Source organism: Dromiciops gliroides, chromosome 4 (genome assembly GCF_019393635.1).
Source record: "Dromiciops gliroides isolate mDroGli1 chromosome 4, mDroGli1.pri, whole genome shotgun sequence".
Classification (NCBI taxonomy): domain Eukaryota; kingdom Metazoa; phylum Chordata; class Mammalia; order Microbiotheria; family Microbiotheriidae; genus Dromiciops; species Dromiciops gliroides.
The window spans coordinates 154,578,369-154,649,337 of NC_057864.1; the positions used below are offsets into that span (position 1 = coordinate 154,578,369).

A 70,969-nucleotide genomic window follows, 5' to 3' on the forward strand; every position below is an offset into this window, starting at 1 on the left:
GAGCACACAGCTCAGAGAAATCAAAAGGCCTACTTAGGAGAGAGAGAGAGAAAGAAATGGCTGCTCCTTCCGTCAAGGAGAGTGGCTGTGCAAGTGTAAGCTTGCTGAGGTAAGGAGGAAAGCCAGCCCTTCCACATGGCTCAAAGCTAATTGGCTAGCATCCTTCAAATCTATTGGTTTACTGGATTTGAGGATGGTCTGGCGCAGTATGTGCTGATGTCAGAGTATGGAGGGCAGACCCTCTGGAGGGAAAGGCTTTCAGGTAGGTGTGGTTTTAATTTCTATTGTCTGTATTCACAGTCCAAATTTCAACTACATTTCCTTTGAAATTCTCCTGACTATGGGATGGCCTTAAGAAAGGTCAGGGGCTCTCTGGGTTAGGCCCTTGGGCAGGGTGCTCTGGGGGTCACAAAACCCCATTATTTTCTCACACTAACAATTATAAAAAATAATTTTAATTATATACATAGAATATAAAATGTACAGCATATTTATGCAAATTATATGATAAACATATTATATAATTGACATAGCCATGATTTATCTATAGTAATAATTTATTTATTATAGTGACATATATAATGCACTTTAATATATTACATGCTATACTTAGTATGTTATGTTACATCATTTATGTAACATATAATATGCAACATATATCAAATATAATATGATTTAATTAATATACCTTATTTATATAAGTATTGAGTTATAGGTAGCATCATCTGAATTATTATATATAATATGGCAATAAAATATAATTTATATTATATCTGGCATATAGTATAGTGTGCAATGTGACGTATAATAATAAAATATATTGTAACATAATATAATAACAATATCATAGGTGATATGTGATAGCACAATAATATCATGTAATTATAGAATCCTATAATATATACCATAATTATATTATATATTATATTTAAAACATGATATATTATAATTATGTGAAATATATTAAATAAATTATGCTCACTTATATGCAAATATATTTGTTGTTGTTTGTCTTTCATTATAGATTATATACTGTATGTTAAATAAAATGTTATATAATAGATAAATTGAATATTTATAATAGATCAATATAATATATAAATGCTATAACATTATACATTCATATAGAATAAAATTATAGATAGAAAACTGAAATATATAATTAATATGATACACAACTATAGGGCATACAACATCATATGATAAATTATGCATGAATATAGTATAAATATAATCAGCATGTATTATATTATAAACGATATCATATTATAGATCTTATAATTAGCTATATAATATATTATACATTACATAGTAATTATATATAAATTTGTTTTATAATTTAAGTCCTCATCTATAAAGTTTGTGCATTGCCTATAAATATATCATATATAATATACGATGTTTATATTATACATTACTCTCTATAAATTATATCATTTATACCCCCAATATATATGATATGCTATATATAATACATGATGATTTTATATATGATCTAATATATAAATGGCATATTTTATATGGGATGTAGAATATAATAAATAATAATGTCATATAATATATAAATAAATTATATTTATATTGATCTCCTTGACTAGCATGTTTATCTAGGGACTGAAGTATCTTGGGAGGGGCTGCAGGAGTAACAATTGAGGAGTGGGGAGGTCTTCATATCCTTTTCTAAGCCTTTGTAACCAGAGGTGGAAGCTAGGATTGAGTTGGAGAGCAGGTTGGTAGATATTGGTTTTGGGAGGCCTGGGTTTGCACAGTATAAGGAAGTGGCAGCAGTGGTCAAATGGAACGGGAAGGCCTCAAACTCATCAGTAAAGGGAAGACCTTCTTTCTCTCCTGCCTCAGGGCAGTACCAGCTGAGTTCTGAGGGATTGGGGAATGGTGTGGAAAGGCAGCAGTCACTCTAATTGCACTATCCCCCATGAAGAGATGAGCCCTCTGGATAGACTCCCAAACAGTGGAGAACAAAGGCACTGTTTTATAATTTATTAATTATAATGCATAATTTATAATCTTAACAATTTAAAAATATTCTTTATATAGGATCCATATGGCATAGCTATATTATAAGTATTCTTATAACTACTATGTTATTGTGCTTAGCCTATGGCAGAGTGATAACTGATGTATGCATGGGTGATCCATTATATATGTTTATATGTAATATTAAAATATAGAAAATATTACACATTATATAGTATATACAAATTAATGTGATTTAAATAATTGTATATACCATATAAACATTTCACTGTATTGTAATATGTGATAAAATTTCATTTTAATGTAATGATAGAATTGTATATCATATATTATGTGATATAAATTAGATAACTATAAAATATAAAATATATACAACATATACTATACACAACCTGTACTATATAATATACAACATACAAAATGTATTACATAGTATATAATATATAAAATGTCATATATTATAAAATGTAAATATATTTGTCTATATCTCACATCATTATCTTATGTAAGATTATATTATATAATAATAAAATGTATCACATTGAATATAATATATAATGTTTAAATGACATGATCAATATTTTCTTATAATCAATATATTCTTATACTATATAATTAGATATGGAATAAATAATTAATAGGATATATTATATATTACATAGTATATTGTAATCATAGCTCTCATGTGATATATGATTAAAATTAATTTTAAAATAAATCATACATAATTTATCATTTGTTTGTGTATGTATGCTGGCCTTGCTGTCTAGCTTCAGGACTGAGATGGTCAGGGAGGCAGGAGCAGTTGCAGAGTTGGGGAGTGGTCATGCTTACCTCTAAATCCTGGAGATGGTGTTGGCTGTACCCAGCCTTACCTATGTATGAGAAGCAAAATACAAGTATTAGTACCTCCGTTTTATGGATGAGGAAACTGAGACTAATTAAATGACTTGCCTATGATCATATGTCTAAGTGATGGGAAAAAAAAAAAGCTCAGGTTTTCTGACTAATATATACATTTATTCTAATTCCAGTGCTCTTTTTTGCAATTTTATGTTGCTTCTATCCATAGAATACTGCACACTCTCCCTTTCTGGTGATCAAATGCATGTGACCAATAGATAATGTTTCTGGTATTTGGACTGTACTAGAGAAATGCTGAGAAATTCTTATACTCCAATTCTCCTTTTCTTGTGTAATGAGAACTATCACTAGTCTTTTGCTTCCCTTTTCCCACTCAATAAAGGCTGGGAGGTAAACTCCTTTACCTATCATTCAAGGACTTCTACCTTGCCTATCCTTATCATTTGCTACTTTTCTTGACACATCTTGTCTTCCAAACAAAAAGGACTGCTTTATCTTCTCCTTTCCCATCCTACCCTCTATCTCTATACCCTTGTTCCCACTGTCCCTCCAACATCGAATATAGGCTTCTCCCCAAATCCTTCAATGTTCCATTCAAAAGTTATCTTCTCTGTGAAGTTCTATCCATGTCATCAGGTGAAAGTAAGCTCTCCTTCCTCAAATTTCTCATGACACTTTTCAAAGCACTTCTTTGGCACTATCACATTCTATTCTGTATCATTCTTGTCTACTTACTCATTTTAAAATCACTTATTAGACTCTAAGCTAATAAATGGATACTTAAAGTTTGTTGAAATTAATGTTCAATTAAAGTGTTATAATTAATGCATTTAATTTCAAAAGTCATTACATGTATAATTCCCAGTTTCAGATATTATACTTTAGATTAGCTGTTTCCTGATGATGGGCAGAGTCATTTGGCTCTTACTAGTAAGCCATCAACATAAGATCATCCATATATAGCATGTGCATTCTTGGGAACTTATTGATTTAGATGATAGCCCTCCTTCACTTGACTCCTACATTCTGGAGTTCATTTTTCTATAAAACCCATAGCTCTCTGTCCATTGACTGGAATGTTAGGGTAGCTAGGTGTGCAGTCGATCAACTGCTGGACCCAGAACTGAGTTCAAATACAGCTCTAGACACAAACTAACTATGTGACACTGGACAGGTCACTTAGCTTCTATCTGCTTCAGTTTCTTCACCTATCTTTGTCAACTCAATTAAGGGAGGTAATGGAGAAGGGAGCAGTGTGAATGTCTGCCCTTTTTTCCACCCACCCCTTCTTCCATATATACTTGGTACATTGGAATATAACATTCAATGTTTGTTAAGTTGACAGGGCTCATGATGGTGTTGGGATCTTTTCAATCATAAGAATCAAGATCACTTAAAATGTTTTTCCTCTGAGTCTTCTGTGAACCTAAGTAGGCTGAAATTGATATTCTCTAAATCATCTCAAATGTTGCTAAAGCCTACATGATGTTAATGCTGAATCTGGAGAAGTCATGGGGGACCTCCACTTTGTGCCTCCACAGACTCTGACAAAATATTCAGGTATGCTACATATATTCAAATGAAAGAATCAACTGTATTAAAAAATCCTTAAAGATTGTGTTTTGTTATAGATAGAGAAATAATGCCATTCAAAGTTGTCTCTAGTTCAGTTTTTTGAGTGTACATCTGTACTCTTTGTGAGTTAGCCTCAGTCATAAGAATCTTCCTCTTTGCATCTCACATAGACCCTTATTTTGCATCTCTCATTTGCAAACACCTTGGAATATTACTCATTAGTTTCATTTGAGTTGGTGCTCTCACATTTCCATGCTAGAATTGAAACTCCACGAGGGGCCATGTCATTTCTCAACTTTGTATCCTGTGTAATTTAAGATTCTAAATGTGGATTCTAATGTGTTCCCCCAGTTTGGGGGAAACTGACTAAAAATCACTGATAAAACGAGTTTAGGTTTTTAAGGGTTTATTGGAAAATAGAAAGAAAAAGATTGAGAACAGAATTCTAACAGCCTGGCATTCCTATCTTGCCTCAAATTTCCTGTGAAGTTCTCTGCCGCCACCACCATCAAATCCGGAAGCCAAAAAGGCCCCCGCTCTCTGTGCAGGCTCCCTTTCCTCCTTCCTGTCTCCTCCCAGATCATAGGAGGCTCCTCCAGTTGATTGGCTGGTAGACTTGATAGACAGCACCCATGAGCAAACGTCATTTCCTGACGCCAAGGAAAAGCCACAATGCCTCTGAGGCATTTTCCTCATGGTGGAGCTCTCCATAGCAAGTCTCCAGTAGGTGGCATCATTCCAATCATTACAATCCCCTAACATTTCTCCCTTAGTGTGTCTAATTCAGTACTCTGCACACAGCAGGCACTTGGTAAATGAGCTCAGGAAGGCTAAAGGAAAGGATAGTTTGTGAGTGTGGAGGTCATGATCATCTTAAAATTATGACTGGATAGGGAGGGTTTGGTAAGGCCCTATCCTGTGTGCAGAAGGTTGGAGATCTCTGCATGTGTGCCTCAGTAGAAATGAACACCATAAGCAGGTTATGTGTGAACATATCTTGGAGGGACAGAATTGAATGGAGACATAAAACTGTACTCTGAGTGTAAGACTGAATCTCTCTTCTATTCAGACAGCCATGGCATGAAATTTGGGTAACAAATGTTATGGTAATAATGATTAATTAGTTTGAGCAATTCTGCCTAGGAGATGGAATAAACCTCAGATTATTTGGACTATTACCTTCACTGGGAACTTGGTTGTTCCTCATGCTGGTCTTTCAATTGAGAGAAACGGTACCTCTTGGGAGAGGTGTAACTGTCAAGGGAGTGGGGCATGTAATGACTGTGGGTCAAAGATTGGAGGCCAAACTATAAGCAAAGAAATTTATTAACATGTTATGGAATACTGTTCTTGCTGAATAGCAGCTTCAGTTTCCTCGGGTAAAGATTTGGTTTTTATGACATTTCAGGTGCACTTAGAATACACAACTAATCAGAAGAATTTTGTAGTAACTTAGGATAGATAAGTAAAGCATTGAGAGAGACATGGGGAGTCAGCCAAGGGAGAAAAAGACAGTATTTGAAATGTTACTCGTCAGACTTATTATAAGAAAATATTTTCTGTTTAAGGGTAAGAGACAAGGGAAAATGTCCCCATACTTTTGTAATTGTGAAAGAAGCCCTTTAAGATAAAACCATAGGGGATTTTATCTAAGGACAACAAACAGTTTTTATAGAAGTAGATATAACCACCCCTCTACCATGTCCTTGCATAATTGATTATATTTTATTTTATTTCTCCTTCAATTGGAGTTGACGATCTTCTAACATCATGCCACCAGATAGATGGTTGGAGGATTCGTCCATCAAGATGTTGGAAAATAATTGTTTCCTATTTTTCCTCCTATGACCATTATAATTTCTTTCAAAGCTTTACAATATTTCCTTCCTTAGCTCTTTCTCATTTACTCTTTGATTCAACTTCTTTTGCAAAAAAGCCCCAAACAACTCTTCTCTTTGTTCATGAATTTCCTCCATATATATCATGCTATTTCTGTATCTCATCCTCCCTCTAATATGTTAGGATCTTAGAGTTGCCACTGTACTAGTTCACTTGTCTGACCACTTGGCCATTGTGAGCTGGCATCACTAAAGATATAGTTTAGATCAAGATTAAAGGAGGGTCAATATGACTAAGAAATACATTACTCTGGGGGCAGCTAGGTGTTGCAGTGGATAAAGCACTGGCTCTGGATTCAGGAGGACCTGAGTTCAAATCTGGCCTCAAACACTTGACACTTACTAGCTGTGTGACCCTGGACAAGTCATTTAACCTTCATTGCCCCCCCCCCCAAAAAAAAAGAAAAGAAAAAGAAATACATTACTCTTATATTTCATGCCAAAAAATATTTGTTAGAGAAGACTTCATTGTACCTCTCTCAGAGGACACTTGAAGCTAACAAGCTCTATGGTCCCCTTTACATACATCCTTCCCCAGTTGAAAGGAAATGGTCAAAAAGGTGAACAGTGTGTAAGGACCCTCTCCTGTAAGATTTGAAAAGTCATTAGGGAGCCTCACAAAGAAACCTGAGGGGGGTTTGCAAAGACCATATTCTTGCCTCATACCTTAACCTTATCTCCATTTTCATTGTACTCTTGTCTGCTTGTATTTTTGTCTCTGCATGCCCACAATCACAGGCTCATCACTCCTTTTGTCTGGTCCTCTTCCAGAGAAAACTCTTCCATTAACAAAGTTCCCTTACTGCTCCCCCACCCCATTGTCTGAGATTGAATCCCTCTGCTTTTTCTTCCAATAAATATCCTCTTGCTGTTAGAGCTTGGCTCTAAGAACATGAATCTTAACAGTGACAATTAAGTACTGCTCTTGCTTTTAATCCATCTAGTGTGATGGTTAAGTACATCATGATAACAACAGGCAAATTTAGGGATGTTTTTTACCAACAGCTCGAAGCAAAGCATCCTTGACCTCTTTGTTCCTTAGGCTGTACACTACTGGGTTCAGCAGTGGGGTGATGACAGTATAAGTCACTGAAATCAATTGGTCCTGATCTCTGGTATTCTCTGACTTGGGCTTCAGATAGGCAATGGCGGCACAGCCATAGTGGACAATGACCACGGTGAGGTGAGAGGCACATGTGGCGAAGGCCTTCTGCCGACCCTCAGCAGAGGCAATTTTAAGAATGGTGGAAATAATGAGGACATACGAGATGAAAACCAAGCCCATAGGCACTAAAAGCACTAAGACACTGATTATTAGAGTTAAGATCTCATTGATGGTGGTATCAATGCAGGAAAGTTTCATCACAGGCCGGATATCACAGAAGAAGTGGGCCACTTCTATGCCACAAAATGGCAACCTGAACACAGAGGTCACCTGTGTCATTGCTACAATCAAACCAATGCTAAGTGCCCCCCACACCAGCAGGGCACACACCTTCCTATTCATGATGACTGTATACCTCAGTGGGTTGCAGATGGCCACATAGCGATCATACCCCATTGCTGTGAGCAGGAAACAGTTATTGATGCCAAAGGTGACAAAAAAGAACATTTGGGTAGCACAGCCTGGCAGGGAGATGGACTTATCCCTGCACACAAGGCTGAACAGCATCCGTGGGATAATGACTAATGAGTACAAAGTCTCAGAAGTAGACAACATGCTCAGGAAGAAGTACATAGGTGTGTGGAGGTGATGGTCAATTCGGATGATTATCACAATAATGATATTGCCAGCCAGGGTAAAAATGTACAGGACCAGGAAAACTACAAAGAGTGTGATCTGATTTTCCTGGAAACTGGAGAATCCTTGAAAAAAAAACTCACTCACCTCTGTGTGGTTATGTCTCTTCATTGAGTCACCTTCAGTTCTGAAGGGGAAGGGAACAGAGTTGAAGATTTCCTATCAAAAGAATTCTCATAACGATAAAAAATTCTCATAACTAAATGAGCTTCGGTCTTCTCTGTAATTGAGGGAGCATTTATTTCCTTGATACAGGAGAGATGGGTGTCTTTCTCAGGGAAATAACATGGGTTTTAATTAAAAGACGTGGGGCAAAAGTATAGCTTTGCTAATTACCTTAGTAACCTTGGGTAAGCCACTTCTTAAGCCCCTTCAATGTCATAAGACCGTGGACCTAGACCTAGAAGGGTTTCTACTAGTCAAACCTCCCTTCTTTTCTAGATAAGGAAGCTGAGCTACCTAGAGATTTTATAACTTGCCCAAAGTCAGAGAGGTAGTAAGCATCAGAGATGGGATTTGAACACAGAGTCACGGTTCTTTACCCTAAACCATGTTGCCTCTTATTATGTTAAAAAAAAAAAAAGTCCTGGAAGAGGTGATTTCTATGGCCCTTTTATATCTCTTCATCTCATAATTCTTTTGCTTTTCCTTCCTAAATTACAGCTTAGTTGAGCCCTGCTTGCAGAAATCCTCTTTGTAGCAATAGTCATCCCAATCAGTCACATACAACAATTTCTTGAGTTTCTCAGGGTTAGCATATTTTCTTCACTTACTTTTCACTATGTGTGCTTTGTTCATTCCCCACTCTGTGGATTTACTCATACAATTCCTCCCACCTGAAATAACCTTCTTTTCTTCCCCTACTTTTCCTAATTCTCCAAACACTAGTTCAAGTCCCATGTCATTTATGAAGTCTTCTCTGATTGATATCTCTATTCTTTGAACTCCTACTGTACTTTAAAAATTTCATTCTGAAGTTAAGAAAACAAGCATTTCCATAATAGAATAGAAAAAAGAGATTGCACATGAAATTGCAAAACTATTATGTACAACTTGCTATTTCATATATATATATATATATATATATATATATAAGTTATCCTGTAATTTCCCCACTTTTTTCCCTATCCTCTCCTACCCTAGAGATGGCTACCATTAGATACGTATATATATATATATATATAAAATCATTCTATACATACTTTTATTTATCAGCTATTTCTTGATGCAGATAATGCCTTCCTTCATATGTCCTTTGTAATTAATTTGTTTATTTATCATAGCCAAAATGACTTAGTCACTCAAAGTTGTTCTTAAAACAACATTTCTGGGGCAGCTTGGTGGTGCAGTGGATAAAGCACCGGCCCTGGATTCAGGAGGACCTGAGTTAAAATCCAGTGTCAGACACTTGACGCTTACTAGCTGCATGACTCTGGGCAAGTCACTTAGCCCTTATTGTCCCACAAAACAAACAAACAAACAACAAAAAGCCCCAAACAAACAATATTGCTGTTACTGTGATTTCAAATATTGAGGCAGAAAATGACAAATGTTGGGGGGATATTGAAAAATTGGAATACTAATTCACTGTTGGTGAAACTGTGAACTAATCTAACCTTTTTGGAGAGCAAGCTGGAATTATGCCCAAAGAGTTATTAAACTGCCTACACCCTTTGATCCTACTCTACTTACACAGCTTTGTACTTAACTATCTTTTAATTACTTCATATAGGTTAGTATTGTGGCTCTCCCTAGAGTATAGGCTTCTTGAAGGCCTTAGGCCATGTTGTGTATTTCTGTGTGTCCTCTATAGTGATTAGTACTGGGCTAGGTAGATTAGGATTTCAATAAAAGCTTCCACTCCTACTACCCTTGGCTTGTGATTGGTGGGTATTCATCTTATCTTGCTCTGGACAATATCTATCATGTTATCTCCATGTCATGTCTTTCCTATGCCTTTCAAACACACGTACACATACATGCATGCACACACATATACACTCTGCTGTATGACAGTGGATAGACCACTGGATTTGAAGTACAAGAAATCTGAATTCAAATCCTGCCTCAGACATTTCCTTAGCTATGTGACCCTGGGTAAGTCACTAAACCTCTGTCTGCCTTAGTTTCTGCATCCATAAAATTGTAATAATTATAGCATCTACCTCCCATAGTTATCGTAAGAATTGAATGAGATAATATATGTAAAATGCTTTGTAAACCTTAAAGTTCTATATCAGTGTTAACTATAGTTATTGAAACTTTCTCTCTCAGAATAGAGACCAAATCAGAACTACCATTCCTAGATATCTGGAAAGGACATGTCAATAATCTGTCCCATGACTTAGATCACCATTCCTTTTCACTTCTTCTTGGCCTCTCCCCCCAATTTTTGTTGTCTTCCTCTACCAGAATGTAAGATCCTTGAGGTCAGGGACTGTAATGTTTTCTTCCACTTGTATCCCCATTGCCTGGAACACAGGAAACACTTAAAGAATGTTTTTTTAAAAAATTAATTTATTAAATAATCAATTAATACCAACCTAGAGTTATCTAGTTTATACATAAATCCTCACCATATTATGCTTGTAAAAAGTCATCTAGTCTTTGTGTAATCATATTCATAGGTGGCCCTTACTCCCTATGGTAGCTTATTACATTTGGAGATAGGTATAAGTGCTAGGAACTCCTTCCCTATATTCATCTGAAGTTTGCCTTTCTATTGCTGCTACCTCCTAGTCTTAGTTCTCTCTTCTGAGTGGAGAACTAAGCAAAATATGGCTAATCCCTTTTCCATGAAGCAACTCATCATATATTTGAAGATTGTAGCTAAATCCTTCCATTAGTGTTTCCTCCTTCAGTCTAAACATTCTCTGTTTCTTAACCATTTTTCATGTGACATAAGTATACTTCACCAGGAAGATAACCCTTCTTTATACAAGTTCCAGCTTGCCAATGTCTCCTTAAATGTTCCTCTGAAAACCATACTGTAGATGAGGTAACTAGGTGGTGATGTGAATAGAGTGCTGGGCTTGTAGTTGGGAAAACCTGAGTTTAAAGCTGAGCCCAGATGCTTAATCACTGTGTGACTCTGGACAGGTCACTTTATGTCTCTCAGCCTCAGTTTCTTTGTCTATTAGATGGGGGTAGTAATAGCACCCATTTTACAAGGTTGTTATGAAGATCAGATGAGATACTATGTGAAAAACATTTTGCAAACCTTAATGCATTATATAATGCGATGATGGTGGTGGTGGTGGTGGTGGTGGTGGTGGTGGTGGTGGTGATGATATCTGGCCAGGGCAGAAGACTGTGGGATGATTATCTCTCTCATATTTACTGATTTTATTGATAACATCATGTTCCTGTAGTCTTCTTTTTCATATGACCAACAATGAAAGTTAAGATACTTTCTTCAGTTCTCATGACTTCTAAAACCTTTCCATAGTTGTAATATGCACAAGAGATAATGCAGTTTCAGCTATTATCATGATCCAAGACATCAATGACCCCAATGAAGTAAGAATTCAATGACTAATATCAGAGAAGGCTAATCCTTAATCCCCTACTTTTACCTCTGCTTTATGACTCAACAACCTTAGGCAAAGCTACACCAGCTAATTCACAGGGTTATAACAGAGTTCAAATCTTTTTTCTTCAACTCCCTCCTCCTACTGCTACAGAAAACTAGAAAACAGAATCTTGCTCTGACTGGCACTATAGTAGTGTCAAAAGTACTCTGTGCTACAACAGTGTTCAGCCAGAGAACTGGGGAGTAAAGAGAACTAGGGTAGAAAAACAGAGAATGTGTGGAACCACCAGGATTGTAAAAACCCCCAAATCCATCTAAGGCAAATGATAAGGTTACTTAGGACAGATATTACAGCCTGTAAATTATGAATTGCCCAGTGTTAGAGGAAGCTGAGCCAACTCTAAGGTCTAGCTCCCAGAGAAACCATCATCAAAAGGGAAGAAACCAGAAAGTGAGCAATAAGTTAATACAAACAAAAAAGAATGAAGTTACTCAAGATCTTAGGAGAGAGAACTCTTAGTTAAAGATTCTGAACATAAGCAAGTAAGTCAAAAGAGAAGATACTAATAAAAGAAGAGTATATGGCCTCCAGAAAAGTTGAATGAGTCCAGATATATCTGAATAAATATTGCAAGACAAAGAAGAATAAATCAGCACCTGAGATTCTGAAGAGAGCACATGGAACACGGTAGGGTATTCCAAAATGGTTTAAAAGAGGAACGATAATTGTGAAAGCAGAATTTATGGTCTGCATAGTGGAAATATGAATCCACTATGGCAAGTCTTACCAAAGAAATAGAAGAAAAAATAATTGATTAGGAATAGAACTACTACAAATAAATAAGGGACAATCTGGAAGAAGAAAAGCAAAAAGCAATAACTTTCAAAGAAAACATGATCGGGGGGCAGCTAGGTTGCGCAGTGGATAAAGCACCGGCCCTGGATTCAGGAGTACCTGAGTTCAAATCCGGCCTCAGACACTTGACACTTACTAGCTGTGTGACCCCGGGCAAGTCACTTAACCCCCATTGCCCCGCAAAAAAAAAGAAAAAGAAAAAAAAGAAAAAAAAAAGAAAAAAGAAAACATGATCTCCAAATAAAGCAAAAGGTATTACTCTCAAAGACAGGATGCACAGAGAAAACTTAAGGATTTAATTTGTTGTCTCACATAGGAACACAAGTCAAAAAACATGAACATTAAAAAAAAACATGAACATCAAAATGCAAGAAATAATACATATAAGAAAATTGCCCAGAAACCATGAAAACAAAGTGCCTCTGAAAAGAATCCACATTAGCTCCAGGAAAACAAAAACAAAAACAAAAATCTATCCTGAAAATTCTAAGACATATGGTTGAATTTAACAATTACAATGACAAACAAAAAAATCTTCAAGTGATCAGGGGAAAGACCTTCAAAAATAAAGAAAATTAGAATATTAGAAAAGTAAACTATTCTGCAGCCACCAGTAACCACAAGAATGGATAGGACAATGTAAAGGCGCTCAAAATGAAAACTAAGATCACATACTTTGACAATCTGAGCCTAACTATTAATGAAAAAGATGGATATTTAATGAAAGAAGGTGTTCAAAGCATTCCTAGAAATAAAACCAGTCCTGAAGATATTATTTGCTTTTCAAACTCTCCATGCAATATAAATATAAGAAAGGTAAACAAATATTGCAACTAAGAACAAAAGCAAAAGCATACCAATGGAGAGATGATTAAGAGATTACTTTTGAGGCAGCTAGGTGGTGTAGTGGATAAAGCACTGGCCCTAGATTCAGGAGGACCTGAGTTCAAATCTGGCCTCAGACACTTGACACTAGCTGTGTGACCCTGGGCAAGTCACTTAACCCTCATTGCCCTGCCCCCCAAAATTACATTCTAAAATTATACTAAGAGACAAGAGTGAAAGCAGAAGTCACATAGAATTAGTATGGATAAATAGGCCCGAAGTATCAGGAATAAACCTCACAACACCTTGCCTACAGGTGCTTATAGGTGAATCAATGTTTTTGTGTAACTAAATTATAGAATGTGAGGACACATAAAAGGGGATAGAGAGGAAGAAGATAAAAAGAAATGTGTGATGTGCCTTAATCAAATCAGATATTAGCTCTAAGGAGAAGAGGGACTATAAAAGAATTGGCAGGGTTTGAAATATGGGAAAAAAAGGGGGAAGATTTGTTTAAATGATGGGATGGGGTACTATTGAAGAATATTCCAATGGAGGAAGAAAGTTATTCTATAAAGGGAGTCGGGGATCTTATAATGGGTATAACCTGCAGGAATTTGGTGCCTATAGAGACTACTCATCTTGGCTCAGGAGAAGAGGAATCAGTATTCCTAGTAGCAACTGAAACAAAAGAGATTATGGAAGAAATTTCATGGCAAAGGGGAAAAAATGACAGTTGTAAGGGCAAAAGTCAATAATGAACTGGACACACATAACATAAAAAATAGATAAATGAGGGAATTACATTATACTGAAAAGAACCATAGACAATGAACCTTAATCAATATTAAACTTATATACTTCAATTATTGTAGTATGTAAATTCATAAGGAAAAAAATTAATTGGATTATAAGAAGATATAAGAGGTATTACAATAGTGGCAGGAGATTTCAATATCCCTATCTCACTTTTTGACTATACAAACAGAAAAGATAACCAAAAGTGAAAAAATAAAATTGATCAAATTGCTAGAGAAACAAGAACTAAACACTTATGGCACCTTTTAAAACAGGGCTGCTAAAGAATATACATTTTTTTCATCACCACATAGAATTTTCACAAAAGTTGACCATATATTAGGGCATAGAGACATTGCAAAGAAAAATAAAAGGGAAAGAATAGTAAATAGATCCTTTACAAACCATAATGCAAAAGAGAAAAAAAAAAGCACTTCAGGGAGCATAAACCAGAGACAGAAACTTAACAATGAAAAAATGAGTGGATTGAAAAACAAATCATAGAAACAATAAATAATTTTATAAGAGAAAATGTTAATGAAACAACATACCAATATTTCTGGGATGCTGCACAAACAGCCTTTAGGGGAAATATCATATCCCTGCAAATAAACAACAACATAGAAAAAGAGAGTATTAATGAACTGAGTATACATTTAAAAATTGGAAAGCCAATAATCAAACCTAAAATAAGCAGAAAAGAAGAAATATTAAAATTAAAAGAGAAATAGATAAACTAGAAAAACTATAGAAATAATAAATAAAATTAAAAGCTTTATAACTTGCAAGTTTGGTACCCAGGGCAAGCAGCATGAATGTGTTTTTAATTAACTTCATAAATCATGATATTGAAATACTCAAATGGATCTGTAATGCCATAAATTTGGCAGTTCTCTTCAATGATACAGTTTTCAACTCATGTATTCCTGACCATCCTATGCACCTCTTATTCATGTACTTCCATAAGTCCACTTAATACTGAGTAATTAATAATGTAAATGCACATTCAAATATTTATACAGATACATGTTGTAGATATGTATGTGCATTCACACATATATAACATACGTGTACATACAGATATATGTTATATTTTGTCCAAACTTTTATCATTGTGGAGGAATTCTAGGGTGGTAACTCTCTCCCATTTGTAGATGAACAACTAGTCTACAAATTAAGGTCTTAGTCACCTAGGACACCAAAGAATTAAATAACTTTCTCATGGTCATACAGTTAGCACATGTCAAAAATACAGTTGAACACCAGTCTTCCTGACTCTATGGGCAGCCCTCATTGAAAACTATCCAGTATACCAAGTTGCCTCATCATTTTCACATGGGGGAGAATTAATTACTATAATAGTTCACAGATGTTATTAACAATAGGAGATTCCAATTTTAACCACTTATTCTAGTTAACTGGCTCATAAACTCAGTTGTTTCTACTGTCCAAACTCCTGCTCTCTCTTGATTTCTAAATTCTAGGACAAAGCTCTGTCTGCCCACATACCTTTCATTATCATTCTGACAAACCATGTCCAAACATAACTTATTCAGAATTGAGAAGTGTTTATTGTTCAGGTAACCTTGTGATAGCATTTAAATATTTTGCTAAATGTGATCGTTTATGTAAGATGATATGGAGAGAATATGGATGTTACTTGCTTGAATCAAGCAGAAATGCAGCATGAATTTCGGAAAAGCACACTGGATTTGGAGTCAGAGGCCTGGTGGGAGTAGTGACTGCCATTTACTAGCTACATGATCTTGATTTCTCCCATTCTGTAGTTCCTTATCTGTAAAATGGTAGTAATGGTAGTATAATGGTAGTAAAATGCTACCTGCTTCATAGTGTTATTGTGAGCAAAATCCTTTTAAAACTTTGAGTATTATGTAAGAGTATGCTTTAATTAGTAGGAAAGTCATGCTATGCAGAAATAAATTGTGCACGTATGTGAGATTATTTGTTTTACTGAAGGATTTATTATGTTGCTGTTGTTCAGTCATTTCAGTCGTGTCCAACTCTTTGTGACCCCATTTAGTGTTTTCTTGGCCAAGACACTAGAGTGGTTTGCCATTTCCTTCTCCAGCTCATTTTACAGATGAGAAAACTGAAACAAACAGGGTTAAGTGACTTGCCCAGGGTCACATATCTAGTTAGTATCTGAGGACATATTTGAATTCAGTTCTTCCTGACTATAGACCTGGTCCTCTATCCACTGTACCATCTGACTGTCATCAATGGATTTATTATAGGGTTCTTTTCAATTATGAAATCCCCAGTGAAATTTTAGAACAGGGATTTTATTTGTGCATTTGCAAATTTTCAGAAATACGTTTAGTGTTTATCTCTATTGAAGTTTTACCCTGATGTCTTCATGGCATGGAAATGGTTCCTGGTTCTTGAAATGTATGATAGCAGAAGGTAAACCCTGTATGATCCTATGAATCTGGAAAGACTTTGAAAATGTGCTCCTTGTGTGGTAAGCAATCTGAGTATCAGATCACAGAGGTTTGTAACCAGAGGTCAAAATCACCTTAGCAGGTGATTGATTTTTTTTTTCAGGCATGACGAATCATGAAGCCTCCATTGATTTTTGAGAGGGCTTGTGCTCTGCAGATGCAGGGGAGGGGGGAATAACCAAACCAAGGAAATCACAGATCCTTGAAGCATGGAAGCATCCACTCTATGAAGTGAGGTCAGAGGGAGGTGTCCAGACTAGGGAGGGTGTGGAGGATAGCAGAGGGCATATACGCTTAAGATGTCATCAAATATGAAGAGACTGCTGGAATTTAGACAACTATATCCCATTCTAATTCATCAGTCACTTTCACTCTGGAAGAGTGAAAAATGAAACAAGCAATAAAAAATTGTTTTTTCCCTTTAAAAAAAAGATGTAATCAAATAGGTTTAGGTTAGACATCAAGAAGAATTGTCTGATGAAACTTGCTTGAAACTAGAATCGATGATAAGGGGTCATGGTTTTTCCATCTTGATAACTTTGAATCCCAAATACTTAAAAAATCTCACTTATCTTTGCTTTCAGTTAATTGCCATCCTCATTCTTTTGTTTGTACCTTTCTCAGTGAGATTCAACTTCATATTATAACTATTTGTAGGAGACAGCACAGTAGATAGAAGCTCTGGACCTCAAATTCGAATGACTTGTGCTCAAATCTAGCCTCAAATAATTATTCATGTGACCATGGGGAAGTCACTTAATTTCTGGTTGCCTCAGTTTCCTCAACTGTAAAAAGGGAATAATAATAATAGAACTTACCTTACAGGGTTGTTGTGAGGATTGAATGAGGTAATATTTTTAAAAAGCAATTAACATGGTACCTGGCACATAGTGGGTACTATATAAAAACTTATTTCTTTTCCCCTTACTTGTCTTATCTTCCTTACTAAAAACTCTAAGCTACTTAGGGTAGAATCTGTTTTATCTAGGCTAGATATTTTCCCTAGTACTTAGTCCAGGGTTTTGCACACAGTAGGCATTTAAGGTAATTAGGCACTAGGGGCAGGTCATTGGTGCAGTGGATAGAGCACCTTGGCCTGGAGTCAGGAAGATCTGAGTTCAAATATGTTCTCAAATACTTTCTTAGTTGTGTGACCCTGGGCAAGTCACTTAAGGGCCTTTTGCCTCAGGTCTTCATTTGTAAAATGGGGATGTACTGGAGAAGAAAATGGCAAATTTCTCCAGTATCTTTAACAAGAAAACCCCATGGATCAAGTCCATGGGATCATGTAGAGTAGGATGCTACTGAAGGACTGAACAAGAGCAACAAGGCACTTAATAAATGTTCATTGTAGGATCATATATTTAGATTTGGAAGGGACCCAGAAAACTCATTTAGTCCAACTCCTTTTACAGATGAGGAAACTGGGACCCAGAGGATTTAAGTGACTTACCCATGATCACATGGCTAGTGAAGGCAGAATTTAAAACCATGTCTTCCTGACTCCAAATCCAGGATTCTATCCATGATAGCTGGATGCCTCTCTTGTCTCTCATTGAATTGTATTATATTGTGTTGTGTTGTACTGTGTTTTGTTGTACTGCATTGTATTCTATTTACAAGTTGTTATCCCTGGAAGATTTTTAACCCAAGCTAGAGTTACATTTGTCTGTGCTTTATAAGATAGAATCATATCTGGAAATGGAGGACAGATAAAACAACCTGTGTAGTATCCCTCCCAACCTCCTAAATTTACTATTTTTCAGAAGGAAGTATAGTTTGGGAGAATTACAGAAGAAAATAAGACAAGAGACCTATAGGTGGAATTTAGAGTACTTACCTCAAATTGATAAATCATTTCCCAGTATATTTATAACAAATCCCCATTTTATTTCTCATCTTAAAGTATCACAATTTGCCAGGCAGTTCAGTTAGAGCCTGGGTTTAGGAGAGGGACAAAGGGATGGCAACATTACTGGGGCCCTGGCCAGAGAGCTCCAAATACAGTGAATTGGCTGGAAGGCAATACAGGCTTCTTTAGGAATCTGATCAGCCCATCTCTCTCCAGTGATTGGCCAGGACTTGGAATGAAAGTCATAGAGAATGAGTCACTAACTATAGTCTCTTTGTAGAAAAGAGGCCTTTAAACTCTGAGAATAGTAAGTGGAGTTCCCTGAGGAGGAGCTAGTGGGGGTCCTGGGCACATTCTCTGAAGAGGTATTGAGAGTCACCCAGGGGCCAAGAGGAGTCTGAATCCAAACACCTAGTTCCTCAGGGAGCTCATTATAATTCCCCATATTCTATGATTAATGTGAAGGAAGCCTTTGAGCACTTTCATCCCAGGCAGGAGCTCCCTTAGAAGGAATTTGTGTTAAAAAGTGAAATTCTAGTTTTAATGAACAGATTCTATTTTTCCAGAGAATTGTGGCTTGGAATTTGACGTTTGTAAATTTCAGATAATCTCTAGGAGAGGAAGGCTTTCTGGAATCCCAGGAAGCTCCTTTGTAGCTTGGTATCAAAGGGAATTATGCTACCTGGGAGTAACCTTACAAAAGGCAAAGTTCATCTGAATTAAATTTAAAACACAGAGGCAGCTAGGTAGTGCAGTAGATAAAGCATGGCCCTGAATTCAGGAGGACCTGAGTTCAAATGTGGCCTCAGACACTTGACACTTACTAGCTGTATGACCATGGGCAAGTCACTTAACCCTCATTGCCCCACAAAAAAAAATTAGAATTAAAAATCCATTTTAATCAACCACCTAGTGTGTACAAAGCCATGTGCTAGGTGCTGGAAGATACAGGGTTTAGCTAAGGCATTGCCCCTGGTCTTACAGAATTTATAGTCTGACACTATGATATGGACATGAAAAGCTATAAAGCAAAATATCTCACAACCACTGAAAATATGAAATAAATGTCATGCAGTTCTTCTACTACATACACTTTTCCATTCTTCTTAATTCTACTGCCTTCCCTCTGTTGTTTCCTATTGTGTATATGCATACACACAGACACACACACACAGACACACACACAGACACACAGACACACAGACACACACAGACACACACACAGACACACACACACACACATATATATATATATATATATAGTTTGTAGATAGGAGCTTTCACATTGTCTATATATATTGTCTATATATATATATATATATATATATATATATATATATATATATATATATATATATATATAGTTTGTAGATAGGAGCTTTCACATTGTCTCCCCCTTTAGATTTTGAACTCTTTGAGGGCAAAGATTGTCTTTTGCTTTTCTTCAAAAAATTTAGCATAGTGCCTGACATATAGTAGGCACTTAATAAATGTGAATTAAATGATTTACTATTTCTTCTGACATTCCCTTCAATAGGGATTATCACTGGTTACAATGGAGGATTATAGACTTTGGTCATTCACTCATTTGTTAAATAAACATTTATTAAGTGAATATAATGTGCAAGGCTCTGTGTAAGATACTGAGAGAGATTCAAAAAGAAATAAGCCATAGTAACTGACCTAAAAATAATTGTAACTGAATGACTTGACTATTCTCAATGATACAATGATCCAAGACAATCCCAAAGGAATATCAATGAAATGTACTATCCACCTCCAAAGAAAGAACTGATATTGATGGAACAGACTGAAGCATACTATTTTTCACTTTCTTTCATTTTTTTCTTTTAATCAAGTTTTCTTGTACAAAATGACAAATATGGTAGTGTTTTACATAATCATACATGTATAACCCATATCTGATTGTCACCTTGGGGATGGAGGTGGGGAGGGAGGGAAAGAAGGATAAAAATTAGAGCCCCAAACTACAAATAAAAATGTTTATTACAAAAAAAAGAATAATTGTAATCTTACAAAGGTTACAATTTAGTAAGGGAGATATGACACACATACATATATGAATTGAAGAAGGATAAGTGATCTTGTCAGCTTGAGGAATTTCTATCCTACAGATCACAACCCATCTATAACTTAGTTGATAAGTTATATGAGGCACATGAAAGTTAAGTGACAACTAGGATCACATATCAATTAGACATCAGATTCTGAATTTGAACTCAGGTCTTTCTGACTCCAAACCTGGCATATTATTTTCTACACCATACTGCCTCTCTGAGACATGAACACAAATGATTATGTGATACCTAGTTAAGCTTGCAGGGCAGGTTTCTGAGAAAAGACTACCCTACTTTCAAGCTATTTTTGATCCAAAAGCACTGAAACTATAGCTTACAAGCCTCCACTGAAGCATTTACTTCAGTGTTTACTTATTATTCAGCCAGAATACACAACTGGTTAAAAGCAAAAGCATATTTATGAAGTGGCATAGGAAAGAATGAAAGCAAGTGAAAAAGCACATTTTCCATATAAACCTGGGACACACTCTCACTGTAAATACACACAGTATCAATAGGAAGTGTGAACTTATATGGAACAAGAGTTGAGAAGAACATTTGGGGCCTGGACACACTCATGTAGGGGCAAACACATATCCTGAAGATAAAGCCCGGTGTATTAAATAGGGCACTGGACTTGGAGGCAAGAGGATCTAGGTTCTAATACTGCCTTAGACATTTACTAAATCACTGATAGTTGTGTGATTGTGGACAAGTCACCTATTTTCTCTGTGCTTCAGTTTCCTCACCTAAAATTGAAGAGCAGGGCCCTTGATGGCCTCTAAAGTTCCTTCCAAGTCTAAATCTTTATTCTATGATCCTTTGTAGGAAATATGTGTAGTCAGGTATACTCATGGAGGGACAATTCACATTGTAGATGCTGCAGGGTTGCAGCATCTCCTAATAGAGACTAAATCCCATGGGGATGTTGTTAACCTACCTGAAATTGTTCCTCAATGAATAATAAGCTCCCATCTCCCTTAAAACCTTCCCATCCCAGTGATTCTGAACAGTCAGCTATCATCATTCAAACTTCATTCTCCAATTGCCAATTCTAGGCTTTCCCTCTACTACGATTGCTCTGTAACCTCTGAGTAAATTCTGGCATTCTTTGAGGTTCACTCAACCCATATCTACCACCAAATTAAAATTCTAGTAGCCGTTATCTATTAAGCTCCAGAACATTCCCTTTCTTTCCTCTATGAATTCAGTACTTGGGCACAGTCATTCTGTCCCATCTCCTGGCTTCATAACAGGGGATGTCAACATACGTAATGATACTTACTCAAACACTCTAATCTCAAAAATCCTCATTTTACTAATTTCATTTGATCTTGTCTCCCACCCTACTTCATTCCCACATAATGATGCTCACATCATTGATCTTGACATCACCACTCACAAATGTACCACTTTCATGTTCATGACTCTCCTCATCTCATCAGCATCAGTTGTCCTTCTGTCTTTCCTCAAAGCCCTCACGATCTCTGTGCTCACTGTGGCCTCCAATTCCTTGATCCCTCAGTTCTTTCATAGGCCATCACCCCTGCACTGGTTACAGCCTCCTCTTTTCCCTATCTTATCCCCCTAGTGAACTAGTTCAACTCTCTGTTGTCCTCTTCTTTCCAGTCCCTTCTTCCCTTTTCCTGTCATTGATCTTTCCCAGCCAAAGCACCCTTGGATTAATTCCACAATCTGCTGTCCTCACTCCTCATGTGCTGCTGAAAAAAGGTGGAGAAAAATCATGAAACCATTCTGCCTGGATCCATTACAAATTTGTTATATAACCTCAACTAGGTCCTCACTGTGCCAAGACAATCCTTTTATACTTCCCTAATTAACTCGCTATTCCACTCAGCACAGTGATTTTTACAAACCTTAGCCATCCCTTCTCTAACCTTCCATGGCTCCCCTCTCCTCTCAGTTGAGATTCTTGCCTTATATTCCACTAAAACAAATTGAAGCCATTCACCAAGATTGCCTTCTTCCTTTCTCCTCATCTTTTATCACCCAGATGCCTTTTTTTTTTAAATTTAAAAAAAAAATTTTGCAGGGCAATGAGGGTTAAGTGACTTGCCTAGGGTCACACAGCTAGTTAAGTGTCAAGTGTCTGAGGCTGGATTTGAACTCAGGTACTCCTGAATCCAAGGCCAGTGCTTTATCCACTGCGCCACCTAGCTGCCCCCTACCCAGATGCCTTTTGCCATTATCTCCTCCTTTACTGCTTTTTTCATGAAAAGGTAGCATTCTTTTTGGTCAAGGCTAAGCCCTTTACATGCAGAAGTGATCCCATTCTGTCCCATCTTCTTTAACAGTTTGCTCCCTTTATTATACTCACTCTCACTGTTTTGTCAATTTCTCTTTGCTTACTGGCTGCTTCCCTGTCGCCTACAAAAACACGCATGTCTCTCTTATTCTCAAAAAATTTCTCATTTACTCCATCCACCTGTACTAATTTCATCCCATTTCTTTCCTTCCTTCTGTGGCAAAACTCCTTGAGAAGGCCATATACAATTCATGTCTCCATTTTCTTTTTTCTTACACTCTTATTAACTCTCTACAACTTGGCTTCCAACCTAATCATTCAACCCAAACCTCTCTGAATTTAGGAATGATCTCTTACTTGCCAAATCTAATGGTCTTCTTCCCAGTTCTTCTTTACCTCTCTATAGCCCTTGACACTGTTGAGCACCTTCTTCTCTTTGATATTTTCTTCTCCCTAAATTTCTGTGACACTCTTCTATCCTGGTTCTCCTACTTGTCTGTCAACTCATCAATCTCCTTTCAGCTCTCATGGATTCAATGATCATTTATATACTGATGATTCTTGGATCTACTTATCTAGCCCTAACCTTTTGGCTAATTTTCAGACTCACATCTCCAAATACCTTTTAGGCATAGCAAACTTGATGTCCCATAGACAGTTTAAATTCAATATGTCCAAAATGAAACTCATTATTCTTCTCCTCCCGAATCCTCTTCTGAACTTCCTTTTTACAGCTGAAGGCATCACTATTTCCCCAGTTACCCAGTTACCCAAGGGCTCATATCCTTGAGTCCTCAATATCTCTCAATTCCCATATTCAATCTATTATCAAGTCCTGCCAATTTTGCCTTGTAACACCTCTCATGTATACTCCCTTCTCTCCTTTGACACTGTCACCACCCTGATGAATGCCCTCATCACTTCATACCTGGACTATTGCAATGGCCCGCTGGTTGGTTCCCCTGCCACAAGTCTCTCCCAATTCCAGTCCATCCTATTCTTGACTATGAAAGCAATCTTCCTAAAGTACAGATATGACCATATCACCTTTCTCACCATTTAATAAACTCCAGAGGTTCCCTTTAGGATCAACTATATGGCATTCAAAGACATTAACCATCTGACTAGTCTTCATATGCCTATCTCAAATGAGATTATGTTTATGACATGCTTAGCTTAGTGCTTGGCACATAATAGGTACTATATAAATGCTATTGTTGATTATTATTATTTTGTTGTTGTTGTGCCTTACTCCTTGCCACATACTCTGCCAACCAGTGACACTGGCCTTCTTCCTTTTCCTCAAGCAAAATACCCCATCTCCTAGATCTGGGTATTTTCCCAGGCTATTCTCTATTCATGGAATTCTCTGCCTCCCCACCTACACCTCTTATCTTCTCTAGCTTCCTCTAAGTCTTACTATCTACAGGAAGCCTGTTCTAATCTCTATTCACTCTCGTGCCTTCCCTCTGTTGAATGTTTTCTCTTTATCATGTCCATACATAGTTATTTGCCTGTCATGTACTCAGATCGTGAGCTCCTTGTGACTAGGGACTGTCTTTTTCTTTGCTTTGTACCCCCAGTTCTTAGGACAGTGCCTGGCCCATAGCAGGTGCTTCATAAATGCTTAGTGACTGACAAATAACATTGTATTTCCTCTACTGGATGCTGCTCCACTGGCACTGCTTCACTGTATATTTTCCATCAGATGATACTCTGTTGGACCTTGTTACACTGACTGATCCCCTGAAAGGCACATACTTTCTACTGTAAGATTCCAGGCTTGGCCTCACTGATCATGTGGCTCAAGTTTCTTTTCCAGTTATTGGCTTTAATTATAATCGTTGACTGTAGTGCTATCTCTTCCCTATTACAGACTCATAGAATATGAGAGATGGAAGGGAACTCAAAAAAGTAGATTGTCATTCTTTTTGTAAAACTTCAAATTCATAAGATTTTTTGTAACTTTAATAAAATTCGTTACCTTTACTTCAGTAGTAGGACCAGTGACAACCCTCCTTGGGTAGAGGGTTAGGGTTCTCTCCCCACACACACACACACACACATTTTACTCAAAGTCTATTTGTTCCTTTCTAGATTCTGGCTAGAAGAATTTTCTGTCCCCATAAGGGGATTTTTTTATACAAGAATCCAAGATCATGAGGATACAGAGTATGCTCCTTTCCACTAGCTAATCCACTGGACTTTTCTGAATCAAACGTTTTTGTCCAAGTGCTTGGGTCTCTGTGTCAGAGATTTCATGATACCTTATGGTTCATATTATCTATGCTTCCCAATTTTAATCCATGATGGTTAGACCATGCCATGCAATTACATGTAGGAGTTAGTTACCTAATAACTACAAAAACAGTTCTGGGGTTTGAAGTTTCTTAATTCCTAAATTCTATAGCTCCTTTACTCTCCCATTTAGCCAAAGAGGCAAAGAAAAATCACAGAAACAAAGCCAACCTTAGGGAATAAAGCCAGTATCTCTCTTACTTTCTCAGACACATTCCTGGCTTTTAATATGGATATGGGAAGAGCCAAAGCCAAATGGGGCTTTGAGCTCACTCTTTCAACATGTGTGTGTAAAAGAGGCACAGAATACTATGAAGATTCCAAGAGTAGAAGCATCACTCTTGGCTAGGGTGTCATAGGAGGTGGCATTTGAGCTTGCCCCTGAATGATGGACAGAATTTCAAAAGAAAGGGATGGACTTAGAGAAGAATATATTTCTGGCACAGAAGACGCTTTAAGTCTAGTCAAAGGCACGGAGGTGAAAAATATAGGATACACTGGGGAGACAAATGGTCTGGTTTGACTACATGCAGAAGAATAGTGTGAGATAAGGCTAGAAAGATAGGTTAAAGTCACATTGTGAGGGGTCTGGGATGTATGCCAATGGACTTTTGAATTTTAATGATAATTCCATTCTTCAATAGCTAGATAAAGTCAAGAAGGGAACTACTATTCCAGGAATGATTAAGACCAATAAATAGGATCTTGTTGCTGAAGTAGAAATGACAGAAACCCTGGGAGGAAGTGACCATTTCAGAAATCATGATAGATGGGAAAGGGAGAAAACTTGGACATAATTCCTTTCAGATTCTCATGAGAGTTTGGGAAAGCAGATTTTAAAGGCTCAGAAAAAGGTTAGGATACTTTATTTCAAATTCTCTAGAGACATCCTAGAAAGGATGAGATGTTCTCAAAAAGAAAATTCTGATCATACAAATGATTCTAATTTGGGCAGAAAATATGACAAGCTTGTATAACCCAACTTTTACCCAAGATAGGAGGATTTGGGATGTTGCTACTTAAGTAGAGGGATATCTGACTCCTGAATGGTGGAGAGAATGATGAGCTATGTGCTGCATACCCATATAACAGCACAGGGCCTGAAGTCAGGAACACCTGAGTTCAAATTCATCATAAGACACTTATTAGCTGTGTGACCTTGGGAAAGACACTCAACAACTGCCTAACTCAATTATCTCAATTTTAAATTGGGGATGATAATAACACCTACCTACTACAGTTGTGAAGATCAAATGAGATGATATTCATAAAATCTTAGCACAATGTCTGCCACATAGTAAGGATCTAATAAAGGCTTGAATTAAAAAAAATGTCAGAGACTTACTGAGTTGGTTTGAGACTTCTTAGGAGAGGCAATCCTCAGCTCCTCCCCCACCCCAACCTCCATGTCCATGTGTGACCTTAGCTTTCCTCATATGTGAGGACCAGATCACATTTGTCAATACCACTTCAACCTTAGGCTATATATTTAGATAACCTATGTATGTTCATATATTTTATATGAGATATATGAATTATATACTCATTGGGAAATACAGCACTAATTTCTGGCTAGTTCTCTTGCAAGTATTTTCTTTTATAAGTCAACAAACATTTACTGAGTGTTTACTATGTGCTAAGCACTTTGCTAAGAAGTGGGGATACAATGAAAGGCAAAACCCACCCTTGTGCTTAATGAATTCACATTCTTATGTATACAAAACTATGCATAGTTAAGATATATAGAGAATAAATTGGAGGTGTTCTTAGAGGGGAGGGTGACTAGAAAAGGCTTTTTGCAGAAGGGAGGATTTGAGTTAAGCCTCGAAGGAAGCTAGAGAAACCAGGAATTTTACTTAGACATTTGTGAAGTTATGGATATTTTTCCCCTCTAGGGTGACCCAGTCTTTTCCTGAAAGATAGTCCTTAAGTAGCACTTTCAAATGAAATAACTCTGGGTTCATATATCTACCCTTAAATGGCCATATAGACTTACACTTTCATCTTTAAGTAGCGCTGTTTCCATTCCAGAAATTGCTTTTTTTTAAAAAAATCTTTTTCTGGTAGTTAGTAAGTTTTCTTTAAAGATGAAGATAATTTTATTTTTTTTACCTGATTGTTTCCTGGAACTGTTTATTAGAGAATGCTTCTTCTGAAATATTCTGGTTATTTTAATTTTTGAAGGAAAAAACTGGAATTATAATCAGCTTAACCAAACTAGCCTAGCTTCATTCCCTACCTGAGGTTAGCATGAAAATAAGGTTATGTAATTTGTCTATTGATGGATTTATTAATACGTTTTGTCTCTAAGCAAGTTTTCAGTGCTGCTGTATGCATTATTAAGGTCTATATATTGATGCATGAAAAAGTCATTGGTACTGTTTCATGATTTGAATTCATGTCTATTGCTGTGATATCTCATTGTTCAAGTACAGTATATTAATCTCACAGAACAATGTTGCTATGATATCGCACATATATTATTTGCATTAATATTTGAATATTAATGCAGTCACATTTGGAGTCATCTCCAAAAAAAAGATGAGAATTGAAATGATTGCATTGTATTGCTGCACATTTGCATTTGAAAAGCAGAGGTCTCCTAATAGCTAGAATAGACTTAGATCTTAAGAATGAAGACATTTTAGGCATAATGGGCAGAAAAATGAAAGAAAAAAAAGGCAGATGCTATCCTTGTAACTGTCCTCTCAAAACAATGATCACAGTGAGTCAACTTGCATTTATACAAGTGCCTATTTTATGCCAGGTACTTTATAAATATTATCTCATTTGAGTTTTGGATTGTCTTATTGTTCCTCTACAATTAAGGCCACTAACATTAAGGTAGTTGAGACAACTCAAGAAGTCTTTCTAGTCCCAACCTGATAATGTTGACCAGGGAGATAAACCTGAAGGATTGGCAGTAAGGAGTTATTCCTGGTAATTTAGTTTTTGTCCACCCAGTGAAGATAAATAATTGCTTGAAAGAGGAGGGGTACCTCTAATCACTGAACCTGTTTCTACAGGGAAAAATGTCTCAATTAAGTCTGGAATTGCAATTTTAACTCTAGGTTGGTCTGGGGCATTGTTCCCTGCAGTGGACAAATACTATGGACCCACAGTTGGAATCTGTTCTGGACAAAAATGATATCCCCAGGAGAACAGCAGAGGGAGTCTTGGATTGCACAAGCATCAGGGGCACTAAAACCATGGCATGAAATTAGGCCAGAAAAGAAGATCGACAGATTCAGAGAGATAGCTTCTGTTTTAGTGCAGAGCCACATTGTAACTATAGGCTGGCATTTGAAATTTCAATTCCTGTCAAAGTTCTTGAAGTTACTATTGACGGGATGATTCACAAGGGAAAATAATGATCACTGGTAGTCGATTTGCATTTCTATAGTGCCTACTTTGTGCCAGGTGCTTTATAAATATTGTCTCATTTGATCCTCATGACAATCCTGAGAAGCAGGGACTATTACGATATTCATTTTACAGCAGAGGAACTTGAGGCAGACAGAGATGAAGGGACATTCCCAGCTAGGAAGGATTAGAATTCTGGTCTTCCTCACTTCAGGCCCACCACTCTATCCAGTGCATCAGCAGCTGCTTCTATAAGGGGTCAAAAGAGAGAGAGGGATTGAAGATGATCATAATGTTTTGGCTTAGGTGCCTATTCTTTTTTTTTTTTCAAAATTTCTGGGTCACTTTGGAGGTTCACAGAAAATAACTGAAATGGATAATTAATCTGATTTCTTCATTCATATATTACTCTTTACATTTTTTTAGTGAGGCAATTGGGGTTAAATGACTTGCCCAGGGTCACACAGCTAGTAAGTGTTAAGTGTCTGAGGCTAGATTTGAACTCAGGTACTCCTGACTCCAGGGCCGGTGCTCTATCCACTGTGCCACCTAGCTGCCCCTACTCTTTACATTTCACACAGATAGTCTTCTAAATGGGTAGCTAACATGCACATTCAGAGAATAAACAGGTGACAACATATAGAATTTATACCTTTTAATGAAATTTATTGTTAGACATTTGTAGAGAGTAAAGATCTTACGAAGACTGGAGATGAGATGAGCTGCTTTTCTGGTCTGGAACGTGAGCTGGATCATTCATAGGTAGCAAATAGGCCAGTGTTTCTATTTGGTTAGTGAGGAAAAGGAAGGAAGGAAAGTGGTAGTACCTGAAATGGTTCGTGGTAGGTTTGGTGGCAACTCCCTGGGATTTCAGTAGGGTTGTAGCAACAAAGATAGTTTTTCCCCAGTTGGGCAGGGAATTAGAGATGCTCTACTACCCAGTGATTCTAGGATAAAGATGGGCTGAATGTAAATATAAAATAGGATCAGGAGATAAAGAAGAAGGAGGAGAATACAGACAAGGAGAGAGGGAAGAAGGGTTTTAAGGGAGTCCCAGAAAGAACACCAGGAGATGAAAAAGAGATTGAGAAAATATTTAAAGAGAAATGAGTGACTTGAATGGATTATAGGAGCAGCAATGTGTCCCTTTGTGAGGTACCAAGGGACAAAGCACTAATCACTTAAGTCAAGTACTGACAAATGCAGAACAGCCACTGGCAGAACTTACCTCCTATAGGGAAAGACTTGGAAAAGTTTAATTGAAGGGTGTTGCAAAGCAGGCATCCCTATGACAGATTGCTATTCTTTGTTAGAACTTTAGAGACTGAAGTTAGGGAAGGACTGCTTTTGCCCCTGCCACAACTCCAGTCCTTTAGTCCCCCCCCCATTTTTATGAATGAGGGAATGCCCCCAAATTCTCTCTTTTTACCATTTCTCAAGTATGGTGTTTATCTTGTTTCTATTTTTTTCATAAAAGTATTTTATTATTTTCCAGTTACATGTAGAAATAGTTTTCAACATTTGTTTTTATAAGATTTCTAGTTTCAAATTGTTCTCTCTTCTTCCCTTCCCTCCCCACTCCTGAAGACAGCAAGCAATCTTATATAGATTATATATGTACAATCTCATAAAACATATTTCTGCATTAGTCATGCTATGAAAGAAGAATCAGAGCAAAATGCAAAAACCTCCAAAAAGAAAAACAAAACAAAAAATAGAAACCGTATGGTTCAATCTGCATCTAGATTCCATAGTTCTTTTTTTCTGGATTTGGAGAACATTTTCCATCATGAGTCCTTTGAAACTATGCATCTTGTGTTTGTTTCTATTACAAAACTTTTCAATTAATGAAGACTTAGGATCTGACCCCCTTTGTGGTTGAATTTGCTTTAGAAAAGGAACATCTGCAATGGAAAAAATGCTGGTTTCGATGTCAGAGAATATGGATTTGAATCCTGGCACCTGTGTGATCATGGGCAGCCACTTCCCCTCTCTTTGCCTGCTTCCTCAATTGTTAAATGCTAAAACTGGACTAGATGATCTCTAGGGTCTCTCTTCAGGCACTCTACCTAGGATACTATGACTATCTTTACTTTGCTTTAGGCTTCCTTATATGAAGAAAGTCTTCCTTATGAAGCCTTTGCTTTAGGCTTCATGCCTTCCTTGGAGTTTTTTTCTGAGAAATTTTTTCTGGGTTGATAAAACAGACAAACAAAGAAAGACATGTTTCCTCCCAACCCTTCTGAAACCCAAATCTGACTTAGAGAAAAAAATTGAGTTCAGCCTATTATCTCACTCTTTTATTAGGAAAAAAATTACATATTATGGGAAGATTCTGAGGAAGAAAATAATTTTTATTCTTATTGCTCTTTTTGTCTTTATTACCCTCGTTATCATTTTTCTTCCTCTCAGACTGTATTGGAATGGAAAGAAATGTAAAAAGAAGAAAAAATTCCAAACATTCATGACAAATCAATTTTATTCAATAATTTTATTAAATGATTTGTTGCCATATATCCTACATATTTTTTTCCCTTTTAAAGAAATCTCAATTTAAAGGTATGACCAATATTTGCAGGTATCTCGTATTCAGGCCAATATGGTATTTTGAAAAGAAACTAAAGAAGAGTTTAAATTAATTTCAATACATGTTTCTTAGCAAATAACAGCTAGTTTATTATTTAGGTAACTTATGAAAAAAAATTTAAGCAGGGAATAGGTCTCAACTTAGAGGTAAGGAATAAAGATAGTCCTTAAGGGGGGGGGGTGGAGTCAAGATGGCAGAGAGGAAACAGCAAGCTGCCTGAGCTCTCCTTCTGTTCCCTCAAAAAAAACCAACATACTTTATTAATTAAAAAAAATAAAGGACTGAATGTTTTCAAGTATCAGGTTAATGAATGATCCAATCCACCCAGACATGAAAGGCCAGAGATGTTAAAGCCTGGCATGGGTGTTCTTCCCTCCAATATGTACTCAGCATTAATATTTTTTCTGCATGGCTCAATTAATTTTTTTCTATTCTTTTTACTATATTTATTTAATTTATTTTACTTCAATTACATGTAAAAACAACTTTTAACATTCTTTTAAAATTTTTTTTTTTGGTGAGGCAATTGGGGTTAAGTGACTTGCCCAGGGTCACACAGCTAGTAAGTGTCAAGTGTCAGAGACTGGATTTGAACTCAGGTCCTCTTTAATCCAGGGCCAGTGCTTTATCCACTGTGCCACGTAGCTGCCCCTAATATTCACTTTTTTAAATAAATATTTTTATTTAAAGTTTGAGCTCTGAATTTTATCCCTCGCTCCCTTCCCTCTCCCCTTCCTAAGGCAGTAAGAAATCAGATATAGGTTATACATGTGCAATTATGTAAAATATTACCATATTAATCAGGGCAGGTAGGTGGCACAGTGGATAGAACACTGGTTCTAGAGTCAGGAGGACATGAATTCAAATTTGGCCTCAGGCACTTGACACTTACTGGCTGTGTGACCCTGGGCAAATCACTTAACCCTGATTGCCTCAGTCATCCAGGGCCATCTCCAGTTGTATATCTTGCCACTGGACCCAGTTGGCTCTGGAGAAGGATGTGAGACTCATGATTTTGCACAGTCCTTCCTCCTTTAAATCCAAATCATTGAAGTCATGACGTCTGTCACTGTCCTCTTTGAGAATGAAGGATAAACAACAACCATATTGGTTATTTTGTATAAGAAGATGAATAAAATTTTAAAAAATGAGAGAAAGAAAGAATGTGAAAAATAGCCTGCTTCGGTCTGTGTTCCATCAATATCAGTTCTTTCTCTGGAGGTGAACAGTATGCTTCATCATTAGTCCTATGGATCATTGTATTGCTGAGAAAAGTTGTCATTCACAGTTCTTCATCAAACAAGCAGATGGGTTTACAAGTAAATTTGATGGGGCAGCTAGGTGGTACAGTGGATAGAGCACTGGCCTTGGATTCAGGAGGAATTGAGTTCAAATCCAGCCTCAGACACTTGACACTGGACAAGTCACTTAACCCCAATTGCCTCACAAAAAAAACACAAAACCAAAACAAACCACACTGATGTAATAGTGACCTACACATACACACAGAAACAATTGCTATAACAATTTTTTCACAGTTTTGATTACTGTGTATTTCCCTCTATCCTATTTTTTTCCATTTATTATGCCTCTCTTTTCCTTTTGTTTTGTTTTTTAGTGAGGCAATTGGGGTTAAGTGACTTGCCCAGGGTCACACAGCTAGTAAGTGTTAAGTGTCTGAGGCCAGATTTGAACTCAGGTACTCCTGACTCCAGGGCCGGTACTCTATCCACTGCACCACCTAGCTGACCCTCTGCCTCTCTTTTCACCCTATCTCTCCTCAAATGTGTTTTGCTTCTGACCACTGCCTCCCCCAACATACCCTCACTTCTATCAGCACCTTCCCTCCTTCTTTTATCCCTTTCCCCTCCTACTATCCTATAGAGTAAGATATTTCTATACCTAACTGAGTGTTTTTGTTAATTTCTCTCTGAATCCATTCTGATGAGAGTAAGGTTCTACCATCCCCATCTTCCACTCCACTGTAAAAGCTCTTCCTTTCATGCCTCTTTTATGTGAGATAATTTACCCCATTCTACCTCTTCTTTTGCCCATCTCCCAGTGTATCCCTCTTTCTCACCCCTTAATTTTATTTTTTAGATATCATCCCATTATTGTTAACTCACAACCATGCCCTCTGTCTATGTATATGCCTTCTAACTGTCTTAATAATTATGAAGTATTAGGCATTACAAATATCATCTTCCTATGTAAGAATGTAAACAGTTTAACTTTATTGAATCCCTTATGATTTCTCTTTCCTATTTACCTTTTTATGCTTCTCTTGAGTCTGGTGTTTTAAAGTAAAATTTTCTATGCAGCTCTGAACTTTTCATCAGAATACTTGAAAGTCCTCTATTTCATTAAATATCTATTTTTCACCGTGAAGGATTATAATCAGTTTTTCTGGATAGGTGATTCTTGTTTTAAATCTAGCTCCTTAGCTCTCTGGAATATTGTATTCCAAATCCTCTGATTCTTTAATATAGAAGCTGCTAAATTTTGTGTGATTCTGACTATGGCTCCATAATATTTGAATTGTTTCTTTCTGGCTTCTTGTAGTATATTCTCTTTGACCTGGGATTGGTGACATTTGGCTATACTATTGCTGGGAGTTTTCATTTTGGGATCTCTTTCAGATGATCAGTGCATTCTTTTAATTTTCATTTCACCCTATGGTTCTAGTATATCATGGCAGTTAATAGCTTTTCAAGCTATTGACTTTTTTCTCATTTCTTTCATGCATCACCCTCAGTTTTCTTTGATAATTTCTTTTTTGTACAATTTTTTTCCCTTTTCTCTTTTTCACAATCACTATTGTTAACTGTTTCCCTCCATCCTATTCCCTTCCCCATGATATTTACTCTATTATCTATCTTATTTTAACCTATCCCTCCTCAAAAGGGATTTGCTTCTGAATGCCTCCTCCCCCAATCTGTCCTCTCTTCTTTTGCCCCTCTCCTCCTATTTCCCTGCAGGGTTAGATGGATTATTCCACCCAATTGCATGTGTATGTTAATCCCTCCTTGAGCCAACTCTGATTACATTAAGATCTTTGAGCCTATTCTGATGAGTGTAAAGTTCACTTATTGCCCAACTCCTCCCCCATCTTCCCTCCCCCCACTCCATAAACCCTTTCCTGTTTTTTTCATGTGGGATTTCACCCTATGCTACCTCTTCCCTTTCCCCTCCCCCAGTACCTTCCTCTCACCTCTCAATTTTACCCTAAAGATGTTGTCATGGGGCAGCTAGGTGACACTGTGAACAAAGCACCCACCCTGTACCAAGGAGGACCCCAGCCCCAAAGTGGCCTCAGACACAAGACACTCACCCACTGCACAACCCTAGGCATGTCACCCAACTCCAACCACCCCACAAAAAAGTAAAACAAAAAATACTTTACAGATATCATCCCTTCATAATTAATTCCTACCTGTGCCCTCTGTCTAAAATTATTTCTATCATCTGCCTTAATACTGAGAAAGTTCTTATGAGTTAGACGTATCATATTCCCAAGTAGGAATGTAAACAGTTTAACCTTAATTTATTTTTCCTGTTTACCTTTTTATGATTCTCTAGGGTCTTGCATTTGAAAGTCAGATTTTCCATTCAGTTCAGGTCTTTTCATCACAAATACCTGAAAGTCCTCTTTTTCATTGAAGTACCATTTTTTTCCTCTGAAAGAGTATAATGAATTTTGCTGGATAGGTGATACTTGGTTGTAATCCCAATTCCTTTGCCCTCTGAAATATCATATTCCATGCCCTCCAGTCCTTTAATGTAGAAGCTGATAGATCTTGTCCTTTCTTGACTGTGGCTCCACAGTACCTGAATTCTTTCTTTTTAGCAGCTTGCAATATTTTCTCCTTGATCAGGGCACTCTGGAATTTGGCTATAATATTCCTGGGAGTCTTCCTTTTGGGATCTCTTTCAGGAGGTGATTGGTGGATTCTTTCAATTTTTATTTTACCTTCTGCTTCTAGAATATCAGGGCAATTTTTCCCTGACAATTTCCTGGAAGATGATGTCTAAGCTCTTTCCTTGATCATGGTTTTCAGGTAGTCCAATAATTTTAAAATTATCTCTCCTGTATCTATTTTGCAGGTTAGCAATTTTTCCAAGAAGATATTTCACTTTGCCCTTTATTTTATTTATTTATTTGGATTTACTTTATTGTGTCTTGGTTTCTCATAAAGTCACTAGCTTCCATTTGTTTAATCCTATTTCTTAGGCAATTATTTTCATCAGAGAGAATTTTTTCCATTTGGCTTTTCAAGCTATTGACTTTTTTCTCATTTCTTTCATGCATCACCCTCATTTTTCTTTCAATTTTTTCCTCTACCTCTCTGACTTTATCTTCAAAGTCCTTTTTGAGTGCCTCTATGGCCTGAGACCAATTCATATTTTTCTTGGAAGCTTTAGATGTAGGGGACCTGATGTTGTTATCCTTTTCTGGGGGTGTACCTCCATCTTTCTTGTCATTGGTTTGCAATTTTCTCTGCCTGCTCATCTTGACCATCTTTCACTTGATTTTTCACTCCTTCTTAGTGTGGGGTCCTGCTTCCAGGATATACTTTCCCAAGCTTCAGGGGGTTCCAGTTGATATGATTTAATGAAGGGCAGTTGCTTTACTCACCTGGCCTTTTCTCTGGTCTGTAGATAACCCCAGGCCAGTTGCTAGCTCCAATGAGCCTGTACCCCTTCCCCTCCTTGGCCACCACTGCTCAAGGTTTCTTCCTGGTTCCCCACTGGGTTAGGACATCCAAATCCCACCTTACCTCCTGCATACATCCCCATAGACTGCCCCTGTGACCCTGGCCAGCCATTCAGCCCTCTCACCAGACCGTGAGCTTATTTCCAGAAGATGCCAACACTGCAGCTAATTCAAAACTTAGGGGATAAGTTTTTATGGTGCAGCCTGTCTGAAGCTGTATCTGTGTTCGTGTGATCACTGTGCTGGACCTCACTCCCAGCCTGGTTCCCCCTTCTGCCAAACGTCCAAAGTGTCTTTAGCTGGAAAATAATCTCAGCCATCTTTATGTGGGTTTTGTTGCTTCAGGACTTGTTTTTCTGGCTGTGTTTGGAGGTTTTTTGGAGGGTAATTGTGTTAGGAAGTTTGAGAGCTTACTGACATCTGTCATCTTGGCTCTGCTGCTATAATTTCTTAAAACATGATCAGTGGGTTCTTTTTTTTTTTATCATTGCTTTCAGATAATCCAATAATTCTTAAATTTTCTCTCCTAGAGCTATCTTCTAGGTCAGCTACTTTTCTAATGATATATTTAACATTTTTCTTCTAATTTTTCATTTTGTTTTATTATTTCTTGATAGTTCTCTTTGCCCAATTCTAACTTTTTTTTCTGGGCAGAGCAATGACAGTTAAGTGACTTGCCCAGGATCACACAGCTAGTAAGTGCCAAGTGTCTGAGGCCAGATTTGAACTCAGGTACTCCTGAATCCAGGGCCAGTGCTCTATCCACTGTACCACCTAGGTGCCCCCTCCCCCTCCAATTCTAACTTTTAAGCAACTATTTTCTTCAGTTAACATTTGTACTTTCATTTCTATTTGGCCAATTTAACTTTTTAAGGAGTTCTTCAGTGAATTTTTGTACAACTTTTTCCATTTGGCCAATTCTCTTTATAAGGTATTATTTTCTTCAGCATTTTTGTTCCTCCTATATCAAACTATTAAGTCTTTTATTCATGATTTTCTTGCATTGCTCTCATTTTTTATCCCAAGTTTTATTCTACCTCTCTTTTTAAATTTTTTTAAAAAATTTGTTGTTGTTTTTGTTGTGCAGGGCAATGAGGATTAAGTGACTTGCCCAGGGTCACATGGCTAGTAAGAGTCAAGTATCTGAGGCCATATTTGAACTCAGGTCCTCCTGAATCCAGGGTCAGTGCTTTATCCACTCTGCCACCTAGCTACCCCTTCTTATTTGATTTTTAAAATACTTTTTGAGCTCTTTTAGATTTTTTTGGGGGGGCCTAGGACAAATTCACATTTTCTTTGATGCTTTGGTTGTAGCTTTTTTGACTTTGTTGAATTGTGTTTGTTTTTTGATATTCTCTGTCACATAATAACTTTCTATAGACAGGTCATTTTTTTGTTCTCGTTTACTCATTTTCCCACCCTATTTTTAAAATTTTAACTACATTAAAGTTGGGCTCATTTCCTGGGTTGTTGGGGTGGGATGGGGGACTGTTACAATTTTCATGTTTTTCTAGGTCACTATTTTCAGGGCTAGTTCTGGGGGTCTGTAAGTTTTCAGTTCTTCCAAGGTGGTAGGATCTAAGGAGAGGTATGGACATTGTGCTCCTGGACTGTGCTCTGGTCTGGAACTGTGACCAGAGTTCCTGATCCCTGTATCTGGGATCTCTAGTGCTAGTGCTCCTCTTTGTTCTGGAACTGTGAACCAGAATTGCATATGGGCAATACAACAGAGTCTTGCACGCAGGACCAGTAAAAAGTCCCCTGTAATCTCTTTCTGACCATTTGTATGACCCCCTTAAAATCCATGGGATGAGAGTTGTCTCTGTTGTAGTCATCCCCAAGTCCTGTTCCTTGCTTGTCAAGACAGGGCCTATGCTGGACTGTGCTCCACTCTCACACAAATGAGGCAAACTTTTCCTTCCAGCCTTCTAAGTTGTCTTGGGCTAGAAAAATTGTTTACCTTGTCCTTTTATTGCATCTTCCACTACGGAATTCATTTTGAGGTTTTATTTTAAAATTATTTGGAGGTGAATTTGGGAACAAAAAGGCAAGTCCCTTCCCTTTCTCCTCCATCTTGGCTCTTTCGCCCATGCATGGTTCAAGTAATATATAACTGAATTAAGGAACCAGAAAGTGTATTTATATTTTGCTTACTGATATAATTTGTACCCCCAAATCTTATCACACCATGGTAAATATATATTGTACCCTAAGTGCTAATTAATACAATTCATCAAAGCTTCTTATATTTGGCTTTTCATATTCGGGGTATGAAAAAATATACAGACCTAAACTATGGTTAATTCCTTGGGTGATGGTGGCAGAATAATGGATCAATATTAATAAATATAAATGAATATTTTGTTGAATATGGTAAAGTCATTTTTGGTGGCCTGGTAGTTTGTCACAAAAGAGATCTACTAATTGATATGTATCATTAGCATCTTATTTTGATAAATCCTTACTGTGTGGAGCAGATACTATGTTTGTGAAAAGTATGCCAGTGGTTATGTAAGTTCCGGCTAGTTTGACCCATTTGGAAAGTCAATCAATCAATCACCAAGCATTTATTAAGCACTTACTATGCAATACCTTATGCCAGGCACTGGATATACACATGCAAACAACAAAAACAATTTTTACTTTCAAGGAGCCAACAAATTCAACAGGGGAGATGACAAGTATATGCTAAATAAATATAAGAGAATACATACATAATAAAGACAAAGTATTTTGGGAGGGAGCACACTATCAGTTGGAAGCATTAGAAAGGCTTCTTGAAGAAGGTGTTGCTTTAGCTAAGTGGAAGAAAGAGGGATTCTATGATGTAAGGAGTGAGTACTGCTCAATCCTGGGTGGGTGGCGGGGAGCAGCCAGTGCAAAGGTATGGAAGCAAGAGATGGTTATGAAAGGAACAGAGAGAATACCAGTTTGGCCAGATTGAATAATATGACATAAATTTACTATAGCCCCAAATTCCATTACTGCAAAGTCAATCTAGAGATGAACCTCTCTTTGCTTAGCTTTGAAGTTGGTTTTGCTGGACTATAGATCTGCAGACTGCTCTTTTCCATTTTTGAAAATTAGGACCACCTTTGCCCTTCTCCAATTTTATGCTACCTCTTTCATTTTCTACATTCTTTCAAGTGTCATTGATATTGACTCAGCAATTACATGTGCCAGTTCTTTCAGGAAACAAAGATCAAGGTCATCTGGGCTAAATAACTTGAATTCTTCAAGGGAAATTAGATGTTCTTTTTACTATCTCCTTACTTATCTTGGTTATCAATTACCTGTTAGTCATTTTTTGTTCTGTCACTTCCAGTAGAAGGTGATTTCCCTTTGCAGAGGAAAAAAGAAACAAAATAAAAATTGAGCAACTCTGCCTTTTTTGGGCTATTTATCATTGTCTCATCTACCCCAACTGAAAGTCCCCTCTCTTCCTTGTTCCTCCTTTATCTTTCACAATAGCTAAAAACAAAACAAAACAAAAAAACCATTTTGTTATCCTTAGTTTCCCTTGCTAGTTTCAGATCATTCTGAACTTTAACATTTATTGAAACTATTTTTAGAGGACCATACCACTCTTCTTTTATCCTCTGCTACTTGGCCTTGCTTTTATCTTCTATCCATTCATTTTTTAAAATCTAAGTTTGTGTTTCCCCTGAGCATTGAGATTGAATGCAACTTTAAATGAATCCCATTGTCCTTCCTTATTGCAATTGTTTCCCTTGTGTCTTTTGAATTTTATTTGTGAGTATTTCCCATTTTTCCTGGGCCTTTCTCTATAAAATTTTACTCAATGGAATCATATCTATATGGACCCTTTAAAGACTACTTTACCCAAATGTATCATGCCCACCAAATCACAACTGGATTTATCCTCTTCTATCATAAACTCTAAGAAGGAGCCACTGACCTATAAATTTTTATACTTTTTATCCCAGTAAACATATTATCTCTGTTTGTGAGAAGAAATCCAGAAAATAACATTTCCTTATTAATTCCTCTGCCTTTTGAAGGGTAAAATTATTATTGAGATTAAAAAAAGCTGTTAACTACTCTATTTTTGACAGAGAGAGAACTTCATTAGATGTCTGGATAATTAAAGTCCCCATCACTATTATATCATGCCATGTGTCAGGATTCTGAGATACTCCCATGACACCTCGTCTATTTCCTCTTTCTGTCTAGGTGGTCTGTAGTATGCTACAATGAAAAAAAAATAGCTTTTATTTCTTCCTCTTTGACCTCCCTCCAAATACTCTCTGGTTCTTGAATTCCTTAATGTTTCTTAATATCCAATTTCTTTTGAATAACTTATATCCATTCAGGTCCTCTCTTATGTATTGTGGTGGTTTCTTGGTACCATGAAGCAATGAATAAAAAACCTTTCTTTGACTAAATTTTGACACAGAACATCCTTGACCTTCTGGTTCCTCAGGCTATGTACAAGAGGATTGAGCAGTGGAGTGATAACAGTGTAGGTCACTGAAATTAACTGGTCTTGGTCTCTGGTGTTCTCTGATTTGGGCTCTATGTAAACAGTAGATATACAACCATAATGAGCAATGACCAGCCACAGTGATGTGGGAGGCACATGTACAAAAGACCTTCTGTTGACTCTCCAAAAAGGCATTTTAAGAATGGTAAAGATGGTGAGCACATAGGACACGAAGACAAGGCCGTGGGTACTAGAATCACCATCACACCTATTATGAATGTCAAAATCTCTTTGACAGTGGTGTTAATGCAGATAAGTTTCATTGTAGGACAAATGTCACAGAAGAAGAGGAGCAGTTATCACAGAAAGGAAGACTAAACACGGATATCACCTGTATCATTGCTATAAGATCAATGCAGCATGCTCTACACACCAGCTGAGTTCATAATGATTCTATAGCTGAGGGGGTTGCAGATGGCTATATATCAATCAAAGCCCATTGCTGCGAGCAAGCAGCAGTTGTTGATAGTTAAGGTTATAAAGAAAAAGGTGGCACAGTCTTCCAAGGTGATGGATTGGCTCAGGTTCATGAGGTTGGACAGCATTAAACAATAATGACCAAAGTATACAAGGTCTCAGAAGTGGACAGCATACTCTAGAAGTCCATAGGAATGGAGGTGATGACCCATGCCAATGATAATCATGATGATGGCATTGCCAGCCAGGGTTAAGATGTACAGGGCAAGAAACAGCGCTGAGATTGAGCTGGTGATTATGGAAGCTGGAGAATCCCTGGAAAAGAAACTCATTCACTTCTGTCTGATTCTGTATCTTCACTGAGTATTCTCTAGGGCTGAAAGACACAAAGAAAACAGACTTGGAAAACTTCCACCAAACAGCCTAAGTAAATTACTTTGAATGAATTGACTTAAAATATGACCTCAGCGGGGCAGCTAGGTGGTGCAGAGGATAGAGAACTGGCCCTGGAGTCAGGAGTACCTGAGTTCAAATCCGGCCTCAGACACTTAACACTTACTAGCTGTGTGACCCTGGGCAAGTCACTTAACCCTAATTGCCTCACTAAAAAAAAACAAACAAAAAACAAACAAACAAACAAAAAAAATGACCTCGGCAATATGCATATTCCCTATTTGCATGGTCCTACTTCTCAACTCTGTCTTAGTTCTGGTAAGGATTTTCTCTCTGTAGGTGCCCTGATTAAAATGTGTGTGTTTGCTTGGAGGAGATGTTGGAGGGAGTCATTCTTACCTTGGGGAATTTTATGCAATTCTGGTCAGTTTTTTCATCATGTAGGAGTTAGGCAGCCCAGAAGAAAAACATTCTGTTTTCAAGAAGGGGGAAGATGGATCTCAGTCATCTACCACCCCCTTTGTCCTACCATAAGTACTGATGAGGGTTGCCTTCCAGACATAGAATTAGGTCAAATACATTATGAAACTTGCTAAAATGCCAGTTGTCTTGAGCTAAGAATTAATTGCACTGCTTCTGCTTACCATATGCTAAACACAATTATTTGAACCAGGAATAGTAGTGAGGTGGGTGGAATAATGGGGTGAGCACTAATTTGTAATCAAGACTTGAGTTCAAATACTGTCTGAGACACTAACTTAATAGCTGTGCAATCATGGGCAAGTTTCTTAACCTTGCTGAGTCTGTTTTCTCTTGTGAAAAATGGGTATAGCAATATTTACAGTTTATACTGTGTAGAGTTGTGCATTGCCAATATTAAAGTGCTTTAAAAACATGAATTATTTTTAGTATTTGAAGTCTTAGAAAACACAAATGTACCTAGCTATTAGCAAGAATAGATCTTGTATATGAGAAGCATAAGTTATTAAGCAAATGGATTAAGGGAGAGAATAGGGAATTCACCATAGAAAGTAAAGCAGTGGTTCTTAACCTGGGGTTCTGTTACCTTGTTTTTAAAAGTATTTCAATATAATTAGTTTTAAAAGTATTTCAGTATAATTAGTTCATCTTTTAATCCATTGTGTAGTATGTCTGCCACATAGCAGGTATTTATAAATATTTATTGGTTGCTTGATTAATCCTACGTATTTTGTTTTATGCATTTAAAAACATTATTCTGAGAGGGGGTACTTAGCCTTCACCACATTCCCAAAGAGGACCATGACACCAAAAAGGTTAAGAATTTCTGCTTTAAGGGATGTCACTATAATGCATTTGAAAATAGTATTTGACTTTCTTCTTTGAATTTTTTTAGAAACAGATGTATTAACATGATTAATATGGAAATATGTTTTACATTACTGCATAGGTATTATATATATTAAATTGATTGCCTTCTTAATGAAGGTAGAGGGGAGGGAGGGAAAAATTTGAAAGTCGAAATTTTTTAAATCACATGTTAAAATTGTTTTTATGTGAAATTAAGGAAAAATTAAGATTAAATAATTATAAAAAAGAAATACGTATTGTACAAAATTAAGTGACAAATAGTAAAAGTCAAGAAAAGTGTTTAAATTCACAAAAAGTAATTGAACTCTTTGTGCAATGGTAGACTACACTGAGAAAACGACCAGAAGAAATGGGGGACAGTTCTAATAAAATGGTCAATAAAGTGGGTAAAGAATATTAGAAATGGAGCCTGGGCTCAAATCCTAAAATTTCTACTTGCTAATTATGTGGCCATAGGTTACTTAGCCTTCTGGGGCATTAGTTTCCTAATCTATAAATTGGAATTCTGAACTAAAGGATCTCTAAAATCCTTTTTATGTTTTGCTTTGTTTTTGCGGGGCAATGAGGGTTAAGTGATTTGCCCAGGGTCACACAGCTAGTAAGTGTCAAGTGTCTGAGGCCAAATTTGAACTCAGGTCCTCCTGAATCCAGGGACAGTGCTTTATTCAGTGCACCACCTAGCTTCCCCCTAAGGTCCTTTTAAATTTGAAATCTTGTGATCCTATGAGCCATGGGAAGTAAAAAGTTGGCCAATAAGATGGTTTCTAAGAATGGGATTTGGATTTGGGGACCAAGGCTTAAAATATAAGTGTGATAGGCTCCTTGCAAATATAATCAAAAGGGCTTTGAACTGGAAAAAATAGGGAAGATATAAAATGCATAATGCATATTAATATACACATGCATGTGTATATACATGTACACATATACATGTATATTTGTATGCATTTTCGACGTTCCAAATTTTTATTTTAGCTTACAGTTGTTTTGATTACATTTATATAAAACTAGGCAAATATGTTCTTATTAGGCAATCTGTTCTTGGCCAGGAGTAATTCTTTCTTATATTTTAAGCCATGGTCCCAAAATGATCTTAACTCCTATTCTTCTTCTTTCATTATATAGCTATTCTTTCTGGTTAAGACTAACTGACAGTCCTCAAACCTGTTAGTAAGTAAGGGGGGTGTCTAATCCAAGCATTGTGAAGGCTTTCACTGGCAGAATGGGAGAACAATTTATCCCAATGGCCATGAAAGTGGCTGAAGCAGGTGCTAGGGAGTGCTTAGAGCTTGATTCGACATCAAAGATGCCAAGGTCATCCAGTGCATCCCAGGCCATTGCCAGTCATCCTGAATTTTGTCTTGTCACTGTATTTTGATGACTCTGGAATAGAGAGAGTGAGGCTGATGATTTTGTTCAACTCTGCCTCATTTAAATCCAATCCATAAGCAAGTCAAGAAATTACCCTTTGATGGCATTGATCCTCTTTGAAAATGAAGGACAAGGGGCAGCTAGGTGATGCAGTGGATAGAGCACCGGCCCCGGAGTCAGGAAGACCTGAGTTCAAATCCGGCTTCAGACACTTACCAGCTGTGTGACCTTGGGCAAGTCATTTAACCCCAATTGATTCACCCCCCCCTCCAAAAAAAAAAAAGAAAAAAAGAAAGAAAATGAAGGACAAACAACAGTAACAGCAACAGCAACAATAACATTCTTGTATTTATTTTGATGGAGACATATATGTATGTAGGCATCCACACATATAGACATATATAAATGTGCAAATACACACACACACACACACACACACACACACACACACACACACACACACACACACACACACATATATATATATGCACATATGGGCCTGTACCAAGATAGATACCGTAAAGAAGTTCATGAGGGATATAAAATGAAAGAAAAGAGCCAATATTAAATGCATGATCTTAAATGTTTATATGCAAATAAAGTTTAGGCAAAAAGCAAGATGAACTAGCAATCCTAACACAAGGGTCAAATTGACCTCAGAAGTATCACTGAACCTTACTGAGATGAAATTCATTACTACAATATGGCTTTGGTTGTTCAGTTATTTCAGTCATTTCTGCTTCTTTGTGACCCCTTTTGGGGTTTTCTTGGCAAAGATAATGGAGTGATTTATCATTTCCCTCTCTAGCTCATTTTACAGTTGAGTAAGTGAGGCAAACAGGGTTAAATCACTTGCCCAAGGTCACATAGCTATTAAGAATCTGAGGGGAGGGATGGAGAAAAATTTGAAACTAGAAATCTTATAAAAACAAATGTTGAAAATTATCTCTAAATGTAACTGGAGAATAATAAAATATTTATATGGGAAAAAAAAGAATATGAGGCAGAGTTTGAACTCAGGTCTTCTGACTCCAGGCCTGGTGCTCTATCCACTGTGCCACCTAGCTGCTCCACAACTTTGGTTGGGTAAGTGTTATTCAAAAGTAACATGATAGTAAAAAGAAAGAAAGAGTAACATTGTGTAGTAAGCATTTATCTCATATGCAGAAATTCAGGAACTAGAGTTGCTGGGGGTAGGACATATGTTGGATATGATCTGGTTGAAGATCAAAGGAGTGACAATCAGAAGCAATGTTGCAATTGACTACAGACCACCAGAACAGAAAAAGGACATAGATAAAGAGTTTTTTTTTTTAAACACAGCACAAGCCTGGCATACAGTGATGGGGTTTTCAATTAGCAAGAAATCTACTGAAGTTCTCTCTCTGCCGAAAGCATAGTAGCTAATAAATTTTAAAAAATAACTTACCTTAGTAATAATTTTGTCCTTCCAAAGATGGGGAAGTTAACAAAGAAAAATTCTATTCTAGGTATATTCTCAGTAACTGGTTTTTGGGGTGGAAGTAACCAATATATTTTAGAGTTTCTAAAAGAGAAAACAATTACAGCTGATCATGGGTGCACTCTAGATTTTGGAGAACAGATTTCAAAGGGCTCAGAGGATGGATGGGTAGGACCAAAGTTGAGGAGATATGTGAAAATCTCAAGAATGAATTTCTGAACATAAAGGAACATAATTCTAATGAGGAAGAAAAATGAGAGTTTTCAGAAGTGACTGGTATGGATAGACAGATAACTCACCACTCAAGATTTTTAAAAATCTGTGTAGATCATAAAAACAAGGAATGTCAACAGAGAAGTAACATATAAAGAATGATAGGGGAGAGAGCTGCTGTGTTGAGACAGGAATGGAGCCCAACCCCACAGTCACCCTTACACAAATCCAGGCCCAGAAAGGCCTCACCAGAGAAAGAGACCACCAGAGCCTCTGAATCAGCTGCAGCACCAGTGTAGTCTGGAACTAAACTCATGGTCTGGTGAGTGGGCTGAGCCCTTGGCAGGGGGGAGATTACAGGGGTCTCTGCTGGTGCTGAGGCAGAACTTGAGTTTTTCACCCCTGCTGGGAACCAGGAGGTAGGCTTGAGCAGCAGTGGCCCAGGCAGGGGAAGGGCACAGGCTCATTGGAGCTAACAACAACATCACACAAAGTTTTACTCTCTGGTAAATTAGCAAATTGGCCTGGGGTTATCTACAGACCAGGGAACAGGCCAGGTGAGTGAAAAACCTGTCCCTCCTTAAATCATACCACCTGGGACCCCCTGAATCCTGATACAGTGCAGACTGGAAACAGTGCCTCACTTTAAGAAGCTAAAAATCAAGTAAAAGAAAGGGAAGATGAGCAGACAGAGAAAGGTGAGGACCATAGAAAGTTTCCTTAGTGATAAGGAAGATCAAGATGCACTCTCAGAAGAGGATAGCAACAGCAGGGTCCTTATTTCTAAAGCTTCCAAGAAAAATATGAATTGGTCTCAGTCCATAGAGGTGCTCAAAAAGGGCTTTGAAGATAAAGTCAGAGAGGTAGAAGAAAAAATTGAAAGAAAAATGAGGGTAATGCAGGAAAGACATGAGGAAAAAACTCAACAGCTTGAAAAGCTAAATGAAAATAATTGCTAGTGACTTTATGAGAAACCGAGACACAATAAAGCAAATCCAAATGAATAAAAAAAAGAGGGAAATGTGAAATATCTTCTTGGAAAAACTGCTGACCTTGAAAATAGATACAAGAAAGATAATTTGAAAATTACTGGACTACTTGAAAACCATGATCAAGGAAAGAGTTTAGACATCATCTTCCAAGAAATTGTCAGGGGAAATTGCCCTGATATTCTAGAAGCAGAAGAAATAGAAATTGAAAGAATCCACCAATCACCTCCTGAAAAAGATCCCAAAAGGAAAACTCCTAGGAATATTATAATCAAATTCCAGAGCTCCAAAGTCAAGGAGAAAATACTGCAAGCAGCTAGAAAAAAGGAATTCAAGTACTGTGGAGCCACAGTCAGGATAGCACAAGATTTATCAGCTTCTACATTAAAGGGCATGTAATATGATATTTCAGAGGGCAAAGGAATTGGGATTATAATCAAGAATCACTTAGTCTGCAAAACTGAGTATAATCTTTCAGAGGGAAAAAAGGACTTCAATGAAAAAGAGGGCTTTCAGGTATTTGTGATGAAAAGACCTGAACTGAATGGAAAATTTGACCTTCAAATACAAGACCCTAGAGAACCATAAAAAGTTGGAGTTGGGTGACTTGCCTGGGATCACACAGTGGGTGAGTGTCTTGTGTCTGAAACCAGTTTGTGGCTGGGGTCCTCTTGGGTCCAGGGTGGATGCTTTGTCCACTGTGTCACATAGCTGCTCTATGATGACATCTTTAGGGAAAAATTGAGGGGTTAGAGGAATGCACTGGGGGAGGGGGAAGGGGAGAGGTAGCATGGAGTGAAACACCATAAGAAATAAACAAGAAAGGGCTTACTGAGTGGGAGGGGGATGGGGGAGGAACAGGGCAGTAAATGAACTTTACACTCCTCAGAATAGGCTAAAAGACCTTAATCCCATCAGAGTTGGCTCAAGAAGGGATTAACACAGGCACTCAATTGGGTGGAGTAATCAATTTAAGATGGACAATTAGAAGCAAATCCCTTTTGAAGAGGAATAGAGTGAAAGAAGATAGATAATAGAATAAATATCATGGGGAAGGGAATAGAATGGAGGTAAATAGTTAACAATAGTAATTGTGAAAAAGAGAAAAGGGGAAAAATTGTACAAAAAATTTTTTATAGCAACTCTTTGTGGTGGCTAAGAATTGGAAACCAAAGGAATGTCCATCAATTGGGGAATGACTGAAGAAGCTATGGTATATGATTGTAATGTAATTTTTTTGCTATAAGAAATGACAAGCAGGATGATTTCAGAAAAACCTGGAAAGACTCATATAAACTGATGTATAGTGAAGTGAGCAGAATTGGGAGGACATTGTGCACAGTGACAGCAGTTTTGTTCTATGAGCAATTGTGAATGACTTAACTACTTTCAGTGATACAATGATCCAAGACAATCCCAAGGGACTAATAATGAAGCATACTATCCACTCCCAGAGAAAGAACTGATATTGATTGAACACAGACTAAAAAAAAAAGAGCATTTGTGGATTGTTATATATATATATATATATATATATATATCCTATATCAAATTGGTTGCTGTCTTGTGAAGGGGGAAGGAAAGGGAGGGAGGGAGAAAAATTTGGAACTCTAAATCTTATGAAAATGAATGTTGAAAACTACCTTTACATGTAACTAGAAAAAATAAAATAAATGTTTGTTAAGAAAAAAAAAGAATGATAGATCTTGTCATACTAGTGTCAGGACCCATATCCAAAAGAAATAATAAAGGAAAACAACTAGATGTACAAAAACATTTTAGCAGCATTTTTGTTGGTGGTGGCAAAGAAGTGGAAAATAAGAAGGTGACCAATAATTGGTTTAACAAATTTTAGTAATTGAATGTAATAGGATACTATTGTACTGGTGGAGTGGAGAAAGCACTGGCCCTGGATTCAGGAGGACCTGAGTTCACATCTGGACTCAGACACTTGACACTGTGTGAACCTGGGTAAGTCACTTAACCCTCATTGCCCCACCAAAATAAAAAAAGGAAAGAAAGTGTAGGGGCCAAATTTAATATGGGAAGCGTTAATTGGGTGGCTTGCCATAATACTGGGGTTCAGAAAATAATGAGGGACCTCTAGGTCCAAAGTTTCCTCCCTTCTAAACTGCCTTTTTAGTTATTTCTCCCAGGCCAATAAGAAAGCAGTTTAACAGCCTCTTTTCCACAAAAAATCAGGTTTTATTAATGGGAATAAAATACACATAAAAGGTGAAATTAATTAATCCAATGACAAGGAAATAGGGAAAGAGAAAAATGGATAAACTCCCTGGCTCTAGCAAAGACTGACACAATCCCCAAACTTGCTTCCAGCTCGACTAATTAAAAACTCATTTTTTATTAACTCACCACCTGGGGTCCATAGTTTCAAAAGGAAACAGCTGTGCAGCCCCTTAGTGGTCTGCTCCTGGAAGCTCACAGGAAAGATGACCTCCCCCAGTGAGCGTTCCCTTTTTTACTTTTAGTCTCTTTCCCTTAAAAGGGAGGTCCTTCAAGCTGGAAGTCAGAGAGTGGTTCCCCTGCTGACATCAGCAGCATACATCATTCAGGGCAGGCCAGGTGTGATCCATATCTAATCATTCCAAGTAGGTACCTAGCCAGTTTTCCAAACAGTACTAGATCATTCAGGTGGGACCCCTGGGCATCTGCCAAATTCCATTATTTTATCACAAAAGTAAGAAATCATGAGGGTATTTCAAATAAGCCTGGGAAGACGTGTATAAATTGATACAGAATGAAATGAGCAGAACCAGGAGGGAAATTTATACAATAACAACATTGTAAAGTAAACAGTTTTGAAAGACATATGAACTCTGATCAGCAAAATAACCAACGACAATTGCAGAGGATTCATGATGAATACCCATCTCCCAACAGAGAGGTGATATATGCAAAGTGCAGAATGAGACCTATTTACTTTTTTGGAAACTATCAATACAGGAATTTGTTTTGCTTGACTATATATATATTTGTTACAAGTGTTTAGCTTGTCATTTTCTTTTTGAATATTATTTTATTTTTTACAATTACATCAAAAGGTGGCTATCATTTTCTTTAAATGGGAGGGAGTAGTAGAAAGGACAGAAAAAAAGATTTTTGTTCATTGGAAAAAATAAAAATAAAAGAAGAACAGTGCCACGAGTCTTAAAACTCAACATAGGCCATAACTGATGAAAAAAGGACAATATAAAGGTTTTTATAATCAATATTGAGTAAAAGGGTCAAAAAGGGGATAGGACTTCAGCATAAGAGGATAATGCTAATCGACAAAAAGAGTAAAGGCAAAATTGATTAATTATTGTTTTGATTTTTTTGTCTTCCAAGGAGATTAAATGATTTTTGGTTAATAAAGAAAAAAATGGCTAATAAGGAATTAATACTCATTTCAGGTCACATGGACAAGATGAATTATATCTTAGCCTGTCATTACCTGTCCCCTTCCTACCTTTCTCATCTTCTTTAGCTTTACTCTCCTCTATATAACTCTTAAATTTAGTGACTTTGATATCCTTGTTGCTCCTCACATGAAGTCCTTCATCTCCTGACTTCACGCATTTTCACAGGCTATCCTCCATGCTTGAAATGCTGTCCCTATTTATCTCTGCTTCTTGGCTTCTCTGGTTTCCTTTAAGTCTTAGTTAAAACACAGTGTTCTGCAAGAAGCCTTTCCCCATCCTTCTTAATATTAATGCTTTCCCTCTGATAGTATCTTCAATTTATCCTGTCTGTATTTTGTTTATACATAGTTTGCATCTTTTATCCCTTTAAAGACTGTGAGTTTCTTCAGAAGAAGGATTGATTTTTAAATTAAATTAAAAATTTGCTATTCTTTGATTTCTAGCCCTTCTTGTAGTGCATGGGATAGTGCAGGCACTTAATATATGCTTGTAGACTTGATTAGGATACTTAAAGAACTAATGAATATGATTTGACAACCACTGTCAGTAACATAAAAGCTATGGAGAGTGGGAGAGATATTACAGGATTAAAAAGCGTAAAATGTTCTGTTTTTTAAAAAAAGAAAGAGAATCATCTGAAAATTAGATACCAATGAGCTGGACTATTATTTATGGCAAAATTCTAGACCTGATTATTAAAGAGATGGTTAATACACATCTGGAAAAGGAAATGATCACAAAGGGCCAGGATGTCTTCATCAAGAACAGGTCAGGACAGACTAACCGTGTTTTCTTTTTTGAGAGGGTTAGGAAATTGGTTGATCAGATAAATATTAGAAATATAGTTTGCCTAGATTTCAGAAAAGGTGTTATTTGCCATTTTTTCTCATATTATTCATGTGTAAAATATAAAAATATGTGGGTTAGAGGAAAGGAATAAAAAAGTCACTCTCGACTTGAAATGAGGTCTTCAGTAGAATTCCCAGGGGATTTGTTCTTGGTCCTGTGCTGTTCAAATTTGTGTTCTGATAATTAGATCTTTTAGAAAGGTCATCATGTATGTAGTTTTTCAGTATACATGGGTATAGTATAGATAGGAAAGATACAAGACATGTTGATTCTTCTACTTCAGAAGTTAAGAAAATTTTGACTTGTCTTGGATTGAAGTTTACTTTTGATTTATCTATGAAAATAGTATCTGTTAAACAAATTGATAGAACCAACTAAGATTATGGGGAAGTTCAACAAAGATTGTGAAAATTATAAAAGAAGTACAATTTGATTGCTGAATCATTTTTGAAGACTTAGAAAGCATTCATGAACATTTAAACACTGGCCCTGTTAGTTTCATCTCATTTGTTAATTTACTTTTCAAAACTTCTCCAGGCTTTTTTAGTTTTTTTTTCTAGTTTTAATTATAGTTCTTTAAAAATATATATTAGTATTACTACATAGTAATTATATAATAGTACATATGAAATATTAAACATACTATAGTCATAATATACACATATATATATGTGCCTCTGTGTGTGTGTATACACACACGTAGCTAGATGATAGATAGATAGATAGATAGATAGATAGATAGATAGATAGATAGATAGATAGATAGATAGATAGGTATGTAGGCAGCTGAATGGCACAATGGATAGAGAGCTGGCCCTGGAGTGAGGAAGATCTGAGGTCAAATTCAGCCTCAGATGGTTTTGTGACAATGGGTAAGTCACTTTACCATGTTTGTCTCAGTTTCCTTATCTGTAAAATGAATTGAAGAAGGAAATTACAGACCATTCCAGTATTTTTGCCAAGGAAATCCCAAATGGGGTAATGAAAACTTGGTCATAAGTGAAATGACTGAACAACAAATGTTATAGTAATTTTAATTATACTTGAAAGTAGTAAAATTGCATGTAATTTTATACTTTGTAATGTTCACATATCCTTTTCAAACAAGTTAAATTATTTTTGTTTTTACTCTGTAGTCAAGTAAATAGTAAGATTCATCTAAACCCCCATGACTTTTTCACTTCCTATTAACTTTTCAATCAGCATTCCCCAATGAAATTAGTTTAGCCAGAAGGCAAGGTCTTATAAATAAACAAAAAGCTATCTTTCCATTCTTTCCCTTCGACTGATACTTATAGTCTTTAATTTAGGGAGAAGTACACAAAACTCAGATACTTAGGCATCAATTAGAGAAGTTATTCTAGCATTTGAAAGCTAACTTGCAATATTTGTTAATTACTTTTGTGATGCTTTTTGGTTCAAGGTAAAGCAAGGTTTTGTTTTATTAGACTGTGGGTCTTGTCATACTCCACAAAAAGTTTGTCAGTATGTATAAGTAAATTCATTTTTATAGTGTGCATAGAAGTAAGCCTTGCAACAATCTTAGTCTTTCTGAGCAATGAGGTCTAGAAACTTGAGTAGGGTTGAAAGATGAGAAAGGTTCTGATACCAAAAAATAATTCTTTTATTTAAAATAATAAACATTTTATTTTTAAGTTTTGAGTTCCAAATTCTATCCCTCCTTCCCTTCCTCTCCTTTCCCCTCCTGAGGCAGTAAGCAATCAGATATAGTTTATACATGTACAACTATATAAAACATGACCATATTAGTCTTTTGGGGGGGGGCAATGAGGGTTAATTGACTTGCCCAGGGTCATACAGCTAGTAAGTGTCAAATGTCTAAGGCTGGATTTGAACTCAGGTCCTCCTGAATCCAGGGCCAGTGCTTTATCCACTGCACCACCTAGCTGTCCCCATATTAGTCATTTTGTATAAGAAAACTTGAATAAAAGAAAAACTGAAAGTGAAAAAGTCTGTGTTCAATCCATATGAGTTCTTTCTCTGGAGGTGGATAGTATGCTTCATCATTAGTCCTTTGGGACTGTAGCAAGTAAAACTATATGTGGTGGCCCTATTATTGTCCCAGGTGTAGGGAAATTTAGCTGGGATTTCTAATATATTTGTTACTTAGAAATTAGAGGGTACTGCACCAGTTTGGGGCATTAAGCATTTATTAAAGTATATTAGATATTAGTAAAGAGAGAACATGTGGAGTTCAGAAATTTCAGAAGCCCTACATACCTAGAACCAGGCACACACCCACCACCTTGGAGTCTCTGGCCAAAAAGAAGAAGTTCCTCTGCCTGCTAGAGCTGAAGGTACCTACAGGTCCAGAAGAGAGGTGGTCGCTACACACCACTCCAAGCTAATTGGCCAGCATCCCTCAAATCTATTGGTTCATTGGATTTGAGGGTGGTCCATGAGTAGAACATGCGGATATCAGAGACAGAGAATACACCCTCTGGTGTGCTTTCAGGTAGGTGTGGCTTTGAATGAGGTAACTTTGTGACTCTTGGCTGACCTTAAGAAAGATCAGTCCTGGCTCAGCAAGGCCTCTGGGGAGTGCCAAAACCCCATTATTTTCTCACAGGATTGTGTTGGATCTTTGTATTGCTAAGAATAATTAAGACAGGGGCAGCTAGGTGGTGCAGTGGATAAAGCACTGGCCCTGGATTCAGGAGAACCTGAATTCAAATCTGGCCTGAGACACTTGACACTTACTAGCTGTGTGACCATGGGCAAGTCACTTAACCCTCATTGCCCCACAAAAAAAAAAAAGAATAATTAAGTCATTCACTGTTTTTCATCAAACAATATTGCTGTCACTATGTGCAACATTCTCCTGGTTCTGCTCACTTCACTAAACATCAATTCATACAAGTTTTTCCAGGCCTTTTTGAAATCATTCTGCTTATCCTTATAGCACAATAATATTCCATCACAATCATATACCACAGATTGTTTAGCCATTCCTCAATTGATGAGCATCCCTTTGATGTCCAATTCTTGGCCACCACAAAAAGAGCTGCTAGAAATATTTTTGTGCAAATAGGTCTTTTTCTCTTTTTTGGGATGTCTTTGGTATATAAACCTGGCAATGTTGTTTTTGGATCAAAGGGTATGCACATTTTTATAGCCCCTTGGGCATAGTTCCAAAATGCTCTCCAGAATGGTTGGATCAGTTCACAACTCCACCAATATTGGATTAGTCTTCCTGTTTTCCCACATCCCCTCCAACATCTCCAACATCATATTTTCCTTTTTTGTTATATTTGCCACTCTGACAGGTGTGAGGTGATACCTCAGAGTTGTGCAAAAAAAAAATTAAAAACACCTTTAAGCAATAACAAGAAGAGTTGATGATATGTAGACTGATACTCAAAGCAGAGTGATTATGATACTATTGGAACTGAGATTATTTGGTTTGAAGAAAAGACAGATTCAAACTGCTATCTTCAAGATATTTTAAAGAGCTTTAGTGAAGAAAAATAATTAGATTTATTTTACTTACCACCAAAGGAAAGAACTAATATTTGAGGTCATGGCATGGCTGAAGTGGATGAAAAACAATATGGGTATGAGTCTTTCCTGTGACTATAGTATTATGTCCTATACTCTCTCTTTTGAGCTTTCATTCCACATCATAATTAGCCTATTGGACATTTTGAAATAGATATTTTTTTTGTTTTGTTTTGTTTTGCAGGGCAATGGGGGTTGAGTGACTTGCTAGTAAGTGTCAAGTGCCTGAGGCCGGATTTGAACTCAGGTACTCCTGAATCCGGGGCCAGTGCTTTATCTGAAATAGATATCTAAGTAATCTCAAATTTTTTATGTCCAACACAAATTTGCAGCATGGCATAGTAGAAAGAGTGCTGCACCTGGAGTCAGAAAGAACTGGATTCAAATCCTACCTCAGACACTTACTAGCCATGTGACACTGGGCAAGGTATTTAACCTATTTTGGTGTTAGTTCTTCCATCTGTAAAATAGAGCCATGGACAAGAGAGCCTTCAAAGTACTTTCTAGGTCTAAATCTGTGATACTATTGTGGTGAATAAAATTATATGTGGTCACCCTATTACTGTCCCAAGTTTAGGGAAAATTAGATGGGGTTTATTATATATTTGTTACTTAGAAATTAGAGGCTACTGCACCAGTTTGGGGGCATTAAGCATTTATTAAAGCACATGGCTCCCCTTCTGCATTCCCAGGCCAAGAGAGAGATCAATGAGTGTAAGCTCTCTGAGGGAAGGACCAGTGGTGGCCCTTATATACTGCTTAAAGCTAATTGGCTAGCATCATTCAAATCTATCAGTTCACTGGATTTGAGGGTGGTTCTGTGCAGTCATGTTGTCAGAGCCCAGAGAACAGATTCTCTGGTGGGAACAAAGCTTTCAGGTGGGTGTGGTTTTGAGTGAGGTAACTTCCTGACTCTGGGCTGGCCTTAAGAAAAGTCAGGTCAGGGGCAGCTAGATGGCGCAGTGGATAAAGCACCGGCCCTGGATTCAGGAGTACCTGAGTTCAAATCCGGCCTCAGACACTTGACACTTACTAGCTGTGTGACCCTGGGCAAGTCACTTAACCCCCATTGCCTGCAAAAAAAAAAAAAAAAGAAAAAAAAAGAAAAGTCAGGTCAGGTTTTCTCAGTGGGGGCTTCTGGGCATCCCCAAACCCCTATTATTAATAATTTTCTCACTCTTTGAATCTACAACTTGCATAAAAGCATAAATAATAGCAACTAGCTTTCTGAACTAGGACCAAATGTCCTTAGCTGCTGATCTGTGCTATGACTAAGAGCCTTTTGCTGGCTTGCCCAGACACCCTCTGCACTGAGCTGTGCTTCCCTTTTCCCCAAATGAGACAGACCTTTGCTGAAGATCTAGGTTATCTTAAGCTGGAAGATTGTTTCACTCTGTCATTTCGCAGGTTTTGCCCCCACCCCAGCTCTGTAGAACCTTCCAGGATTTGAACTCCACTGGATTAGCCATGAAGAACTAATTATTGCCAACACACCATGAGGCTTCTGGTGTTTTCATGGAAGGGAAATGGGAATTAAAGAAGCAACCAAGAGCAACTTTAATCAGTACAACCTAAAACACTGATTGACATCTATAAGTCAGGAGCTGTCACACAGGTCACCCAATAAACTGACAGTGATAGAGGGGGCAAATTATATCTTAGTCTACAGTGTCTAGGGGCCTCCTTATCCTCCTACAGTTGCCCTTAATACTGGTACCCCAACCCTACAAAATATGGGTCTAAGGCAATTGCTCAAGTTTGCTATTCTCTTGTACTCTAAAGATGCCTCTGCTGATAAGCATTGTCAGATATTGCCTAAGCATCCCTGGAATTAGAGGAAGACCCAGGAAAAATACAGAGAAGTCCTTTTCTACAAGAGAAATGTTTATGTAGTATGTAACCATTACATTGCAAATCATCTGTGACAGAATGATGGATATATCATCAGGAGACACCTGAATTTGAAGTTAGCTTCTGACCCAGTTAGTCCATAGGCAAATCCCTTACCTCTTTGACCTTGTTTCTCCTCATAAAATGGGAAAAATAATACTTGCGATACTTCAGAGAATTGGTATTTGGATTGAATGAGATAATATATTTAAAGAACTATTTAAATGTCAGCTATTATTAAGGTAAAGGGGCCTATTCCTACAGTGTTTGCTTAGGATGCCTAGAGTAAATATAAAACATGGCAAACCTTAAAACACTATATAAATGTGAATTATTTTTATTTGTATTCTGCTCAACCCTTCAACTCCTTGAAATATCCATTCCTTTCCTTTCTGCTTATACAAATCTTTTCCATCCTGAAATCAGTTAAAGTTTCTTGTTTCTGGGTTGACTCAGATCCAGAATCTGCCCAATATTCTCTGCCTCATAACCTTTTCTTTTTTGGGGGGGGGTGGGTGGGGCAAGGAGGGTTAAGAGACTTGCCCAAGGTCACACAGCTAGTAAGTGTCAAGTGTCTGAGGCCAGATTTGAACTCAGGTCCTCCTGAATCCAAAGCTGGTGCTTAATCCACTGTGCCACCTAGCTGCCCCTGCCTCATATCCTTTTGTTCCCTCAGACACACCACAACAGAGGAAAGGGAAGAATCTGATAGCTTTTCCCAGAAACCCCATTCTTCTCCCCACTTGCCAACCAGGAGAGAAGGTGAGGATGACTAAGGACCTACACTCCAAGACATTTAAGGCAACAACAACCCTTGGAGACTGTGAGCATAGCAATTTAGCTGCCACCCACTACTATCCCTATATCTAACAATCTTCCACCATCTATTTCTTTCCCTATTCCTATATTAATCAATGTTGGCAACATGAAAGTAAACCATTCTCCAACTCTACCTTCTGCCTTCATATTCTACCCTCCCAACTTACCCTATCCATTAAACACTCTAATCTTGCCCATCTACTTCACTTTGCCCTCTGGAATTCCCATTCCATAATAAACAAAACTCCTTTCATCCTAGACTTCATCATCTCATATTCTTTTCATGCTTTCCTCTATGTGTCTTCACTGAGATCTTGCTTTTTCCACATAGTACTTAATCTCTGGTTATCCTTTTCATGATAGGCTATACCTTAACTCACAATCCCAACACATTCATTCTGGTGAGGAAATTGAAATACTTGTTGCTTCCCACTTCCACTTCAAATTTCTCCCTTTATTACTATCATTCAACTATCTCTCATCTTTTGCATTTCATTCAACTAAAATTTTCAATCTATTCCAGATCATGGTAGTTGTTGTGTGCTGTCCTCTAGGCTATTTTCTCTCATTTGTTAAGGAGTTCAGGACCTTGCTCATCATCTTCCTCTCCTCAAATTTTAGGGAACTTTAACATCCAAACTGATGCCTTCAAAATTACTAACCTTCCAATTCATCAGTCTCCTTAAATCCCATAACCTATTCATTTATTCCACCTCTGCCACACATAGAGATGCTCGCAACTGGGACCTCACCATTACCTACAAAGTTCTTATTCAGAAACTGTTAAGAGCAATCTTTTCATTTCTTCCTAATTGATTGTTTATATCAATCCCCACAGAAACCTTCTGTTCTCTCCTCAAGTCTCCCACATCTCTCTTCCCTCATTCTCTCTCACCTGAAAGCCTTGCCTAATTCCTTACAAAACAATTGAGGGGATGCAGTGGATAAAGCAATGCCCCAGGATTCAAGAGGACCTGAGTTCAAATTTGGCCTTGAACACTTGACACTAGCTAGCTGTGTGACCCTGGGCAAGTCACTTAACCCTCATTGCCCCGCAAAAAACAATGAAAGAAAAAAGAAAATAATCGAGGCCATTTCAAAATCCTTTGGCATTAATTTACATTCTCTCCTCCTTAACCTGAGTCTCCCTGCCAAGGCCTACCCCTCCACATGTGCCGTTGATCACATAGCCTCCTGACTTCTCCAGTATATTACAACCTCAATCGTCTACCTTCTCTCTCTAGTCCGAACTGCTCCCTTCCCATCTGCCTTTAAATATGTTCATCTCCCCAATCCTTAAAAAAACTTTCACTAGACTTTATCATCTTTTCAAGCTATTGTCCAATATATTTTCTTAGTCAAACTCCTAGAAAAAGTTTGCCACAAATGATGCCTCCATGCCCTCTCTTCTCATCACTCCTTAACCTGTTGCAATCTGGCTTCCATTTTTATCATTCAATTAAAACTGTTCTCTCTAAAGTTATAAACAATCTCTTAATTGCCAAATCTAGTGGTCTTTTCTCACTTCTCATTCTTCTTAGCTTATTTATTGCATTTTACATTGTCAACACCATTCCTCTCTTGGATATTCTTTCCTCACTGGATTTTCATGACACCACTCTTTCCTAGTTCTCCTCTTCTCTATATTAATGTTCTCTCTCAATAATTTGACTCATCATACATATTATGCTCCCTAACTGTGACTGTTTCCCAAGGCTCCACCCTAGGTTCTTTTTTCTTCTGTTTCTAAGCTCTCTTAATGACTTTACTAGGTCCCATACCTTTATCATCTCTATGTACTTGAATCAGATATATATATCCAAACCCAGATCTTCTTTCTTTCAGTCCTGCATCAGCAACTGATTGTTAGATATATTAAACTGGGTGTCCTAAAGAACATTATCTTTCCCCCCAAGCTTACCATTCTTCCAAACTTTTTAATTTTGTTGAAGGTAGTACTGTTCTTTCAATTCTCCAACTTTGTAATCTTGATGTGATCTTCATATTTTCATTCTCACCCAACCCAATGTATTCATTCAGCTGAGAAATCTTGGAATTTCTACTTTTAAAATGTCCTTCTTTCTCTCTATGCATGTAGCCATCACCATTTGGTACCCCATCACTTCTGACCCAGATTATTGTAGTGTTCTCCTAATTAGTAGTTTTAGCCCAAGTGTGTTGCTACTCTAGTCCATTATATACACCACTGACAAAATGATTTTCCTTAAAGGAAGATGTGATCATGTCACTTCTCTACTCAATAAACTCTAGTTGTTTTCTATTGACTCTAGGATAAAATGTAAACTTCTTTGTTTAGCTTTTAAAGTCCTTCACAACCTTGCCCCAACCTATCTTTCCACCTTCATTGTATATAACTTCTATTTCTAGGTGGATGATTCTCAGATTTACCTATCTTGTATCAGTCTCTCTGCTGACCTTCAATCTCACATCTCCAAATACCTTTCCGAATCTGACCTGGATACCCAGTAGACATCTCAAACTCAATATGTCCAAAACATAACTGTCTTTCCCTCTAAACCCTCTCCTTCTCCTCCCTTCCCAATTATTGTAGAAGGCAACATCATCTTCCCATTCCTTCAGGCTCCCAACCTAGGAGCCATTCTGGATCATGTGCCATTACCCATATCTAATCTATTGCCAAAGCCTATCAATTTTACACTTGCAATGTCTCTGTAATATGTCCACCCCCTTTCTTTTCTGACACTGCCACCATTAGTATAGGCCCTCATTACCTCATGCCTGGATTATTGTAATAGACTGCTGGTGGTTCTGCCTCCCTCAAGTCTCTCCCTACTCCAATCAATCCTACATTCAGACACTAAAGTTACTTTTTTGTTAAAAGGAGAGCCATTTACCAATTTATGGATGATCAAAAGACATAAAGTTTTCAGGTGAAATAATCAAAGCCACCTATGGCCATATGAAAAAATGCTCTAACTCACTATTGATTGGATAGATTCAGGTCAAAACAATTCTGGGTACTACCTCACGCCTATTGGATTGGATAATAGGACAGCAGAAGAAAATAACAAATGTTGTGGGGGATATGGGGAAAAATGAGACATTAATACACTCTTGGTAATGTTGTAAACTGATTTAAGCATTCTGTTGAGTGATTTGGAACTATGGCCAAAGGACTATAAAACCATGCATACTCTTTGACTTAGCAATACCACTGCTAGGTTGGTACCCTAAAAGAGATTTTTTAGAAAGTTGAATTTTGAAATTGGGGTGATGCTCATCAATTGGGGAATGGATGAATGAATTGTGGGATGAGATTAGGATGGAAGACTATTGTGCTTTAAGAAATGATGAGCAGGATACTATCAGAAAGACTTATGAAAAATGCAATACATCTACAGAGAAAAACTGATGGTATTGAAGTATATTTTTTTAGTCCTAATGTGGAAATGTTTTACATGACTGCACATGTATAACATATCAAATTGCTTGAGTTCTTAAGGAGGGGTAGGGAGGGAGGGACAAAGAGAATTTTAAACTCAAAGTTTTAAAAAATCGATATGAAAATTTGTCTTTACATGTTATTTGGGGAAAATGATAAATAAATAAAACTATACTATGAGAACAAAAAAAACAAAAAAAAAGAAAAGAAATAATGAGCTTCATGGTTTTAGAAAAAAGGACAGATGTACATGAAATAATGAAGAGCAAATTAGCAGAACCAAGGGGATGTTATATACAGTAACAGCAATATTGTTTCAAGAAAGACTGAGCAAATAAGTCATTGACTATTATAAATATCCAGATTAACTACAAAGGACATGTGAAGGAAGACACTAACTGCATCCAAAGAAACAATTTATAAATATATGTATAGAATTACTTTACATCTATAGGCATACACACACATTATGTCTAATGGTAACCATCTTTAGTGGGGAAGAACAAAAGGGGAAAAGAATTGTACACAATAATTTTATTATATATTTAAAAGGGATAGCAAGTTGTACATAATAGATTTGCAGGTCATTTGCAATCATTTTAATTACACTTTGTTATGGAAATGCTTGTTTTATTCCATAAATTAAAAATAAAATAAACAATTAAAAATAAATGAAAGTGTGGGTCTGATCATGTTACTCCCCTATTTGATAAGGTCCGGTGGCTTCCTGTTGCCTCCAGGGGCAAATACAAAATCCTCTGTTTGGCATTCAAAGCTCTTCATAAACTAGCCTCCTCCTACTTTTCCAATTTTCTTATACCTTATTCCCAGAGTCAGAGTCTTTGATGAAATGACACAAGACATGAGCAAGACATACTATCTTTCAGCTCTGGCAATTTTTTTCTGGCTGTCCACCATTCCTGGAATGCTCCCCTTCTTCTACTCAAACTACTGACCTCCCTGACTTCCTTTAAGTTCCAACTAAAATCTTACTTGCTATAGAATGTCTCTCCAATCCCTTTGAATTCCAGCATCTTCTCTCTATTAATTGTTTCATATTTATCCTGGATATAGCTTGATATATATATACACACACATACATACATATATGTGTGTATGTAGGTGTATGTATATGTATATATGTATGTATGTGTGTGTGTATATACATATATATTCATATATATATATATATTCACATGTTGTCTCCTCTGTTAGATTATAAGCTTCTTGAGGGCAGAAACTGTCTTTTTTCTCTTTTTGCATTCCTAGTGCCTAGCACAGTGTCTGGTACATAGTAGACACTTACTAAATGCTTATTGATTGATTGCTCATATTCTCCAATTCAGTTAATATGGCCAATCTCTCTTTCTCAAAGGTGACATGCCATCTCCTGTCTCTGCCTATTTAATGGCAATGCTCCAAGTCTGAAATACACTCTATACCTCACAGAATCACTGTCTTCAAGAATAGCTCAAATATATTATTGTTATTTGTCCTTCATTTTCTTTTTTCTTTTTTTTTTTTTTTGCAGGGCAATGAGAGTTAAGTGATTTGCCCAGGGTCACACAGCTAGTGTCAAGTGTCTGAGGCCAGATTTAAACTCAGGTCCTCCTGAGTCCAGGGCCAGTGTTTTATCCACTGTGCTACCTAGCTGCCCCCTTGTCCTTCATTTTCAAAGAGGACCAATTACATCACAGGTGATGACTTGTTTGTAAACTGGATTAAAGTGAGGCAGAGTTGCACATAGTTGTGAGCCTCAGTCTCTCTGAGTCATCAAAATTCAGTGGCAGGACAAGTCAGGACAACTGGCAATTGTGTGGGATGCAGTGAATGACCTTGGCATTTTGTATGTTTGACTGAGCTCTAAGTGCTCCACATTGCTTCCACTGCCTTCATGGCTGTTGAAACAAATTTTTCTCATTCACCCATTACACTAGTGAAGCCTTCACATGCTTGAGGTAGATGTTTCCCCACCTCATCCATGGGTTTAAGTTCTGTTTTTTACCCTCAACCTGGTTTAGCCCATTGGCAGAGACAGTTTTACTGGGGTGTGACTATTGTGCGTGCTACAGCTTCTTGGAGCCACAGGTGAGATTCAACCAACTCTCACTTGTGACTCTAAGCTCCCGCATAATCTTCTTCATGAAATTTTTCTTGCTTTTCCCCAACTGCTTGTGCTCCCTTTCTAAGACTACCTTATATTTAACTTTGTATTTATTCTCTTAATATTTATTCTCTCTATATATACTTATAAATGTCCTTATCTCTCCTATTAGAATGCAAGTTCCTTATGATTGAGGATTATTTCATTCCTTGTATATGTATTCCCAGTGCATAGCACATAGCAGTTTCTTAATAGATGTTTTTATTAATATAAAATTTTAAAGTATTTTACATATTTTAATATAACCGTTGAATCCTGCAAAACTTGTGAAAATGCAAATAGCTATTAATAAAATTGCCATAGTCGATGTAAGTTTTACATAGTTCTCTAAACCGTAAATATTTAATGTAGACCCAAGATTCCAAAGCAAATAATTTAAATGAATATTTATAACATTGGAATGAATGCAAATAAATTACTTCTTTTAAAAAATAAGCATTAAGGGGAGAAATAGTTATGTTAGTCCTACAGCATTGATTTTTTAAAAATCAGTCCTACATTGCCAACATGGCATTTATGTTCCAGATGCAATTCCCTAATTGGTCTATAATTTGCTTAAGCTATTGATTCTTCTGTTTTAATTCTTTTAAAAAACTTACTCCTGCTATTTCTCACTTCATTAGTACAAGGAAATTGGCCAGAAACATCTCAATCATCATTCCTTGAGTCATTTTCTTCCAGTTAAGGAATGAGTTCCAGTATTAGAATGAGATGTATGTAGTCCATCTACAGACAGAGAACTGATGGTGTCTGAATACAGATTAAAGCACAATTTTTTTGTTAGTTCCTTTATCTGAAGTGTTGTTTTTATCTGTTTTCTTTTGCAACCTGGCTAATGTGGAAATGTTTTGTATTACTGCTCATGTATAGCTTATATTAAATTGTTTGAGTTCTTGGGAGGGTGAGGGAGGGAGGAAGAGAATTTGGAAAACAAAATTTTTTTTTAAATGGATGTAAAAATTTGTATTTACATGTAATTTTGGAAAATAAAATTCTAAATAAACAAATGTAGAAACTGAATTTTTAAAAAAGAATGAGTTGTAGCCCTGTACACATTTCATTGCAATTATCATAGTCTAATCTTGGTTTCCATAACAGGATGGAGATTAGATGAAGATAATCTTGAAGTTTTGCTCATCTTCTGTAGTGTTCCCAAGTAATTAAATGAGACCATTCACTAGCTGCAGGTGCTTCAACAGCTAGAACATCTCTTACAAAGGGTTACTTGCCAACACAGGGATGCCATGTTCATTCTTAGCATGGATTCCAAGGATAGCACTGGTGAAGGGCTGAGTGGGTATCCTCATATCCAGGTGAAATTTTTCACTTACGTACTGATAAGCAGCCTCTGTCCTATAATCAATCAGTGGTCATAGCATGCTTGGGGTTGAAATCTCAAGTTCAGGCATTAAACTTTACCCAGTTTGGCATTAGCCCAACCACTCAGGCACAATGGCATTTCAGGTATCTGAAACACCTGAGAGACTTTTTTTTTTACAACCATACCTGAGACCATGCCCAGGATCCAGAGCCAGAATCGAGATCTATACCCAGAGGACATCCCAAGAATGATCTGAGAAAAGATTTCTAAAGACTTTAATGGACTTTTCCTATTGTATACACTATTTATAATGTCCACCTACTAAAGGGGATTGCTTCCTTTAGTTTTTGTCAACGTGTTGCTCAATTTCTTTTCTCTCTTTTTATTCCCTTTACATTGTTAGTTATAAGTATATGTAATGTTATTGCTTAATTTAAGGAAACTCTGTTTCTCAATGAAGCACAAGGTGGAGTGTGAGAATATTATTAATATTATAGAGGCCCTCTGCTGTGTGACCATGTGACCAGCTTCAACCAATCAGCTTGAAGCAGTGTGTAAGGCAGTTGATTTGGTCAGTTGGTTTTGGGAGTTAGTGGTTGGCACCTCATGGGGTTGGCAACTGAACCAGGACACTTGTTCCCTCTTTGTTAAACTGTAATATGTTCAATACCTAAACTGTTAAACTGTTATCCTAGTTAGCTTTCCCCACAAGGGGACAGATAGGGTAACCACACACATTTAGTTTTACCCGTCATAGCATACACTAGGTATATATTCCGAAACTGACATGGTTCTTTGTGTCCTCAGCTGTTCAATTCCTTATTTTTTCACCAACCTGATACTTGTCTATCTCTCCATTTTGGGTGTTCCCATAGCACTTAATAAGACTCAAGGATCATAGGATTGAGAGCAGGAGAGTCCCCTATATATATTGTCTTAACCCCATTTTATAAATAAATGGAGGGAGCAGGTGACATGCTAAGATGAAACAGCAAGTTAGTGCCAAGCAAGATTTGAACTATGAAAACCTAACTTCCAATCTAGTGATCTTTCTATTCATTGGCACTTCCATATCAATCAATCAAAAAATAAAAAGAATCATGAACAACTTGCATAAGGCAGCCAGGATACAAAGAGAAGCTTATATTCCAATGGAGAACAAAGTACATACATAAAAGTATATATAAAACACATATCATCAAGCATATATTAACCACCTGCTTTCTGTCAGACACTATGCAAAGCATTGGGGATAAAAAAAGTAGAAATAGAGTAACCTTGTGGGAGAAGGCACTAACAGGGGAACTAGAAAAGTCCTCATGCAAGGAAGTGGCACTTTAGCTTAATCTGGAAACACCATATCCATTCAAGTAAAAGCTATAACTAAAATTCGGGTTTTAAATTTTCTTTTTTATATCATGGCCCCCTTAGGCAGCCTGGTGAAACCAAAGACCCCTTCTTAGAATAAGGTTTGTTGCCTACATTCATAGTTGAAGGAAATGCTAAATTTAACTTAGACATTAGTGAAGATAAAGATATAGTTTTTCTCCATCCAAGTTCATAGATGCCCTTGAAATCTCTACATAGGCAACAGGTTTAGTCTTTCCTCTAAAATGAGACTTGTTAAAAGGAAACACACACACACACACACACACACAGATATACATATACATATATATAGGTGTATATATAAAATAATACTGGTTTATAGATATAGGACGACTTTGATCTGGTTCATGTAGTAGTTTAACACTCTAATTTTTGAAAACTTATCACAACATTGAATGTAATTGCCACAATTCTGAGGTAAGTAGTGTAATACAGTTTTCTTTTTCTTTGTTTTGTGAACTCTTAGGTATTAAGGAATAGAGTGACAGTAAAATTGGTGAAGGGAGCTTGGTGGCAGAGTGGATAAAGTGCTGAGCATGGAGTCAAGAAAATTCATCTATCAGTGTTCGAATCTGATCGCATCAATTTGCCAGTTATGTGACACTGGGAAACTCACTTAACCCTGTTTGCCTCAATTCCTCATCTGTAAAATGAGCTGGCGAAGGAAATGGGGAATCACTCCAGTATCTTTTCTTATATCATAAAAATATTTTATTATTTTCTAGTTACATATAGAGATAGTTTTCAACATGTTTTTATAAGATTTATAGTTCCAAATTTTTCTCCCTCCCTCTCTTCCCTCCCCCCTCCCCAAGAGAGAAAGCAATCTGATATAGGTTATACATGTACAATCACATTAAACATATTTCTGCATTAGTCATGTTGTGAAAGAAAAATCAGAACAAAAGGGAAAAACCTCCAAAAAATAAAAACAAAAACAAAAACAAGTAGAAATAGTATGGTTCAATCTGCATCTAGATTCCACAGTTCTTTTTTTCTGGATGTGGAGAGCATTTTCCATCATGCCTCCTTTGGAATTATCTTGGACCACTGTATTGCTGAGAAGAGTTAAGTCTATCACAGTTGAGCATCACACAGTGTTGTTGATACTGTGTACAATGTTCTCCTGGTCTGCTCATCTCACTCAGCATTGGTTCATGTAAGTCCTTCAAGGTTTCTCTGAAATCCTCCTGCTCATTGTTTCTCAAAGCACAATAGCATTCCATGATATTCATAAAACACTACTTGTTTAGCAGTTCCCCAATTGATGGGCATCCCCTCAATCCAATTCTTTGCCACCACAAAAAAGCAGCTATAAATATTTTTGTACATTTGGGTACTTTTACCCTTTTATAATCTCTTTGGGATAAAGACCTAATAGTGGTATTGCTGGATCAAACGGTATGCATAGATTTATAGTCTTGTGGACATAGTTCCAAATTGCTCTCCAGAATGGTTGTATTAGTTCACAGCTCCACCAACAATGCATTAGTGTTCCAACTTTTCCACAGCTTCTCCAACATTTATTATTTTCCTTTATTGTCATATTAGACAATCTGATAGGTGTGAGTTGGTACCTTGAGGTTATTTTAATTTGCATTTCTCTAATGAATAGTAATTTAGAGCATTTTTTTCACATGGCAATAGATAGCTTTGATTTTTTCATTTGAAAACTGCCTCTTCATATCTTTTGACCATTTCTCAATTGGGGAATGACTTGCATTCTTATAAATTTGATTTAGTTCTCTACATATTTTAGAAATGAGACCTTTATCAGAAATACTGGCTGTAAAAATTGTTTCCCAGTTTTCTGCTTCCCTTCTAATTTTGGATGCATTACTTCTTTGTACAAAACCTTTTAAATTTAATCAACATCATCCATTTTGCATTTCATAATATTCTCTATCTCTTCTTTGGTCATAAATTATTTTCCTCTCCATAGATCTGAGAGGTAAACTGTTCCTTCCTCTCCTAATTTACCTACAGTATCACCCTTTATATCTACATCATGTCCCCATTTTGACCTTATTTTACTATATGGTGTAAGATTTTGTCACTCCAGTATCTTTGCCAAGAAAACCCCAAATAAGTTCACAAAGAGTTGGATGTGAAAAAATGACTAACAACAACAACAAGAAGTAGGTGAACTTAGGCAAAATGTAGTTCAGTGAATTTGAGTTTGATCCCTGGTAGAATATTAGAAATGATTAATTACAGTTTATGAACATTCAGAAAAAGAAGCAATGATCACAAAACCAGTATGGTTTCATTAAGAACAGGTAACTTTTTGACAGGGTCATTAGACTAGTAAATTAGGGGAAGTTTTTATACATAGTATGCCGAAATTTCAGCAAAGCATTTGACGGTGCTGCATGCTGTCTTTGTGGCCAAAATAGTCAGACAAGCGGGCAGCTAGGTGATTCAGTGGATAAAGCACCAGCCCTGGACTCAGGAGGACCTGAGTTCAAATCTGGCCTCAGATACTTGACACTTAACTAGATGTTTGGCCCTGGGCAAGTCACTTAACCCTCATTGCCCTGCACAAAAAAACAAAAACAAAAACAAAAAAACAAACAACAAAATAGTCAGACACATGTCAGATGAGAGTACATTTTGGTGGATTCAAAATTGGTTATCAATTAGACCTTAAAAGTCATCATTAATGGGTTACAGTGGCCTGGAAGGATGTCTCTAGTAGTGTGCCCTCAGGGATCTGTCCTTGGTATAGTGCTATTCAACATTTTAATCACTGATTTAGAGATAAAGTCAGTAGGAATCATGCTTATCATATTTGCAGATGACTCAGCACTGGGAAGGATAACTAACACATTGAATTACAGTTAAGATCCAAAAATATCATGTGCTAGAATGATAGGCAAAACTGAATAAGACATTTTAACAGGGATAAATGTGAAATTCTATATTGGCGTTCAAAGGATCAGCTTCACAAGTGACATGCAGGTAGACAAACAACACTTTATGTGAATAAGATCTGGGGATTTGAATAAACTTTAACCTCAATATGAGTCAACAGTATGATACTTCAGCCAAAAGAGCTAATGTTATCCTAGGCTACAGTGAGAAAAGGTTGCACTATGATTACTTGAAATATACAGTAGATATAATTCTGTTCAAAGACCATTCTGATCATAAACCCATGAAGAATAATACAACACAGACATGTGTTTGCCATTGGGATGGAGAATGTCCAATACAGAGTCAAAATTCAAGAAGGATTCCTGATGGATGTTGAGATCCTCTAGGTGTTACTGTTTACAAATTAAGCTCCATGGGTTACATTAAACTGCAGAATATTGGAAAATCTGAAAAATATTGATAATCACTCAAATGAGTTTGGCCTAACTGTACACACAGGAAAGACCAGTTGTCTTAAAAGGGCAATTGTGAAGATCACAACTTACATGCATTGGGGAGGAAAGACAACTTATAGAACTTGTCCATCATTACGTATATATGGGTCAGATAGCACAAATAGATAGACTTGGAATTGAATAGGAGTTGAAGAGCAGATTGGATTGCCTTCAGGATGAAGGCAATGATGTCATGCTCCTTATGGAAACAAAGCCCAACTTTTTTTTGGGGGGGGCAATGGGGGTTAAGTGACTTGCCCAGGGTCACACAGCTGGTAAGTGTCAAGTGTCTGAGGCCGGATTTGAACTCAGGTACTCCTGAATCCAGGGCTGGTGCTTTATCCACTGCGCCACCTAGCCACCCCCCCAACTTTTTAATATCAATATTCTATTAGTCTTTCTATATAATAGAATGGCATTTTAATCTCCCACAGAGTACAATGGAAAGATGTGTGGCAGGTATGAACGGCCTGCAACATATCACCAATGAAAAAAAGTCAAAGAGTAAAAGATGTCACCAGGGAATTGTACAATAAAAAGAAAAGACAGGCCTATCTGAAGGTGAGGGCAAAGGATGATTGATAGTTGAATAGTCCAGATGTTCCATTGGTATCTTCATTATGCCAAGAAAAACAAAGGCCTTCAGTATAATTGAATAGAACTCTTGTGCAAAACTTATGGGAAGATGTGTACTAGAATAACACACGGCTGGGCAGACATGGATGGATTATGTCTACATTGCTGGAGGGAGTGTCTAAATCATGTATATCACAGATCCATCTGAGTCTCCATAAAGGGGGAAGTCATTGGTCTGCTCTGGCCAGAACACATAGAGAATATTGCATTCATTTCTGGGTGCTATATTTTAGGAAGGCCAATGACAATTTGGAGCATATCATTAAAACTTGACCAGGACCAAGGAGGACTGGAAACTATGAAATATAAGAATCAATTTGGAGAATAAATGCTTGGCAAGGATTGTAGTGAGGAGGGGTCATAATGATATTTCTTTAGAGAACCACAAGTTATTTTCACCTCTTTTAGACTTAGTTTCCTCTTCAGTAAAATTACAGGCATTTGAGGGTAGGCAAAATGACTTCTAAATTCCCTTTTACCTCTAATTCTTGTATCAATATTAGCACACAGAGGCCATTTATGTGTATATAATAATTATTACAACAAGCCATTTATGCCTACAGGGGGAATTGAAGGAATAGTACCTATGGCAAGCACCATGTCATGAAGTGTCCCTAAAGATCAACTGTACCCTGAGTATAGTCTACACAACTGGCAAGTCCAGTTTAGTTGTGGAGTGTTTGTGTGGGGTGGGGGGAGGAGGGAAGATCAGAGGCCTGGACAGAAGGCTACTACAAAACAGGTAGGGAGGAGGAGCAGTTGAGGGTGGAGCCAGAATGGGTAGGAGCTCAATACAGTTTGGGAGGGAGGAAGTGCCATCTGGTAGCTTCCTATTTTAGCTAATTATTCTTGCTAACTAAGTGCTAAGCTTTGTTGTATCTATGCTGCTGTAGGACTGCAAGTGCTGTCAGCACCCTCTAAATTTGGCGCCCTGGGGCAAAGATGAGTCACCCCTCCCTATTTATGGATCTGCTGGAACCCATGTCTCAAAAAATATTTTTTAATGATTATAAATTCTGCCTCCACCCTCAGTAGCTTTATGTTTCACAGCTGTGCCTGTTTTCTCCTGCATTTTCTTTCAGATGTTTAAGCACCATAGAGAGGCAAAAGGCAAAGTGGAAAAGTCTCAGGGCTATTGTAAAGGACAACTTTGACAGGTCAAGCTGTTACTTCTGCTGGGACTGCTTTCTTGCTTCCTGTAGATCTCCTAGCTCCTTAACTATTTGTTAAGTCCTTGGAACAAGTACCTTGCTTTGCTTCTTCAATTACTGTGAATTTCTTAGTCATTAAATATTTGCCTCAGAATCCTCCAAAACTTTGTAGCTCCTTTATGCTTGTGTCCTCTTTAAGGTAAAGGATTATATCCCTTTGTACCCACAACCAGAATGTGTATCCTATAGAGAATGTGCCTAATTAATATTGAGGGGGGGGTAAATATTTTTTAATGAATCCCTGTGGCATAGTGAATACACCACTGGACTAGGAGTCAGGAGACCAGAATTTAAGACTAGGTTCTACAACTAACTAGTGGGCAAGTCACTTAATCAATTCAGAACTCCATTTACTTCTCTGTAAAATGAGACAGTTGGGCTAAATGATCTGTAAATTTCTTTCCAGTTACAACATCTCCCAACTTATTCAGGATATCAGAAACCTTATTTGCTTTGTGTCATTCTGGTTCCTGTTGGTCTACATGAAATTT

General features: G+C 37.1%; 1 protein-coding gene and 1 pseudogene across 1 annotated transcript; both read right to left on the reverse strand.

Moving 5' to 3' along the window:
- Window positions 1-7,314: 7,314 nt before the first annotated feature.
- Window positions 7,315-8,244, reverse strand: LOC122725798 (olfactory receptor 10J1-like). Its single transcript, XM_043963115.1, has one exon. The coding sequence runs from the start codon at window positions 8,242-8,244 to the stop codon at window positions 7,315-7,317; it is 930 nt and encodes a 309-aa protein (XP_043819050.1).
- A 31,862-nt stretch (window positions 8,245-40,106) lies between these two features.
- LOC122754723 lies at window positions 40,107-59,056 on the reverse strand (annotated as a pseudogene).
- Window positions 59,057-70,969: the final 11,913 nt, after the last annotated feature.

What these genes read in the sequence shown, in the direction of transcription:
- LOC122725798 (XM_043963115.1), bottom strand. Translation starts at nt 8,244, where the DNA reads ATGAAGAGACATAACCACACAGAGGTGAGTGAGTTTTTTTTTCAAGGA.